Below are 72,089 nucleotides of genomic sequence, written 5' to 3' on the forward strand. Positions count from 1 at the left end.
GGCTAACTCGAGAACCTCCCGTCTCAAGTCAGGGATGTCAGGAACACATAACCGGTCACGAAATCGTAAGCCCACATCAGAACTAACACTCCAATCGGAGTTCTCATTTGTACTAACCCGCTTCCTCATCTTTACCAAAGGCTCATCATTTGCCTGAGCTGCAACGATCTTCTCGTCGATAAGGGGTTGTACATGAATGTGTGCGATAACCTCATACGGCTCAACCACCGTAAGCTTCTGCTCAAAATCTCACACGAACTCCAACATATCCCACTCTGCTATCATCAGTGGAGCCGCAAACTCAATAGCCTTCTTGCGACTCAACGCATCTGCCACAAGGTTCGTCTTGCCCGGATGGTAAGAAACATCGAACTTGAAGTCCTTCAATGTTTCCATCCATCGGCGCTGCCTCATATTCAAATCACGCTGCGTGAAAATATACTTAAGGCTCTTGTGGTCGCAAAAGAGCTCAAACTCCTCACCATAGAGGTAATGTCTCCAAAGCTTTAATGCAAAAATGACAGCTGCTAACTCCAGGTCGTGGGTAGGGTATTTCTCTTCGTGTTTCCTTAACTGACGCGAAGCATAAGCAATCACCTTGTCTTTCTGCATAAGGACACAACCCAGACCAACGCGAGAGGCGTCAGTATAAATAATATACTTAACCCCTTGATCTGGCAATACTAACACAGGGGCGGACGTCAACTTATCCTTCAGCTCCTGAAAAGCTAACTTCGCCTTCTCATTCCAAACAAACTTCAAATCCTTCCGTGTCAGCTGCGGCAACGTTCTGGCAATCTTTGAGAAGTCTTGAATGAAGCGTCGATAATAGCCTGCAAGACCCAGAAAACTCCTTACCTCAGTAACTGAATCAGACTGCTTCCAATCCTGCACTGCAGCTACCTTGGCAAGATCGACGGCTATCCATTCCTTGGACACCACATGTCCCAGGAACTTGACTTCCTCTTTCCAGAAATCACACTTCCTGAACTATACGAAAAACTGATTCTTCCTAAGAGTATCCAAAACCGCTCTTAAGTGCTCCTCGTGTTCTTCCTGGCTCACTGAATAAATCAAGATGTCATCGATAAAGACAATGACGAATCGGAACAGGAATGGCCGAAACACCCTGTTCATCAGATCCATGAACATGGCTGGTGTGTTTATCAGACCGAACAACATCACAAGGAACTCATAATGACCGAAGCTAGTCCTAAAAGCGGTCTTCTGCACGTTCCCATCCTTGATGTGCAACTGATGATACCCTGACTACAGATCAACCTTTGAAAAGTACCATGCCCCCTTCAATTGATCAAGCAGATCATCAATCCTGGGCAAAGAGTACTTATTCTTCACAGTTACCAGATTCAGCCTGCGATAATCAATACACAATCGTAAGGAACCATCCTTCTTCTTCACAAACAAAACAGGTGCTCCCTAAGGAGAGACACTAGGCCGAATAAAACTCAAATTCAGCAAACCATCTATCTGCTTCCTCAACTCCTCCATTTCACTCAGAGGCATATGATAGGTGGGTAAAGAAATGGGCGCCGCACCAGGCATGAGGTCGATAGCAAAATCAATCTCACGCTGAGGAGGTAATCCAGGAATCGACTCAAACACATCTTCAAACTCTCGAACTACCGGCGTACTGACTAACGCCGATTCAGTCATACTCTCCAACAGAGAAGAATAATAATCAATACGAATATGTTAACTGACCTGAACTGGGAAAGTAACTGTCTCGCCCTCAGGTCCATGGATCGTCACTGATCTAGCTTCATAATCAATCTCAGCTCGCATCCTCGTGAGCCAATCCATACCCATAATAACATCGTAATGATAAAGGGGTGCAACTAAGAAATTAACACGGATTGATCCACTTCCAAGATCGACCAAACAATCCATACAACGCTTTCCTAAAGCAGAGGAAATCCCCTTAGCGGTAGTAAGCGTCACTCCTTGCATAGGAACAGATCTCAAACCCAAACGCCTAACTGCCGCATAAGATATAAGAGAAGTAGTGGACTCTGTATCCACTAACATAGAAACGGAAATACCTTCAATGTGCGCTGTCACCTCAAAGGATCTCGGCACCAAGTCAGACATAGGTGCTTCAGCTGAAAGCGCATGAACTCGAGCCTGCTGCTGACGATTCGATGGAGGAACCATGGGCTGCTGAGGTGGCCTGAAGTTAGGAACTGCAGGTCTGAAGGATGGATGAGCTGGCGCTGATCAAAGAGGTGGAGGAGAAATAACCTGAGGCATCGGACGGTTAATCCTCTGCGGTGGAGTAAAACCACTGGCCCGCATACGAGAGAAGCAAAAACGGCCTAAATGCCCTGTCTTCCCACAATACGAATAATGAAGATCAGCTCTCATCTACTGAGCGGGCGGCGCTGAACGCCTAGGAGGAGAATCTGATCGCGGCCTCTTGCCGAGGAAAGGTGCACCCTGAAAGTCCGGTCGCGGCCTAGGAACCATCGGTACTCGCATGTGGGATGACTTATCTCCGTCTTGCTCTGCTCGCAAGGACATGCTCACCAGCTCCGCATAAGAAGAAATGCTAGCACAGCAAATCTTCGATTGGATCTCAGGTCTTAATCCCTTAGAGAAATGTTGCATCCTCATCGGCTGATCGCCCAGGATCAAAGGAACATACCGACCCAGGTCAGTGAACCGGTTCTCATACTCCGTCACTGATAACCCTCCCTGGCGGAAGCGAAGGAACTCACTTTCCTTCTCATGTCGGTACGTAACCGGAAAATACTTCTCGTGGAAGCGTGCCTCAAACGCCTGCCTCAACCACTCAAAACCTTCCTCGACAGTGCGAAGGACACTGTCCCACCACAGACTGGCCTCCTTCTCAAATATGAGGGAGGCAAGCTCAACCTGCTTAACTTCAGAGCAGTGCAGCGGTCTCAGCATCTTAGAGATGCGGTCGATCCAATACTCGGCCTCCTCGGGTCTATGAGAACCAGCAAAAGTAGGAGGTCATAAGCGCTGGAATCACTCAAAAGTGCCGCTGGCACTGCGCTCCCAGATGGAGGCATAGGTGAAATAGGTGGAGTCACCCCCACTGACTGAGTAAAGATGCCAGCCATGGAAGAGAGGAACTCCTGCTGCTGCTGGTGGTGGTGGTGCTGTTGCTGAATCTGCTGCTGTTGCATCAACAACATCATCTGCTCAAACCTATCAGTAGGCGAAGAAGACGAAGGTGTATGGTTCGGCTCAGGAACCGAGGGCGTGACTGGAGGAGCCCTAGGTGTCTGCCCAACACCGGTATGAGACGGGCCTGCCTGTGGATCCGACTGGCTATCGCTCAAGAGATGAACCCCAGCAAGCGACTCAATCAAGGAGAGACGGGCCGAAGACTTCAAACCCTTAGGAGGCATCCCTGCATTCAACAAAGGATGCAACCTGTCAGATTCTACGTCACATAATCCATCCATACAGCATTCATAGCACAACTCCAAAGATAAACAACATGCATTCCATTAAACAAAATGGTCGCAATACAAGTAGTGCAGCATTACATGAATCACGACTAGGAAAGCATGTGAACAACAACATTTAACACTTCAAGCAACAACAAACAACTACAAACAACTCCAACTACAAAGCCAACAATGGCTACATATAGAGAGAAAACAACAAACAAAGCAAAGGACGGCTACACCGACAGCTACTCGTCAGAATCAGGAGATGGAGGTAGGGCACCCTTATCCTGCAAGCAACATAGGATAGACTTCAGAGTTCGAGTCACCTTCTTAAACTTGTGCTTAACAAGGCCTCAAAGATCAACAATATCCTGGCATAAAATAGCCTGCCCTTCTTCAAGCCGTGCGAGACAGGCATCTCTGGCAGTCTGCTCTGCGCTCTGCTTTGGCGCTACAGGAGGAGAGCTATCACTCGAATACTGTGCCTCAACCTCTTCCTCATCCTGCTCTGTTTCTTCCTCAATCTTAGCACCACCTTCAGCATAACTCTCCCCATCATCGCTCTCTGACTCATCCTCACTCTCTGAGGCATGTCGACCAGAACCGATCTCCATCTGCTTGAGTCCTCAGATTAATATGACGAACAGGAACCGACTTCTCTGCTCCAAGCCTATAGCCAAACTCATGCACAAGCTTGCAAATGAGGGGCCAAATGGAAGCGACTCGATCCTCCTAGTCGAACGTGCGATGAGAATAATCTGGCGCAGGATGTACGTCGGCACACACAACTTCGCTTCTTGCCCCACCTGATACAGGAAATCTACCATCAGGCGCATACACTCGCTACGGTTGCTCCACATTGGGTATACATTGAACGTACACATGTGGTGAAGCAAAAGGAAGTCATCCGTCATGTAGGTAGCCAGAAGACTCCTATTAGGTTGCCATTCGACCAGACAACCACATAAGGATCGGGTGTGACGATCCCTCTCGACCGCTACCAAAAGGAATTTTGAACTGTAGAGGCTCCAGCGAAGGATCACGAATATTGGCATAAAAGGCTCGAACAGTACTAGCATTCGTGCGATACTCTCCCTCAAATAAGGGACACCAACCAGTCCCTTCCAGGCGCTCCAACAACAAAAACTCGCCATACAGCCGTGGATTAACATGAGCCTCAAAAAGGACTCTACGGCCTTCATAGACTCCATGCGATAGCTCCGCCAACAAGGTTCTACCAATGGGAGCTCGAGGATTGAGGTCCCGCTTGGTCTGAAATTCACGAGTGGCGGACGTGCTGGCGGCGGCACCTCTCGGCCTCCGTGCACGGGTTGGGCGGCTAGGCCCGGCTTCATCCACGGGCGCTCTCTTCTTCCCCATCAAAGAAAGAAGGGTAGAAATGGAAAATATGGCCGTGATGACCTCAAAGAGGGCCATGAGAAATGAGAGAAATGGGAGAAATAGGAAGATGGTGAAGCTTTCACACACTTGGGATCCTAAAGATGGATTTGGGAGCCCAAATGAGAAGAAGAGGAAATGGAAACAATAATGGGGTGAGGGTTTTGAGATGGGGTGATGGGGTTTGCACGAAAATGGAAGAAGAAGAAGATTTGGAAGAGGTTTGGAAGAGTTTAGAGAGGGTTTTCAAGAAAGGGAGAGCTTGGGAGGAAAATTTATAAAGGAAGTAGGGTATAGGAGGTGTTTTAACCAACGAACCATGGAGGGGTGGGCCACACAAGGCCAAAAACTCATCATCCTATGCCGACCCGCCCGGCCTTGCCCACTGATCGGCGAGCCCTCGCCGAACCGGCGATGGAATCGCCGGTCTCTGGACTGGCCAGTGATGCCTTGCCGTTTGGGCGAGGTCTCCTGCTCCCCCATGTTCAAAATGATGTGGTTCCCCCCTAGGCCCCACAGGAAATGCCCCAATCGGCCCCTTGCATGATTTGACGCCTATCGGGCCATTTGGGCAGAAATCTGATTCAAATAAAGATTTCTTAAAAATTTTAAGGGTTAAGATGGGATGATAAACCATCTAAACTCATTAATAGATGGTCTAGGAAAGGTTCCGGGTCATTGTGTGTGATCAGGAGAGAGCACAGACTCGATCTCAGTGAGCATTTTTAGGAAACTTTCACCGATAAAAGCTACGGAAAACAAACACACAATCTACAATAGACTCACACCCAAATACACTAAAGTGGCGACAGTGTGCGGTGTGTGACCATAACCCAGGTCCGGTTTAATCCAGATCATGCTTTGATATCAACTTGTAACGCCCTAAAATTCGGGGGTCGAGCATAACTCAGCTCCCGAGTTCCAAAACATCACTTATGCAACATATTTAATGATGGAAGTATGTTGTCTGTATTAGTACATAAAACATGGAATAGATTAAGCCAAAGCACAGATATAATTTAGGGATAAGTGAAGAAAGCAAGTGGAAGACTTATAGAAATATATATGTACAAGTGCAAATCCCTAAAGTACATATACAAACCAGGTCGTAATGAAAGTGCTACTATCAAAATTACAAGTAATAAATTACATCATTTAATTTCCCAAAAAGAAATCCCAGCATCCCGCGCATCAGAACAAGGCTTGCTAGAACCCGTCTGAAAACTGCATATAAGAGAAAGCAGCCTCATCATCATCCATCTCCCGCTCTGCCTCAGAAGTCGCATCAACATCTGCAACATCAGAACCTAAGACAGAGTCTGGTGGGTGTTTAACACCACCCCAGAACGTGGGAGTGAGTGATCAACTCAGTGGAACAATAAGGCACTGGTTAACATGTTATCAGTTCAATCAAGCAGTAATGATAAAGCAAAACAATTAAACAAGTCCTAAGTACTCTTATTAATGCATGGATGCATGCAGAATGATGCGTGCCCTCACGCGTACACCCTCAGCGTCTTCATCTTACGTTACACATGACACCACCTCAAAGTGCACCACATCTACTAAGCACATGCAAATGCGGTGCATGGATATGATTACCAAGTTGTTATTAGTCCTTTTCATACAGCAGGATTGGGAAGCTAAGATACCTTCCTCATATCACCATCCAAATAGTGATCCATTCTAGGGTCGTCAGTCCTAGGCATCTCATACGATCATATGTTTTGAGGTCGTTGCAAAGGGCTCGTCACCAATCAATGCACGCCTATCATACCATCGTTACTACACTAAGGCTCATCACCTCAATGCGGTATTCAGGTATGCTCGAGGTGACTACAAAGGGCTCGTCACCAATCAATATAGGCCGACAGCATGAATATAGTGTCACATACCACCATAATCGGCTCACGAGTTTAGTTGCTCACTGGTCACTACGGGGAGGCTCGTCACCCCAGCGTAGGCCGACAGCTCGACCACGGTGTCCCATACCACTATGTCTGGCTCATGAGTCTTAGCGGATCAAGATATCATGGTCAATAGGATTTCATTGGTAAGTTCGGTACCCTAGATTCAAGCAGTAGCGTCCATACATGGTGAACATACTTTGGACAATCGGGTTACTTGATGAAGTCGACTAGCATGAGCGCACGTTGAGTTGAACGACATAGAGTGCGCAAGCACTCCGCGTGGCCAAACCAGTGCCGAAAACTCTAATACGACTCGGGTTCGTCTAATCACGTCCTTTGTTGCGAAAGCGATCTCAACCACAACCTTAAGGCAGATTACCGATTTCCTGGACTAATGCATAGTCCCACACACATTACACTACAACAGATAATTGTATTGAATGTAGAACAGTAATGGAGCAACAACTCAAATCATGTGGTACTCAAGCATTTGGAGAATATCAACTTAACATAAATGTAAGCATAAGTAATGCTTGACCTTAAACAACAAGGAATGTAACTAGCAAGAAGGAAATCATGCACACTAGTGGGAGAGTCGAGAATCGCTTCTCAACGCCCATACTAGGTTGAAACATCACACTATAGATCATTCAGACATTTCTACAAACACTTAGAATACACAATACAACATACATGACATATGTTGAAAAGCACACATTTGAACAATTCCCTTTACCAAGGAGTTGTCGTACATACATCTAGCATACATACGCGACAAATAATCATGGCAAACACAAGTGCATATTTTATACGCATACGGTACTTTATACATACACATAGAATACACAAATCTCAATATAACACATGCATATCTGGAACGCAAGATAAACATAACATTTGGCATGTGATATCTCATCCATAACAAGAATAAATCATTAACTGGCATTGAAAGCCTTGAAAACCATAACCTATACACTTAAAGTCCGCACCTTAAGCCAGAAAAGAACACCGAACTAATTTCAGACGAGTTGTCTTCGTCAACGGCGATAGAATACCCTAAAGCAAGAATAGAAATGAGATACAACAACACCAAGACTATTCTAAGCTCTAACACAGATTAGGGTTAGGTTAACTTACCCAAAGATGAACTCAGAATCGTCAAAATAATGATTCAAAGTGAAGGTTCAAGGATGTAGAAGAACAGGAAAGAATCTAAGATGATTCACCAACTTCCCTCTCACTTTCTCTCTCTTTTCCTTTCTCTTTCTTAGGTAGGGTTAGGAAATTCGTATGGAAAAGAGAGCTAGGGTTTCAAGGACTATAAATAGGCCTAAAATTAATGAAAATAACCCCAGGGCCAAGGTATACTTAGGGTATAACCAAAACCTGCCTCTCACGATCCAATGAAGCACTTTTGGTGAGCCTATTACCACGAAAGGTCGGACTTAAGCTCCTTGACCATGGATCTAGGTCAAGCTGAGTTTTCGTATCGACCAGCTCTTCAGATCAGCCGTGGCGGACCATACTCAAATCAACGGTCACTGAATCTCGATCAGGTCCACAAGCACAAGGACATGCCTGGGCCACCTTCCCTGATCAGAGGGTGAAATTGGGTCAAAATCCAACGGTCAGATTGCTTAAAATCATCGCGCAAGCGACACGACTTAGATTTCATAAAAGCTTAATAAATTTTCAACCTTTCTCACACTCTTCACTCCGAACTCAATCAAATCGACCCAGAACATCACATGGACTTGATTTTTGAGGTGATGGTCAAGCCCAACATGGTGACCGCAACAGCCTAAGATCATCGCTATCGGACTTTCGACGCGCGGTCCAGGTCCGATCCAGAACTTCTAAAAATTTCTTAAAACAACTGGATTTAGCTATGGATCCCAGATTTCAGAGTAACATAGCGCTAACTAATCTACAGGTTTTGAGTCATGCAGATACAATTTAAAGTGATTGATGCAGATTTCACAAGCAATCGAGTATAACGCTAATTACCCCAAAAACAACTACTTAGGGAAAGATTAGCACAAAATTTCCAGGTCATTACACTTCCAGAAAGAGGTATTAGGGTTTTTTCCTTGTGTTTCATGGACCTTGAATGATGGATGGTACCTCTATTTATAGGAGATTCTGAATATTATTCTGGTTGGACTCTTCCCTGATTATGCTGTCATAATACAAGATTTCTATGCAATGAGGGATTCCTGAGATAAACGGGATCCAATATTATCCCTTAGAGATCTTGAAGGATCCTCCAGGATGTTAGGAGTTTATCCGAATCTTCTAGGTCAGCCTTGGTTCAGCCTTAAGTCAGCCTTGGGTCATCCTTAGGTCGGCCATGAGGCGGGACTAAATGGGCCTCGGCCCTTCTTACGAATCAGCCCTTGCTATCCATGAGCCAATTGAGAATATTGTTGATCTGTGGTCATGCGTCTCCTAACCTATAGTCGATCCATAATCGACTTATGGCTGAACTATTGTCGATCCGTAATTGACTGTCGGCTGAGATATGGTCAATCCATAATTGACCTATTACCGAGCTATGAGCTAGGTCGGTAGTATATGGTTATTAAAAGGGCCCTTTGAGTGTCCTTAAGGTTACAACAACCTCCTTGGTGGCTTCGTTCTCTGGACGTATAGGCCTCGTTAAGCTCAACACTTGATGGGCTTGAGCTATTTCAGTAGAGTTGGTCCATTCCATAAGCTGACTTATCGACTTGTCCATTTTTCCCCCAACAGTACTGAAGTTGTTGGATGTGGGTAACATATGCCCCATATCCGATAGCCAACGGGTGAGTTCAACTCAGGTGGTTCTTAAGAACTCTGAAATCACCATCATAGCCAATTCTGATAATGAACTTATGCCAACTAGAGTTACTACAGTTGAAGAATGTGCATTGAATACAAAAGTTGAATACCATCACGAGGAAGAACCACTTTCCTCTACCCTTCATTGATCAAATCTTGGAAAGGCTAGCTGGTCACTCTTACTGTTGCTTCCTTGACAGATATTTGGGCTACAATCAGATAGAGATAGCCCTTGAATATCAAGAAACGACCACATTCATATGCCCTTTTGTTACCTTTTCTTATCGAAGGATGCCATTTGAACTATGTAATGCCCCCGCCACTTTTCAGTGATGCATGTTGAGTATATTTTCTGACAAGGTGGTGCAATATTTAGAGGTCTTCATGGACAATTTCTTTTTCTTTGGTCCATCTTTTAACGAGTGTTTGAAAAATATTAACAATGTGATGAAGCGATATGAGGAAAAGAATTTGGTATTAAATAGGGAGAAGTGTCATTTCATGGTTCGTAAGGGAATTGTTCTTAGACATATCATCTCGTCCAAAGGAATTGAGGTAGATAAGGCTAAAATTGATCTTATTTCTAACCTACCTCTACCCAAGAGCATACGAGACGTGCAATCCTTCTTAGGACATGTTGAATTTTACAGACGATGCATAAAGAAATTTAGTCACCTCTCTCATCCTTTATGCAATCTACTTCAAAAGGATGTACCATACGAGTAGACTGCATAATGCCAGGAAGCTTTTACTAAGCTCAAGGGCATGTTGACCACCACACCTATATGCAGCCACCTGATTGGAGCATTCCTTTTGAGATTATGTGTAATGAGTCTGACTATGCTATTAGGGCGATGTTAAGCCAGAGAAAAGAAAAGAAGCCCTTCGTTATTGACTATGCAAGTAAAACTCTAAATCTTGCCCAAGTGAACTATTCTATTATGAAGAAGGAACTCTTAGCCATAGTGTTCACTTTGGACAAATTTAGGTCATACTTGATCGGATCTAAGATCACCATCTACACTAATCATGTGGTGCTGAAGTACCTTCTTTCTAAGAATGATGCTTAGCCCCGCTTGATAAGATGGATCGTCCTACTCCAGGATTTTGATTTCGAAATACAAGACAAAAAGGGAATAGAGAATGTAGTGGCTGACCATATTTCGAGACATGATCTCCCAGATTCTCTTGAGCCAACATTGATAAATGATATGTTCCCTGACGAACAATTGTTTAAACTTTACTAAATTACCTTGGTTTGCTAACATTGCAAATTATCTTGCCACATGTTTCACACTGACACATTGGACTGCGTAAGATAAGAAAAAAATTCTTTGACAAGGTACGTAAGTTTTTCTAGGATGATCCTTATCTGTTTAAATATTACCCAGACCAAATTCTAAGGAGATGTGTGCCAAACAATGAACATCAAAGTGTCATCTCCTTTCATCATTCTCAGGCCCGTGGTAGTTAATTTTCTACTAAAAAGACCACATTAAAAATTCTGTAATCTGGATTTTACTGGCCCACTATGTTCAGAGATACTCATGACTTTTGCAAAGCTTATGAGCATTGTCAGAAATTGGAAGGATTGTCCCATCGAAATATGATGCCACTGAACCTAATTCTTATCATTAAAGAATTTGATTGTTGGGGCATCGATTTCATGGGACCATTCCCCCAATCTTTTGGAAATAATTACATTTTGTTAGCAGTAGACTATGTCACTAAGTGGGTTGAAGCGATCCCATGCTGAAATAATGATCATAAAATGGTCATTCAATTCCTAAAAGAAAATATCATTTCCCGGTTCGGAACGCCTCGGGCCATCATTAGTGATGGAGGTTCACACTTTTGTAATAGACCATTTGAGAAGAATTATGGAATCTCTCATAAAGTGAGCATCCTATACCACCTGCAAACAAGCAGGCAAGCCGAGATTTTCAACAGGAAAATAAAACAAATTCTGAAAAAACGGTTAACCCTGATAGTAAGGATTGGTCAATTTGCTTGATTGATGCCCTATGGGTTTACCGTACAACTTTTAAGACCCCCATTGGAAGGTCTCCCTTTATACTCGTCTATGGGAAATCTTGCCACTTACATGTGGAGCTGGAGCATAAAGCCTAACGGCTATTAAAAATCTGAACTTTAATTTAGATAACGCTGGCTCACTGCACAAACTTCGACTGAATGAACTCGAAGAAATTCGGAATGACGATTATGAGAACTCAAGAATTTACAAGGACGGGATGAAGGTATTTCATGACAGAAACATCTTTCAAAAATCATTCATAACTGGTAAAAAAGTCATTCTATACAATTCTCGGTTACATCATTTTCTGGGTAAACTTCAATCTTGTTGGATTGGTCCCTTTGTTGTTATTAATGTCCATCCTTATGGGGCCATCGAGATAAAGAATTCGATGAATGAGAATGTTTTCAAAGTGAATGGACATCGTCTAAGTCATTTGTTGAGAAGTTTGATTCAGAGGACATATCCATGCCTCTAACTGATCCTGTGTACTAGGATTGACCTCCTAGTCTGGTGGTGTAGTTAGGTTTATTGCTTTCATATAATTTAGGATTAAGATGGTTTGATTTCAGTTTGCTTAGTCTTCATGCTAACCCATCTTCACATTGAGAACTTTGGAAAAGCTTCAATTTTTCTTCTTTAGGTATTATCTTCCTATCACTTCCCATTTGTTTTCATTGCCTCATGTGGATTGCATGCTCATATCTTTTACATTGAAGACAAGGTAGATTTTAGGTTTGGCGGGGACGGGGGGGGGGGGGGTTGTGTGTTGGATTAGGTAAACTAATTAGTAATTTCTTAGTCTTTGAGCAAACATTTTGAGAATTTTCAATTTTTCAAATCAAAAATCTGTTTCGAAAAAAAAAAGTTTGTGCACTTAAGAATGTTTTGAGTATGACGATAAGATGGAGATTGAATTTTGAATTGTTGGAGTTTGGTCAACCGAGTAAACTATAACTTAAGTTCTTGCACTTAATTGATTAAGCGAAAGTTTGAATATCATGTTAATCTAAGTCAGAAGCCACATTCAAATTGCTTTCTATGTATTGTTCTAGAATTTCTCATTGTTAGTATGTGTATCATTAATGGATATTGAGAATTAAGTCTAGAGAATTCTATCCACCTTAAAAAGATGAAAAGAACTAGTTAAAAAATAGTGAGATCGACAAAAAGGTTATGAATAATGAAAGACTGAAAAAGAATGAAAAGAATGAAAAATATGAAAACAATAAAGACGTAAAGTCTAAAAAGAATGAATAAAAAAGACCGTCGATATAAAATCAAAAACTGAAAAAAGAAGGAAAATGGGATAAGTTTGGAATCAACACTTGATTATTCAATTAGGCTTGAGATGATGAGCATGGCTAACATTATGAAACGATAGTATTTTTATGGAAAATAACTTGGAAATCACTGAGCACGTTGGAAAAAAACTTGATATATGAACTTATGCTCTTAATTGATTGATGAAGAACCTATTTGATTGATTACTTGTTTGATTCGGCTCTAGGTTTTCAAATTTTCACCTCACTTCTTTGGATTATACTCATTCATACTTGTTTACACAAAAGGTTGTTTTCTTAAAGAACTTTGAACACTGAGAATTAAAGATCACTGAAAGCTTGTTTTACTCGGGACTTGCAAAAAGTTAGTTGGGGGGTGTGTTGAGTGTGAAATATTACATATTTCTGTTTACTTACACAAGTGTGTGGTCACGATGTAGTAATAACTTGTGAGAACGAGGTCGAATCCACAGGGTACGTATTCTAAAAAGAACTAGAACTAGAACTAGAAAAAGATCTAAATTTGAATTCTAGAATAAAAAAGAGTTATTGTGAATAATGTTTAAATTATCAATTAAAGGTGGGAACTAGGGTGCCAAGGATCCACTTGTAGCTATTAACATATTAACTAACTTGATTTAATAAACATAATTGAAATTGGAGTCCTATCCTATCTAATTGGAAGATAAAGCAATTTAAATCAAATTTGAACTTTTTATTATCTCAAAAAGGAAAAAAAGATATCCAAAGCTATCACAACATCTATTCTAATTTGAATCACAATAAATAATAGAAAATTGAAAATATTCCTTTAATATCAAACTAGAAATCAATGAAGTTTAATAAGAACAACAATCAAAGAAAAATAAACATCCCAGCACGCTATAAGCTCCACTTCTTAGCCCTAGCTAAGAGGTTTAGCCAACCATAAACATGATTGAAACCAAATCTCTTAAATAAAGCATGAAAAATAAACTATGGAAGAAGAAAAACTCTTTGGCAGCTGCTCCACCCATATGTTATGCTCCTTACGACCTTTCTAAACCCTAGAAGGTGCTTTGGAGCATCCTAGGGAGTCCTATTTATCGTTGTAGAACTCCAAGTTTCGCACCGAGTTAGAAAAATCTAGAACCGCATCAAATTTACGCACTCTGTGTAGTTTTTCAAAATAGACTCGAGGTTTAAACTGCCTTAAATTTAGCACTCTTCGCAGTTTCTCAAAATATACTCAGAGTTTCAGAATATGCTTTTCAGGATAATTTTAGGAATATGATTGTTTTGATGATAATTTTAGGATTCCTTTTCTTCACTTTAAATCTTTGATTCTCTTCATTCCTCACTTGTTTTTTTTTTTTTAATCTTTGGCATGTGAATTCTTCATTAATGACTTCCATATCTCTAAATCTTTATTTAGTAATCTTTTGAGCATAAATCTTCATTTTGACATCAATTTAAGCTTAAGCTCTCGAAATCACCTTGCACATGAAAACATACATAATTAAATCGATTAAGCACTATCATGTTTATAAAACCAAGGTATAAATAGGGAGAAATATGTAATATTTCACACTCAACACACCCCCCAACAAGCATTTTGCTAGTCCTGAGCAAAACATGCCCAAAGTAATTCTCAATTCTCAATGTTTAAACCCTTTTTCAGAAATCAATCCTTTGTGCAATCAAGTATGGATGATTAGAATTTAGACAAGAAAGTGTATTTTAAAAACCTAGAGTCAAATCATATAAGCAATCCATCAAATAGGTTCTTTATCAATTAAATTAGTGCATAAGTTCATATATCAAGTTTTTCTAACGTGCTTAGTAAATTCCAGCTTACTTTCACAAAAATATACTATCATTACATAATATTAGCCATGATCATCACCTCAAGATTAATTGAATAATCAAGTACTGATTCCGAACTTATCCCCTTTTCTTTCTTTTTCCAGTTTTTGATTTTATATCGACGGTCTCTTTTTATTTATTCATTCTTTTTAGACTTTCCATTCTTTTTCATTCTCTTACAGTATTTTCATTCTTTTCCAATCTTTTCATCATATATGACCTTTTTGTCGATCTCACTACTTTTTTAACTAGTTCTTTTCATCTTTTAAGGTGGATAAAATTCTCCATACTTAATTCACAATCATCTATCAATGCTTCACATAATAACAATTAGAAATTCTAGCATAATTCACAGAAAGCAACTTGAACGTGTCTTGTGACTTCGATTAACATGATATTCAAACTTCCTCTTAATTAATTGTGAAAAGGGTGAGCTCTCAGTCCTAGAGAGGGGGGAGGTGAATAGGACTATGCCAAATAAAAAATAAATGCAGAAAATAAATATAGATAGCTGAAATAAATAACAACCTCAAATGCAATAGTGTTGAGAGGTTGATACAAACATTGTTTAAAGGACAACCTTACACCAAAAACCAAGGTTTATGGTAGGACAACCTGATTTTTTAAATGTAGTAAGGATAAAAAAAACTTAAACCAATGTAAGGAGCAATAGAAACAAATCTAGCTATTACAACATTGACCATAAATACATGAAATAAATACAAGCATTCACCACATACAAACCACTTACATCATCACCATCCAAACTCCAAGAATTATAGTGGTTCGGTGTGTAAACCAACTATTCTAAAATAGCCATACATACTCTGTGAGACCTTAACCCAAGTGTGCACGCCGTTTCCTTAGGTCACGTGGTCCTACCGGTCGAATCCCGGTTGCCCGTGACCTTTGGGTAGTGTTTGTAGTCATCCTTGAGTTCAGTCATGTTGACCTGACTTGGATCGACCCGAAACCTATGTTATCTTGTCCGTATCGGCGACGTGTCTTGTATGTGATTCCGACGTATACATCAAGAGTTATAGGCAACATTCAATTTGGGCCTTTAATGTGTGATGGTGGACCCCACCCCACACATTCTCCTAGGTGCTTGTGTAAGGATAATGTCACTGTATAGTAGGTTTGCTAGAAAGCCTACTAGCCTCCCACCCTAAGATGTACTAAATCCTAGCACTTTGTTATTATCACCATAAGCCATCGGGTTTCTCTAACCAAGGAGACAGGTAATGATTGCCTCCCTACAACTCCCTCCCTCTCTCTCTTTCTTCTCATTCCTCTCCTCTCCCTCTCCTCTCCCTCTACTTGGACGTGCCACCTCCCTAAAAAAATTTCAGCCCTCTCACCTCCTAACACCTCGTAATCTACCCATCATCAACCAATATCAACCATTGAACCATGATCCTTGAAGCTTCTTGATGCTATTGTTGTAGCTTTGGAGTTTTTTTAATAGGTGGGTGTGTTGCATTGTTTAAATTTCAGATTTCTTCTTCTTCCTCTTTATTCTTTATTCTCCTTCCATTGATGGAGCTTGCAGGACCCATCAAATGATGATGGTGGCCCCAAAACTCCATGAATATGGCTCGAAGCCTATCCTACATTGCATACATGTGCATGCAAGGGACCATTCTCCATGGATTACATCATGCTCCTTTCTTCTTTAGATTAAGGATCTTTAGGTCATCTAGACCCTTGATCCTTGGTGGAGATTGGATCTCCACCATAAATCTCAATAGATAGCCTTGATCATATAGATTTTACATCTTATGGTAATGAAATGTCTATGTATGTGTGTGATGGAGGGAAGGGCCTCATTGAGGCAGAGACCCTTTTCTTGTGGCCATTTTCTTCTCCTTTTCTTGTTAGAAGTTTCTGATCGTGAGTGTGTAGCCCACCTTGTGGACCGACAAGATCCAAACCGTCTATAGAGGAATGACGTTTTTCACATTCCACGTGTGGCCCCTAAAATCACCAAAATGTGGTGCATGCAAGGATGATTTGGAAGATGGGATGGTTTGGATGTTTGTCGGTCCCACTTGGGTGGACCACACCATTATTATTTGGGGTAAAATCCCCATTTAAATAACGTTTGTAATTTATTTTTATCAAACATATGTTGCTGTCCAGACTGTTTGGATAGATTTTGGGCCATCTTGGGGCCTAATTTTTAGTCATTTGGTGGGGATGTTGATACTATCCAATATGTGATTATTGAAGGTGTATGTCCCAATTATAAGCCTACCAAATTTTAGCCCCAACTGACCCCATTTGAACTTCTAAAAGATTGGGCCAACATGGGTGTTCAACCAAATTTCTGCTATATTTTCCAACAATACAGGCTATTGTAACCCATAATTTAAAAATATTTTCTCTGATGGTGGGCCACCTTTCTAGGTCCCACCTTATTCTAAACTTGATAAGGGATCTTAGCCCCAATTTCAGAATTTTTGGAGACCCTGGACCCGCTCCATTGCGGAACCCAAATTGGTACCGCAACATGAACATTGCTGGAATTTTTCTACATTGGTGTATTTTGGTGTTGGAGGAGGTAATTGGGCCCAGCCCATTTGGGATGTTGTGTATATTTGTGGGGCCCACCTTGTGATGATCCAGAGGCCACAAGGGGTAATTTTTATGGGGCCAACCAACTGGACCAGCCATCCATGATGGACGTTCAGCTGGTGGACGTCCACTATGGGCTGGCCGTCCTTGGCCAGGCCCACCATGATGTATGTCTTTCATCCTCGCCGTCCCTCCATATATATGGGGCCCATGTGGGTTGGGGTCCACCCTAGGTGGACGTCCCATGTGTGGCCCACTTGGGATGTGGGAGCCCACCTTGTTAATGTGTATGGGGCCTAGACCGTCCACACCTTGGACCGCCCAAGCCTAGGACGCCCCTGCCCTTTTAGGGCTGTTGCTGGGCCTACAGTCTAGCAATAGGCCCACCTTTCTGAATGTTAAATCCCTATCTCCAAATTGGTGGGGCCCCTATGATGTACTGATGGACACTATGGGAGTAACTCCCAAGTATTTTGACATGTTTCTGGGCCTCAATAGGCCCAAAAGATTTGGTGGACTAAAAGTCCAGCAATGGCCATTTAAATACACAATGTATGGCTGAATTTTTATTGGTATTAAGGGCCCATCACATTGATAAATTAGGTACTTATTTCTCACCTATACCTTAGTATAATTATTTGGGCTTAATTAATGCATGTTTTGGTCCACCTTTGAAAACCATTTGTGGGACTTAATATAAACTAGATTTTAGGGCTTCCTAGTGGGTACAAGTTGGGCTGGAATGTCTCACCTTGGCCAACCAAATGATGGGCTGACCTTCCACCATTTGCTGGACTTATGGGCTGAGGAAAAGGTGGATTTGGCCCCTTGGATGCCCACTTAAATGACTAGTAATTGGGCTGATGTAATGGGGCCCATTCCACCCAAAAAAAAAAAACTTGTTTTGGATCATGTGTTTGTATACATGGGATGCCCACTAAGTCCATCTAAATGCTTGGACTCTATGGCCCTTAGGACTTAGGCTTTGGGCCTTACTTCCCCTCCTTGGGGCATGATTGTTATAGATAGTATTGGGCCTACTTCCTTATGCCTTTTGTGGGACCTATGTGCATGTGGTTTGAGTATGGGCCTTGGGCCTTATGCTTACATGGTTTGTAGATTAGATGCCTTGGGGCAATGGTGGTTGAAAGTCCCCATTTGGACCCCTCTAGGTCCATTAGTTGCTAAGTGTGGTTGAATGCCCACCTTAGTCCCTTGCTAGGCCCGTTTCCATATTATCTAGGCCCTAGCTTTGTATGCTTAGTCTCGTAGGCTACCCTAGGTAAAATGGGCACCCACTAGAGGTCTTATTCCTTATGAGGAATTGGTTAAGTACCTAGACCCTTCATGGTTAGGTAAAAAGTAAATCTTCTCATTCATCTCATTGACACCCTTATTCATCTTCATGGCCCACTCCCATATGCATCATATGCATGCTTGGTTGAGGTATAATTGGCCATGATTGTGCCATTGTGTAGGATATTTTGGTATCTCCCCAAGGTATGGTGTTTACCCTCTTGAGCACGGTGTGGATACTTGGGATTGATGCATGGTTGATTGTGTGATTCATGCATCTGGCATTGTATAGCATGTGGATATTCGTCCTTGCTTCATCAGGGTCGTAACCTCCATAGAGATATTGTGGATGGCTGTGTGTGGACACCAAAAATGATACTTAAGCATTTGGGACTCATGGGATGTCCTTGGGTGAAAGCCCCTAAACTTCAACAGTACTAAAGAGACGCCTCAATGCCGAGACCAAGTGGAAAACATGAGCGGACAGGGCTTTATACCATTAGGTTGCGACTCCCACTATTACGAGGTCGGTTGAGATGGGGTTTGGTCTTACCTGCTTGAGTGAGAGGGCATAGCTAGGTTGAGTTTGACCAGCTTGTGAACTGGGCCGCTACCGTCAAGCCTCGCTGGTGATTAACTGTCCACAGGCGGGTAGTGAGGTCTCCTACACTCGTTTGACTGTGCAGGTCTTACAGAGCAGCAGTCATCCAATAGTGTACTTGACCCTGGTGGATTCCTTATGATGGAACTATACTTGATATGTGGATTGGATATGAGGACTATCATTACTTTGTATTGCATTTGTATCGGCCATATAAGCCTTATATTGCATCACCTTGGTATGGCGTCCAATACTCATGTATTGCATTACATAGCCTTAGCACGGCTTACTGCATTCATAACTTAACCTCAGTACGGTTGGAGGCATTGGTATTATTCATTAGCTCCTCTGCATTCTCCTTATTCTTCTGAACACCATTGCCACACAATTACACCGCCCTCTAAGCTTTCTATAAGCTTATGCACGATTGATGCGTGCAGGAGATCTTAGGTCAGCGCAGTAGCGGATGAGCTGTGGATTGGATTGACGCGAGCTGAGGACCTGTTGCAGACCTTTCCTTCCCTTCTTTCTATATTATGTATTTTCGTTTGAGCCTTAGACCTGTAAAGTTTAAATTCTTAGTAGATTTTGCAGTGTGTTCCTTGTTTATTTTCTAAGATTTACTTTCTATGATCTTGGGTATACTCAATTGGCTTGGAATTGTGATATGAAAATCCTCCTTGTGCGATCCCAGGATCGGAACCTGAGTCAGGAACCAAGAATGGGGTATTATGGAGGCTGTTACGACCGAAACCGACTATCGGGTTTCTTGTGGGTCCGGTCACCGAGTCTGGGGCATGACGTACTCCACTCTCAATAATCACAACCCACATGATATTGGCTTTTACTATGAAAGAAGGTTTTCCAAGGTTCACCTTAAAACCTTTACAATTGTGTTTTTAATAAGCTATCACAATTAAAAACCTCATGCTGAGATTGTTTTGCTATCTTAGTCAAAACCACAATAGAGATTTTTTGGCTATCTTAAAAACCAAAAGCTGTAATTGAAAAAAGTTATCTGTAGATTCTCTTTGAATGTAGCCTGGAAGAACCGCTTCTTGATGATGAAGATGTCTAATGTTCAATCACTTAAATGGAAGGGTTCTAGGTCTAAATGATTTTTAAATTAAATCAACCTTAGGCTACTTTGATTCAATTTATTGGATCTCAAAAAGGGTATAACAGAATTTCCTTTTATCAAATCAGAATGAAGTAGCAAGAGATCAAGAAATTAGAAATCAAAAAGCTATATAAAGAATCTTAAATTACCATATAATAGCTTAACAATCACGGGGACTAATCTCTTAGAGTCGTGGCTTGAAATGGCTTGAAATGAATAAAAAAATTTGAGAAAAGTCCTCTATTTATAGGCTAAAAAATGTTTCCCTCGATTAGTCCTGGGAGCAACCAAATTTCAAAAATTCTGACGCGATCGGATAAAACTGACCCTTAACTGGTCGAGTGGCCTGCTCGATTGGTCGAGCATAGCACTCGACTAGTCGAGTAGCGCATGAAATAGTTGTTGGAGTTCGAGTTGAGCCCTGATCGACTGCTCAAGCAAGTCTTCACGACCGGTCAAGCATGGTGCTCAACTAGTCGAGTACCCACCAGAAAAATCCAAAAATTTGAATTTAAACTTAGACTGGTCGATCTAGTGCTTGGACTAGTCAAACATTGACTAGGCCTAATCGAAGCAAAGCCTATATAAAGCACAATAACCCATTTGAAATATGCAATACGAATGACCAAATCCTAAGGTCTTTCTAGGGTCATTTATACCTTAAATGTTGAACATTAAACTTGTTGCTTTGGTAGATCCGTTAGATCTTCTTCTTAAAGTACTTGAAGCTTGATCTTGTATACTTGAAACTTGAACATTTTCTTGACCATGAAGTGTACATGCACTTGATCTTGAACTTGAAGTACCACTCGAACTTGGTCTTGAACTTGATCATGTACTTGAGCTTGGTCTTTGAACCTGAATATGAACTTTAACTTTACCTTCAAGCTTAATGAAGCATTTAAAGTTTATGTAGGACTTGAAGGTAAACTTTCCATCACTTGAAGAAGTCCATCATACCTAAGTGGTTTGTCACTACAAAATTTGACAATACAAGGTGCTAGACATACAAATAGCACTTACAATCTCCCCCTTTGTTAAATTTGTGACAAAACAACTTAGAAGATTGCATAACACCACTTCATAACATGATACTCTTGCAACAAAAATACTCCCCCTCAATCTACTCTTCCTACTCCCTCTCAATCTGAAACAAATACATACATATTTCTAAAATATATATATATATATATATATATATATATATATATATATATATATATCTTCCCTACACACCATACACAACCACAGAATTACAAGATTCTCCCCCTTTTTGTCACAACTTGACAAAGAAAGATAAGTAATTGAACGCAAATATATTAGTGATTATGATAAATAATAGAGAGTAGTTGATAAAGCGGTAAAGTTAAGAGCATGATTCAGCAAAGTATCAACATCAGTAAGTTATAATTCCAAAAATCTAAGGTTAAAGCGAAACATTAATACATGTCTAAAAATATCATAAAATCTAATGTGATCCAGATGATGAAGGAGGTGGAATGGATGGATCAATCTGATGCAATCCCTTAGTTATGCGTCAAAAATACTTACACATATATTTCAATTGATTATCCTGAGACATTTTTAATGCATCCACCTTCTCCTCCAAAGAGCGAAGACACTCATCATACTTAGGTGGCTGATAATCAGGATCAGCCTCAAAATCATCTGATTCTAACTCATCAAAAATATCTTCCATCATGGTCTCGGTTGGTATCGCATCTTCTTCTTCAACTTCCTCTGCTTCCCCATATCTTTAACCATGATTGAGCTTCAAGTTCATCTTGTTTATGTTTGAATTGTTGAACAGAAGAAGCACAATGGGACCCTCACCAGGCGGCATGACCACATTACAATGCAAAGCAATGGTGGTCATCAAGTAAGAAAATGGAATATAGTTGTGTCTCAGGTGAAGACAAAATTGAATAATAATGTAACAGATCAAAGAGGGAAGACACACAGGAATACCTAACACAATGGAGTGAATAATATGAACCATAAATGATGTCAACTCAGCTTTGTTGCTCGATCGGGGATAGACATTTGAAATAAAAATACGATGCAACACCCTATATTTGGGCAACATTTGGTTGGCCTGGAGTGCATTTCTCACACTCCATTCCAAGTTCATGTTACACAATTTGTGGGTTAGTGACCTTTTTCCGACTCAGTCATCCTTTCAGCTAGGGTCGGAATAGAAATGCCATCATCATTTACATTAACATCAAGTAAACCCGAAATTAAGTAACAGACTTTGAAAGAACCTTCTCTAAAGATAATTGTGAAGGTCAATTCATTAAGGGATATATCGCTAATGCAAGCATACATTCCTTGCGCAATAGAGCGGTATGCCAGTTCGCCCCAATTCAATATGTTCTCCCATCCTACAATGATAAGGAGGGGAAGAATCTGAAATTGAGCAGTGTGATTTGAATTGATTGACCGCTCAACTATCACCACGCAAGTGCAAAAATCCCACACATATTCGGGATCCTATTCGGGAGGACGAAGGGTTCGCACCCGAATTGGTGTGGTTTGAGAAGAAGAAGCTCTAGTAGCTTTCTTCTTAGGTCTTCCTTCCATTTCAAGAATAAAAGAAAGAAATGCAACAAGGGAATTAAGGGTTTTAAATGCAACAAAATTTTAACAAGAAAGCCTTAGAAACCATTAGTAAAGATTAAATAAATTCAAGAATCAAGTAATATAAGACTCAAGGAACCCAAATATGAAAGGAAATCGAAAATGGAGCACTTACTAAGCACTAATCGAAGATGGGTTTGATGGGTCGAAGAAGGGGCGTGTGATGAAGATGAGAAAATGGTGAAAAAGGTGTTTTACCCACTCATAAAGGGCTTCTAATCGCTTGACTCGACCAGTCGAGTACATGCTCGACCCGTCGAGCCACGACTGGTCGAGTCGGTGCTCGACTGGTCGTGTAACATCAAAAAATCAATTTTTTATTTAATTTTATTCAAAATTATTTGCATAAAAATATATAAAAAATAAAGCATGCAAATATGATAAATTCAATTTGAATTATACATGCCAATATCCATTTTCAACTTCAAAAACCTATTCCTGCCAAGTGGTTTAGTAAATATGTCCACAAGCTGATTTTCTGTTTGAACATAGTCCAATGAAATGATTTTCTCTTCTACTACTTCCCGAATGTAGTGATACTGAATGTCAATATGTTTGGTATGGGAATGCTGAATGGAATTTTTAGAAATGTTAATTCCGCTAGAGTTATCACAATACAATATCATTGTATCTTACATAATACCATAATTATTAATCATTCTTTTCATCCACACAAGCTAGGTATAAGCATTTCCAGCTGCAATATATTTAGCCTCAGCTGTGGATAATGATATGGAACTCTGTTTCTTGCTGTGCTAGAAAACTAAACAATTCTCAGCCCAAAAACATCCACCACTAGTAGATTTTCTATTATCTATGTTTCCATCCCAGTCAGCATCCATATAACCAGCTAATTGAACATTAGTATCATGCAGATACTAGAGGCCTAGATTAGTCATACTTTTGACATATCCAATAATGCGCTTAACAGTAATAAGATGAGATTCCTTAGGATCTGATTGATATCTAGCATATATACTTACACTGAATGTTATAACAGGTCAGCTCGCAGTTAAGTGTAACAAACTACCAACATACTACGATATAACCGTGGATCGACACTTTTACTTGTTGCATCCGTAGAAAGTTTAAGAGTCGTACTCATAAGAGTATCGAATTTTTTACCACTCTCAAATCCAAATTTCTTAACCAGATTTAAAACATACTTAGTTTGAGAAATGAAGATACCGTCTTCTAATTGTTTAACTTGTAAACTAATAAAGTAGTTCAATTCTCCCACCATACTCATTTCTAACTGGGATTTCATCAACTCTGCAAACTCAATGGATAGGTTAGAACAAGTAGAACCATAGATAATATCATCAATGTAGATCTGTACTATTAATATGTGTTCATTAATTTTTTTTAACAAAAAGAGTTTTATCAACACTCCCCATAACAAAATTATGACTTAGTAATAACTTAGTCAATTTCTCATACCATGCTCTGTGAGCTTGTTTCAAACCACAAAGTGCCTTTTTAAGGCGATACACATGATTAGTGTGTTTAGGGTCCTCGAAACCCTTAGGTTGTTCAACATAAACCTCTTCTTGTAAATCACCATTTAGAAATACACTTTTAATATTCATATAATAGATCTTAAACTTTTTGAAACATGCAATGGATATGAATAATATGATAAACTCAAGAAGAGCTACTAGGGTAAAGGTTTCATCATAATCGACTCCTTTTATCTAAGTGTACCATTGCACAACCAATCTAGCCTTATTTCTTATTATATTCTCTAACTCATCAGATTTATTTTTAAAAATCCACTTGGTCCCAATTATATGTTTATCAGTTGGCCTTGGAACCAAATACCACACATCATTCCTGACAAATTGATTCAGTTCATCTTGCATGACAACTATCCAATTTTCATTAGTGAGTGTCTCTTTCAAGTTGGTTGGTTCAATTTGGGAAGTAAAACACACATAATTACATATGGTTTCCAATTGTTTTGGAGTACGTACACCAGTGAGAGGGTTGCCTAGAATTTGATCAGTAGGATGATCTTTGACTGATCATAGTTCAGTGTTGATTTAACAAAATGAAGAGTCCAGTTTATCAAATACGGTGACTTCATCATCTTCTGAGCTAGATGTTGGAGTGTTCAGGTGATCATCAATCAGAACAATTATAAACTCATGAATAACACCAGTCCTTTTATTAAGAACTTGGTATGCTCGACTATTCAAAGCATAACCTAAGAATATCCCTTCATCACTCTTAGTGTCGAATTCCCTAAATTTTTTCGATCTCATAAAATATAGCACTTACTTCTAAAATTTTGAAAATATTTAACTATGGGTTTCTTATTAAACCACAATTCATAAGCTATTTTATCTTTTGATTTTAGAATGTAAACACTGTTTATAATATAACATGCAGTATTAACAGCTTCAGCTCATAAATTTTTAGGTAACTTCATGCTATTTAACATTACATTGGCCATCTCTTGTAGCACTTTATTCTTCCTTTCAACAACCCTATTTTGTTGAGGCATCTTAAGAGTAGAAAACTCATGCGATATACCATGATCCCTACAGAACTTCTCAAAATTGTTATTCTCGAATTCTAATCCATGATCAATTCAGATCTTAACAACATTCATTTCTTTTTCAGTCTGAATACTCTTGAGTATTCTTTTGACTTCATCGAGAGTTTTAGATTTTTCTCTCATGAATGCAACCTAAGTAAATCTGGTAAAATCATCTAGAATTACCAAGAAATACTTCTTACTACCTCTACTCTCTATTATAGTTGGTCCAACAAGATATATATGGAGAAGTTCAAGAGGTTTGGATGTGGCAGAGTGTGAGACCTGACCTGAGTTCGCATGTGTGCATGTGTGTGTGTGAGTATGCATCTCGTGTATTTTGGTCCCGCGGTCCTACCGGTCAAATTTAGGCGACCCGCGACCTTCGGATAGTGATTGCGGTCACCCTTGAGTTTGGTCACGTAGACTCGACTCAGATTGACCCAAGACCTATGCCATTGCGACCGCATCGTCGCCGTGGTTCAAGCGCCGCGTCTCATGCGTAAATCCGATGTGTCCATCAAAAGTTATGGGCCGCGCATTATTTGGACCGTTGATTACATTTTTGATGGGACCCACCTGATTGCACATTTCCCCATGTGCACTATTCCCCATGTAAGCCACCTTTAGCCTAGCAAGGATGGCTTCTTTTCTCAAGAAAACCATGATGAGATTGGCTTCTCTAGGCAATGATGAGCCACCCTATCCCATGAGCAATGATTATTTTCTCTTTTCAAAAACTCATCTTTTTCTAAGAAAGTAATCATTTCAACTTTAGAAACTCTCTCATCTCCCTCTCTCTTTCTTCATTTCTCTCTTCTCCTGTTTGCAAATGCCCTCCAATGTCCTCCATTGCTGAACTTTTCCAGCCCTCTTTCATCTTCTTTCCCCCTAAATCTAACCATCAAAGATCCATCATCACCATTAAACCTCCTTCCTTGAAGCTTAAGGAGCATGGTGGTTGAAGAATCTTGAAGATCCAACAAGTGGGTGAGCATGTAGGATAGATTACATGGTTCTTATTTTCATAGATCTTTTGTTGCTCCATATAGAGAGTGTAGGAGTCACCACATCAATGGTGAAGGTCCACCACTCCTTGGATAAAGTTTTTTTTTAGCCATCACTTGCATGCATGTGATCTTGATGGGGCCATTCTCCACGGACCCCATCTTGATGAGATTTCATTTCTTCCTCTCTTCTCCCCTTTTTTTGGTTTGGATGTAATGATTATGTGGCCCACCTGATGTGCCATGCAACCAGAATTTTTAAATTTTGGGACATCCAGGCCCAAGTTGTTGGACACCCAGGCCCAACTGTGCTGCCTAGTTTTGCTGCTTAATTTGGAAAGCCTTTGGGCCTGATTTTATGGATTTTATTGGGGAGGGGCTGGGCCTGGGAGTTGTGTGACACATCAGGGTGGACCTCACCTTGTGAAATCTATGATTTATTTCCCATTTATTAATTTTTTGGGCTGATCTAGACAGCAACATGTTGCTGTTCAGATTGCTGGAATTTTTTTTATGCTGTAATGTATGGGTTGTAGGCCTTATTTGTGGTCTCCTTTTTCCTGATTTCTTAGACTTTTCTTTGAGGTGTGGACCCCACCTAAAAGTATGCTAAACCTCACCTTCAAATGTCCCTATTTGATCACCCAAAAGGGTGGGCCAAGGAGGGTGGACGGTCCAGATTTTTCTGGACTGTCCAGCCACACTGTTTACTGGAAAATCATAAATATTAGCCTGATTTTGAAATGGTGGGCCACCTTTGTGAACCCCACCTTACTGTATACTTGTATAGGAAGGTTGTCCTTACATTTTTTCAAATTTACATAGACCTGGGCCCACTCAAATGGGGTGTTAAAGTCAAGGACAGCAGCATTGCTGCAGCGGGAAAATAAAAATCTGGACCTTGCTGTCCATAAATTGCATGAGTTAAATAAAATATTTTTACTATCCCAAAAATCCTAAATTTTTGTAAGGAGGTGTCCCACCCATGGTAGGACCTATCTACACAATTTCAAGGCCAAAGAATCCTATTTGGGCATCCAAAAGGGTGGGCCAACATACTAGACTGCCAGAAATTTCTGCTGTGCAGTCTAGCAGCATAGTCCTATAAAAATAATATTAAAAAAATAATTTCTAAGAAGGTGGGCCATATTTCTGGATTCCATTTTATTTAAGGCTTGATGAGGGACCTTGGGTCCAAATTTTAGGAATTTTGGAGGCCCAGAACCCACCCATTGGATGGCCCAAATTCAGGACAGTTATATTCCATCAATATTTCACCCTAGATAGATTGTATTCTTTAAATTAATTTAAATACTTCTGAGTATCTTCAAATCATGAAAATTTACAGGGAGGTGGTTCACCCATGGTGGGACTCACCTAAAAATTTTTGGGGCCAATGGAGACCCGTGTACAATGTAGAAAATGATGGACTGGCTCACCACGTTCAGGTGTCCTGATTCACCAGATTTTCTTGATGGTCTGTTTTATTTAAATTAATTAAAATACTTTTGACCATCCAAAAATCATAAAATTTTGAAAATTTTTGGTCCACCTATGGGAGGACTATTTTGTAAATTTTCATGGCCATCGGGCCCCTGTACTGACCGTGGTGTGGCCTGCAAACTTGGGTCAGTTTTAGGCCAGATACTCAGGCCCGTAGGACTACCCACCACGGGACGCCCCTACCTTGGGCTGTTGCTGGGCCTGTATTCCAGCGGCATGACCCACTTCTAATGTGTGTTGTGCATTCCTCTCTCATCTGGTGGGACCCACTGTGATATGTGTGGGTCACCATGGGCTAGTAACCCATCTGAATTACATAAATTTCTAGATTCCAGCAGGCCCAGGAAGTGGGTGGGCTGGAATTCCAGTAAGGGGCCCAAATTTGCTCCATAGTTGATTATTTTAGAGTTGTTGTGGCCCACTAGATTTAAGGGAGTATTACACACATTCCTTGCCTTATTTCCTTAGACATTTTTGGGCATAATTAGTTCCTCTTAAGGCCCACCTTTGTGGTGATGTTGGGGGTAAGCCTTAACCAGATTTTTGGTAGTTTATAGGCCCAATGGGCTGGAAACCTATTTCTTGAGCCCAAGATCATGCAGGGCCTAACCTTATTGTTTCACGGGCCTAATGGGCCATCTACAAGCTGATCATGTGTATTTATTATCCGTGATGCCCTCATGAAATGCTTAATTATGGGTTGACTTGCAGGGCCCACATAAATGTATATTGTGGAGGGCCTTGCTAAGTCTTTGGGCTGATGTGGCAAGGCCCACACTATCAGTATAGGCCTTGCCTATGTGTATTCTTGGATTTATGGGTTGCCCTCAAGCCCACCATAATGTATGAATTGGATGACTTTTGTTTTGGGCCATTCTTTAAGGCCCATTATGTGATATAGTATATGCATGTTTGTGTTACCAAGTAGGCCTTGTGGACTCAGTTCTTTTGGATAGGCCCATTGATCTTGGGCCTATACTCTCCTATCTATTGTGATGGGCTTATGGGCAGTGATACACAAGAAGTCGGGCCCTTGGCTGCCCACTAAACTGACCCTGTACTTAGGCCAAAAGTGAGGCCCAACTCACTTGTGTTAAATGTGAAACTTGCCCATGTAAATGAATTACTGGGCTGCCCATGAAGCCCACCACAATATGTGGAATTATGACCTTTGTGGATGGGCCCAAACCTTACTTGAGGGCCCACTATATGGCCTATGAGTTGGGCTTGGTATATGGCCTACTAGTCCACACAATGCTTAGGCCTTAGATCTTTCATTATATGGGTAGTGGTGAGCTACCTCTTGGAAACCAATTGTGGTTAGATGTCCTCTTGGGTGATCCTAAGGTAAGCTCATAGGTTTCTCTATAGGTGGTTAAAGGCCCACCATAGACCTTAGGCCATTTATTTAAGGCTCAATGTGCATGTATGTGGAATCTACCTTAATGCATGTTTGGTCCAGGCCGTCCAAGCCTTGGATTGCCCGATTGTGAAAGAACTCTCTGCCTTGGGTTGCTGCTGGACTCACAATCCAGTAGCAGGCCCACTTGATCTTTTCATGATATATACACACTCTCCATCTGGTGGGGTCCCCCAGTGAGTATAGTTGGCCTTCATGAGATTATTTCCACATACTCAACTAATTTCTGGACCTTAGCAAGCCTAGGAAGTCAAACGGGCCAAAAGTTTATCAAAGGGTCTTCCATGTACAATTTTATGGTTACAACTTTATTTGATTGTGGGGCTCACCATATTGAGAACTTGTGTACGTGTTACATGCTTATGCTTTCTTATAATCTTTGGGCTTAATCAGTGCATTCTTTGGTTCATTTTTAGTGATCTTATGAGGACCCCATCTTAAGATCAGAATTTTGGGACATCCAGTGAGCCCAGATTGGGCAGGGACATCCCAACTTGGCCCAACCATACATTGGGCCAACTTCCAACATTTTGATGGACTTGTGGGCTGAGGTAAGGATAGTATTGGGCCCTCGGTTGCCTACTTAAATTGCTAGTTATTGGGCTGATGTAGTGGGGCCCATTTCATCCAGACTTAAACCTATTGTTTTGGGCCGTATATTGTGTACGCGGGATGCCCACCAAGTCCAACTTAATGCATGGATTCTATGGCCATTGGGAATTGGGCCTTAGGCCTTAATTCCCCTCTTAGAGCTCATGTTGTTAAAAGTGGTATTATATCTTTTTATGGCCTATTATGAGGAATATATGTATGTGGTTACTTTTATTTCTATCTTAAATGTAGGCCTTGAGCCTTTTATCCATATAGTTCATGGTTGATATGCCTTTTTGGGGAATGGTGGTTAAATGTCCCCATTATGGACCCCTCTAGGTCCAGTTGTATTTAAGAGTGATTGGATACTTATCTTAGACAGTTGCTAGGCTCATTTCTATATTACTTAGACCCGTAGTTGTATGCTTAGTCTTGTGGGCTATCCCAGGTAAATGGGCCCCCACTAGAGGTAGGATTCCTTATGGATATTGTCTAAGTACCTAGTCTTGTTTCCTTCTTGGATAGGAAGAATGTAATTTACTTTGTATATCGCTGCATGATGCGCCTAGACCCATCTTCATGGCCCATGTGCATCATTGTATACTTGGATGACACTGTGTGTGTGGTTATGATTGTGCCATTGAGCATTGCATGCTATCTTCCCGAGGGATGTAATATTCCCTCTTGAGTATGTTGGATGCTTGGAATTGATGCATAGTTGATTGTGTGATTAATGCATCTGGCATTGCATAATATATGAGCATTATCACCCTTACTTCATCAGGGTTGTAGCCTCCACAGATACATCGTGGATGGCCATGCTTGGACACCGGAAATGTTACTTGAGCATACCGGGTGCATAGGATGCCCATGGATAAAATTTCTAAAACTTCCATGGTACCAAGGATCTGCTCCAACGTCGTGACCGGGTGGAATATATGAGCGCACGAGGGCCTTATACCATTAGGCTGCGACTCCCACTGTCGTGTAGTCAGTTGGATAGGGGTGTGGCCTTACTCGTCTGATGTAAGAGGGCATTGCTAGGCTGAGTCTGACCAGCTCGTGAATGGGTCCGCTACCGTCAGGCCTTGCTGGTGATTGGTTGTCCACAGGCGGGTAGTGAGGTCTCTTACGCTCGTTTGACTATGCAGGGTCTGTAGAGCGGCAGTCATCCAGTAATGTAATGGAGCCCGGTGATTTCCTTATGATTGGAAATATACTTGACATACAGTTTAGTTATGAACACTGGCATTACTTGCATCACATTAGTATTGGTTATGTAAGCCCCTTCATGCATTGCCTTGGTATGGCGTCCAGTACTCATTGCATCATATTCATGATAAGCCTTGGTAAGGCTAGTGATATTCTCATTGAGCATGTCTCCTTCCTGTATCTCCTATTATTCTTCTGTGCACTATTATCACATACTTACACTACCCTCTAAGTTTCTATAAGCTTATGCACGATTGATGCGTGCAGGAGATCTTAGGCAGGTGTCACAGTGGCAGAGTTTGGATTAGAGCTGAGCTTGAGGACCCAGTATTGCATTCTTCCTTTCTTTCTTCTATTATCTTATGTATGTCCCTTTGGACATTATGTAAACTTGTAAAAGTTCAAATTCATAGTGAATTTTGTGATATGTGCTTTTTTATTCTCAGATTTACTTGGGTATGCTCGTATTAGAAATGATTATATTGTTATGGAAATTCTCCTTGTAGGATCCCAGGATCAGAACCTGCTTCAGGAGCCGAGAATGGGGTACTACGGAGGTTGTTGCGGCCAGAACCGGCCATCGGGTTCCTTGTGAATCCGGTTACCGAGTCTGGGGTGTGACACGGAGAAGTTCACTTTCTTGTCACTATTCCTTTTTGGTTTTCCAATCTAACATGCCCCACATATTTTATCCATTTTCTTCAATTTGGGTAGACCTCTAATAAGATCGGCTTTGCTCAATCTATACAAATTTTGGTATTTCACATGTCCAAGGCATTTGTGCCATAATTCATTATCATCAGTTTGGACCATATAGCAAGATAATTTAGATGAACAAGATTCATTCACAATATAACAATTCTCAGATGTTTTACGGCCATTCAATATCATACAACCTTTCTCATTTGAGATCTCGCATCCTTGATTTGTAAAATTAACACTATGCTTGTTATTGCAGATTTGAGATATACACAAAAGATTGTTCTTAAGACCTTCTACAAGTAAAACATTTTCAAAAGGAGGAAGGTTAGAAATATGAATCGTACCTTGTCCAATTATCTTGCAGTTGCTTCCATCACCAAAAATGACTGTGCCATCAGTCATTTCTTTGTAACTGGTGAACAAATCTCTATCCCTTTTCATATTTCTTAAGCAACCACTGTCTAGGTACCACTTTGATTGACTCAAAGCTTTGAAGGCGGTGTGTGCGACCAAACAAGTAACCTTAAGAACCCATTTCATTGTAGTTTGGGTTTTGGTGCACTGTTGGTTTTTCTTCACTTGTAATTACTATTAACTCTCACATTAAAATTAGATTTGAGAAGCTCCTTGAGTACGTCCATAATTTTTTCAGTTAAAGGATTATAGGATTAGTTTCTAAAGCTAACATTATTAGTATTGACTTTAGGTGCTTGAAAAGTCTTTACATTTCTGAAGTTGTTTTGGTTATTAAATTTCAAGTCTTTTCCTTTTGAGTTAGATGATTCTCCTTTAACAAATGTAGGAGATACACTTTTGTTTTTCAGAGGCATGTATTTGTCAAAGCCTTAACCCGATCCGTCTCCACATGTTCTAGACGCGGGTAATAACTTTTCAAGTTTAGGGTCTCTATGGGCATACCTCTATGTATCCTTTGAACTCAATAGGGAAGAAACTTCACGTTTTAGTTTCTCATTTTTTGTTCTTAATTTTTCTAGTTCAAATATTTTGAAATTCAAATCACATTTAGCTTTTTCAAAACAATCAGAAATATGATATTTTTTCTAATACTAAATTTTCAAAATCCTCTTTTAATTTAAGAAATTTTTTCTTTTGAAGCTTAAGCTTGACAACAATCTTACAACTCTCCCTATATAGGGCATTATAGGCATCCTGAAGATCATCTTCATTATCATTCTCAGGGTCACTCTTTTGAGATTCAGATGTATCGTAACTATCAAAGGAAGTGATTCTGGATAGAGTCATTAAAGAATTGACTTCATTTGAAGTTTCAGGTTATCATCCCATGTGGCTAACATACCTTTCGCTTTGGCTTGTCCCTCTTTAGATACTTATTTGCCAAATGCCCATATTTATGGCAGTTGAAACACTGACTATCTTATAGAGATTTTCAGTTTTTAGATTTACCCTTTTTCTGCTCAGAAGGTTTTTGAAAATCAACTTTTTTCTTACTTTTAAAATTCTTATAAAAATTTTTTCACAAGTAAAGCCATATCATCCTCTGAGTTTTCATAATCAAAATTAACATTACTATCATGAGAAGTAGATTTGGATGATTTAAGAGCTATGGACTTACCCTTTGGAGCTTTGAAATTTAACTCGTATATTTGAAGTGAACCAACAAGTTCCTCAACCTTAATGTGATCTATGTTTCTAAGTTCCTGAATGGCAGTCACCTTGGAATTAAATCTCTCAGGAAGTGATCGCAGTATTTTTGTACAAACTTTGGTCTCTGGAATACCATCTCCAAGACCCCACATAGAGTTGAATATGTTATTTAGTTTCATATAGAAGTCCATGAAAGACTCATTTTTCTTCCATACGAATTTCCTCAAACCTAGTGGTGAGGATTTGAACTTTAGAATTTTTTATAATAGATGTACCCTCGTGTGTCATTTCAAGAATGTCTAAGGCTTGTTTAACAATATCACAAGAAATGATTCTTTTGAATTCATCAGGTGATAGTGCACAAGTGATTGCATTTAAAGCCTTAGCATTCACACTGCTCTTATTTTTCTAAGAGTAGTCCACTTGTAAAACAGTGTTTCCTTCATGGACTTGGTTTCATCACTGCCTAAAACCTCAGACATTGGTGGTTTCCATCTAGTCACAATGGCTTGCCACACACTTTCATCAATGGATTTTAGAAATATCTTCATCTTGACTTTCTAATAAGCATAATTGGAGACATCAAATGGTGGTGGCCTAATAATAGATAGGCTATCAAAATTTAACATCCTAAAAGTTCTAGATTGATAAGCTCAGGAAATAAATCCAATAGAATGAGCCACTTAGCTCTAATACCACTTGAAAAGGGCAAGCTCTCAGTCCTAGAGAGGGGGGGGGGGGGGGGGGGGGGTGAATAGGAATATGACAAATAAAAAATAAATGTAGATAGCTGAAATAAATAGCAACCTCAAATGCAATATTATTGAGAGGTTGATACAAACTTTTTTTCAAAGGACAACCTTACACCAAAAACTAAGGTTTATGGTAGGACAACTTGATTTCTTGACCACGGTAAGGATTAAAAACTCAAACCAATACAAGGAGTAATAGAAACAAATCTAGCTATTACAACATTCACCATATATACATGAAATAAATACAAGCATTCACCAAATACAAACCACATACATCATCACCATCCAAATTCTAAGAATTATAGTGGTTCAGTGTGTACACTAACTGCTCTAAAATAGCCACACCTACTTTTCTCCCAATAATCACAACCCATGTGATATTGGCTTTCACTATGAAAGAAGGTATTCCAAGGTTCACCTTAAAATCTTAAAATTGCATTTTCAATGGGCTACCACAATTAAAAACCCCATGCTGAGATTTTTTAGCTATCTTAGTCAAAACCACAATAGAGATTTTCTAGCAATCTCAAAAACCAAAAGCTGTAATTGAAAATACTTATCTGTAGATTCTCTTTGAGTGTAGCCTAGAAGAACTGCTTCTTGATGATGAAAATGTCAATGTTCAATCAGTCAAATGGAAGGGTTCTAGGTCTAAATGATTTTTAAATTAATTCAACTTTAAGCGACTTTAATTCAATTTCTTATATCTCAAAAATTGTAGAACAGAATTCCCTTTTATTAAATTAGATTGAAGTAGCAAGAGATCAAGAAATTAGAAATCAAATATCTATAAAAAGAATCTTAAATTACTGTATAATAGCTTAACAATCACGAGAACTTATCTCTTAGAGTGGTGGCTTGAATTAGCTTGGAATGAATGAAAAATGCTGAGAAAAGTCCTCTATTTATAGGGTGAAAAATAGTTCCCTTGACTGGTTTAAGGTCAGTCTCGATTGGTCCTGGGAGCAAACAAATTTTAAAAATTCTGCCACGATTGGATAAAACTGACCCTCGACTAGTGGGGTGGCCTACTCGACTGGTCGAGTATATCATTCGACTGGTTGAGTGGGGCTTAAAATAGTTGCTGGAGCTCAACTCAAGCCTTGGTCGAGCCAGTCTCCATGACCGGTCGAGCATGGTGCTCGATTGGTTGAGGACCCACCAGTAAAATTTGAAATTTTGAATTTAAACCTGGACTGGTTAAGCAAAACCCTGGATTGGTCAAGCCAGTGCTTAGACTAGTCAAACATTGACTAGGACTAGTCGAAGCAAAGCTTATAGAAAGCACAGTGACCCATTTGAAATATGCAATATGAATGACCTAATCTTAAGGTCTTTTTAGGTCATTTATATCTCAAATGTTGAACATTGAGCTTGTCGCTTTGGTAGATCTGGTAGATCTTCTTCTCGAAGTACTTAAAGCTTGATCTTGTATACTTGAAACTTGAACATTTTCTTGACTATGAAGTGTACTTGCACATGATCTTGAACTTGAAGTACCCCTCGAACTTAGTCTTCAACTCGATCATGTATTTGAGCTTAGTCTTTGAACTTGAATATGAACTTTAAATTGACCTTCGAGCTTGATGAAGCACTTGAAGTTGATGTAGGACTTGAAGGTGAACTTTCCATCACTTGAAGAAGTCCATCATACCTAAGTTTTGTCACTACAAAATTTGATAATACAGGGTGCTAGACATATAACATACACTTACAATATACCCCTTTGTCAAATTTATGACAAAAGAAATTAGAACATTACATAACACCGCTTCATAACATGATACTCTTGCAACAAAAATACTCACCCTCAATCTGAGCTTGGTGATTTGTAGAGTACCTGTATTAACAAATACGTACATATTTACAAAAAAAAAAAATTGCTTCTCTACACACCATACACAACCACAATACTACCAAATTCTCCCCCTTTATGTCACAACTTGACAAAGGAAGATAAGTAATTGAATGGAAATATAGCAATGATTATGATAAATAACAGAGAGTAGTAGATAAGGAGGTCAAGTTAAGAGCATGATTAAGCAAAGTTCAACATCAGTAAGTTATAACTCTAAAAAGCTAAGGTTAAAGGGAAACATTAATACATGTTTAAAGATATCATAAAATCTAATGTGATCCAGATGACGAAGGAGGTGGAATGGAAGGATCAATCTGATGCAATCCCTTAGTTATGCGTTGAAAATACTTACGCATATATTTCAATTGATTATCCAGGGATATTTTTAATGCATCCACCTTCTCCTCCAAAGAGCGAAGACACTCATCATACTCAAGTGGCTAATAATCAAGATCAGCCTCAAAATCATCTGATTCTAGCTCATCAAAAATATCTTCCATCATGGTCTCAGTTGGTAGCGCATCTTCTTCTTCAACTTCCTCTTCTTCCCCATCCCTTTGACCATGATTGAGCTTCAAGTTCATCTTGTTTATGTTTGAATTATTTAATAGAAGAAGCACAATAGGACCCTCACCAAGCGGTATAACCACATTACAATGCAAAGCTATGGTGGTCATCAAGTAAGCAAATGGAATATAGTTGTGTCCCGGGTAAAGATGAAATTCAATAATAATGTAATAGATCAAAGAGGGAAGACACACAGGAATACCTGACACAACGGAGTGAATAATACGAACCATAAATGATGTTAACTCAGCTTTGTTGCTCGATCGGGGATAAACATTTGAAATAAAAATATGATGCAACACCCTATATTTGGTCAACATTTGGTTAGCTTGGAGTGCATTTCCCACACTCTATTCCAAGTCCATGTTACACAATTTGTGGGTTAGTGACCTTGTTCTGACTTAGTCATCCTTTTGGCTTGGGTCAGAATCAAAATGCCATCATCATTTACATTAACATCTAGTAAACCCGAAATTAAGTAACGATTGACTTTGAAAGAACCTTCTCTAAAAACAATTGTGAAGGTCAATTCATTAAGGGATATATCGCTAATGCAAGCGTACATTCCTTGCGCAATGGAGCGGTATGCCAGTCTGCCCTAATTCAATATGTTCTCCCATCCTACAACGATAAGGAGGGGAAGAATCTAAAATTGACTAAGGTGATTTGACTGATCGCTCAACTATAACCTCGCAAGTGTGAAAATCCCACACATATTCGGCATCCTCTTTGGGAGGATGAAGGGTTCGCACCCGAATTGGTGTGGTTCGAGAAGAAGAAGCTCTAGTAGCTTTCTTCTTTGGTCTTCCTTTCATTTCAAGAATAAAAGAAAGAAATGCAACAAAGTAAGGGTTTGAAACCTAACAGATTTTTAACAAGAAAGCCTTAGAAACCACTAAGAAAGATCAAATAAATTCAAGAATCAAGCAATGTAAGACTCAAGGAACCCATATGAAAGGAAATTGAAAATGGAGCACTTACTAAGCATTAATTGAAGATGGGTTTGACAGGTCGGAGAAGGGGCTAGTAAGGAAGATGAGAAAATGGTGAAAAAGGTGTTTTACCCACTCATAAAGTGCCTCTAACTGCACGACTCGACCGGTCGAGTACATGCACGACCCGTTGAGCAACGACTGGTCGAGTAAGTGCTCAACCGGTCGTGTAACCTCCAAAAATTAATTTTTTTTATTTTATTTTATTCAAAATTATTTACATAAATATATATATATATATAATAAAGCATGTAAACATGATAAATTCAATTCAAATTATACATACCAATATCCATTTTCAACTTCAAAAACCTATTCCTATCAAGTGGTTTAGTAAATATGTCCACAAGCTGATTTTTTGTTTAAACACATTCCAATGAAATGATTTTCTCTTTTACTACTTCCCAAATGTAATGATACCAAATGTCAATATGTTTCGTACAAGAATGTTGGATGGGATTTTTTGAAATGTTAATTGTGCTAGAGTTATCACAATATAATATCATTGTATCTTGCATAATACCGTAATCATTGAGCATTCTTTTCATCCACACAAGCTGGGTACAAGCATTTCCAGCTGCAATATTTTTAGCCTTAGCTATGGATAATGATACAAAATTTTATTTCTTGTTATGCCAGGAAACTAAACAATTCTCAACACAAAAACATCCACCACTAATAGATTTTCTATCATCTATGTTTCCAACCCAGTCCGCATCGATATAACCAGCTAACTGAACATTAATATCGTGCAGATACTAGAGGCCTAGATTAGTCATACTTTTGACTTATCTAATAATGTGCTTGATAGTAATAAGATGAGATTCCTTAGGATCTGATTGATATCTAGCACAGATACCTACACTGAATGCTATATTAGGTTGACATGCAGTTAAGTATAACAAATTACCAATCATACTGCGATATAATCGTGGATCTCCACTCTTACCTGTTGTATCCTTAGAAAGCCTATGAGTCGTACTCATAGGAGTATCGAAGTTTTTACCACTCTCAAATCCAAATTTCTTTACCAGATTTAAAGCATACTTGGTTTGAGAAATAATGATACCGTCTTCTAATTGTTTGACTTGTAAACCAAGAAAATAGTTCAATTCTCCCACCATACTCATTTCAAACTTAGATTTCTTCAACTCTATAGACTCAATGGACAGGTTAGAACAAGTAGAACCATAGATAATATCATCAACATAAATCTGTACTATTAGTATGTTTTCATTAAATTTTTTAACAAAAAGAGTTTTATCAACACTCTCCATAACAAAATTATGACTTAGTAAGAACTTAGTTAATTTCTCATACCATGCCTTGAGAGCTTGTATCAAACCATAAAGTGCCTTTTTAAGGCGATACACATGATTAGTGTGTTTAGGGTCCTCAAAACCTTTAGGTTGTTCAATATAAACCTCTTCATGTAAATCACCATTTAGAAATACACTTTTAACATTTATATAATAGATTTTAAATTTTTTGAAACATGCAATGGATATAAATAATCTGATGATTCAAGATGAGCTACTAGGGAAAATGTTTTATCATAATCGACTCTTTCTATCTGAGTGTACCCTTGTACAACCAATCTAGCCTTGTTTCTTAGTATATTCCCTAACTCATCAGATTTATTTTTAAAAATTCACTTGGTCCCAATTATATCTTTATCAGTTGGTCTTGGAACCAAATACCACACATCATTCCTGATAAATTGATTCAGTTCATCTTGCACGATAACTATCCAATTTTCATTAGTGAGTGCCTCTTTCACGTTGGCTGGTTCAATTTAGGAAGTAAAACACACATAATTACATATTGTTTTCAATTGTTTTGGAGTACATACACCAGTGAGAGGGTTGCCTAGAATTTGATCAGTAGGATGATCGTTGACTGATCGTAGTTTAGTGTTGATTTGACAAGATGAAGAGTCAGGTTTATCAACTACAGTGACTTCATCATCTTCTGAGTTAGATGTTGGAGTGTTCAGGTGATCATCAATCACAACATTTATAGACTCCTCAATAACACCAGTCCTCTTATTAAGAACTCGGTATGCTTGACTATTCAAAGCATAACCTAGGAATATCCCTTCATCACTCTTAGTGTCGAACTTCCCTAAAATTTTCTAGTCTCGTAAAATATAGCATTAACTTCCCAAAATTCAAATGAATTTAACTGCGGGTTTCTTATTAAACCAAAATTCATAAGCCATTTTATTTTTTAATTTTTGAATGTAAACACGGTTTATAATATAACATGCAGTATTAACAGCTTCAGCCCATAAATTTTTAGGTAACTTCATGGTATTTAACATTACATTGGTCATCTCTTGTAGCACTCTATTCTTCCTTTCAACAACCCCATTTTGTTGAGGCGTCTTAGGAGTAGAAAACTCATGCGATATACCATGATCGCTATAGAACTTCTCAAAATTGCTATTCTCAAATTCCAATCCATGATCGCTTCGGATCTTAACAACATTCATTTCTTTTTCAGTCTGAATACGTTGAGTATTCTTTTGACTTTATTGAAAGTTTCATATTTTTCTCTCATGAATGCAACCCAAGTAAATCTATTGAAGTCGTCTACAATTATCAAGAAATACTTCTTACCACCACTACTCTTCGTTCTAGTTGGTCTAATAAGATCCATGTGGAGAAGTTCAAGAGGTTTGGATGTGGCGGAGGAGTTCACTTTCTTGTGACTATTCCTTGTTTGTTTTCCAATATGACATGCGCCACATATTTTATACATTTTCTTCAAATTGGGTAGACCTCTAATAAATCCGTTTTGCTCAATCTATATAAATTTCAGTAGTTCACATGTCCAAGGCGTTTGTGCCATAATTCATTATCATTGGTTTCGACCATGTAACAAGATGATTTAGATGAGCAAGATTCATTCACAATATAACAATTCTCAGATGTTTTATGGTCATTTAATATCACATAACCTTTCTCATTTGAGATCTCGCAACCTTGATTTGTAAATTTAACACCATGCTTGTTATTACAGATTTGAGATATACTCAAAAGATTGTGCTTAAGACCTTCTACAAATAAAATATTTTCAAAAGGAGGAAGGTTAGAAATATGAATCGTACCTTGTCCTATTATCTTGCAGTTGCTTCCATTTCCAAAAGTGACTGAGCCATCAGTCATTTCTTCGTAACTGGTGAGCAAATCTCTGTCACCTGTCATGTGTCTTGAGCAACCACTGTCTAAGCATCACTTCGATTGACTCGAAGCTTTGAAGGTGGTGTGCACAACCAGATAAGCAACCTTAGGAACCCATTTCATTGTAGTGTGGGTTTTGGTGCACTGTCAGTTTTTCTTCACTTGTAATTACTATTAACTCTCATATTAGAGTTAGATTTGAGAATCTTCTTGAGTAAATCTACAATTTTTTCAGCTAAAGGATTATAGGATTGTTTTCTAAAGCTGACATTATTAGTATTGACTTTAGGTGCTTAAAAAGTCTTTACATTTCTAGAGTTGTTTTGGTTATTAAATTTCAAGTCCTTTCCTTTTGAGTTAGAGGATTCTCCTTTAACAAATGTAGGAGATACACTTTTGTTTTTCAGAGGCTTATATTTTTCATAGCCCAAACCCAATCTATATCCACATGTTCTGGATGCGATTAATAACTTTTCAAGTTTAGGGTCTCCATAGGCATACCTCCATGTATCCTTTAAACTCAATAGAGAAGAAACTTCACATTTTAGTTTCTCATTTTTTGTTCTTAATTTTTCCAATTCGGATGTTTTGAAATTCAAATCACATTTAGCTTTTTCAAAATAATTAGAAATATGAGATTTTTTTAATACTAAATTTTCAAAATCCTCTTTTAATTTAAGAAAATTTTTCTTTTGAAGTTTAAGCTTGACAGCAATCTTACAACTCTCCATGTATAGGACATTATAGGTATCTTGAAGATCATCTTCATTATCATTCTTAGGGTCAGTCCTTTGAGATTTAAATGTAACATAACTATTAAAGGAAGTGACTCTGGCTAGAGTCATTAAAGCTTTGACTTCGTTTAAAGTTTCAGGTTCTGATTCATCTGACTCAAAAGAAGCTTCAGAGCTAGATGATTCATCCCATGTGGCTAACATGCCTTTTCGCTTTAGCTTGTCCCTCTTTGGACACTTATTTGCCAAATGCCCATATTCATGGCAATTGAAACACTGACTATCTTTTAGAGATTTTCAGTTTTTAGATTTACTCTTTTTCTTCTTAGGGGGTTTTTGAAAATCAACTATTTTCTTACTTTTAAAAATCTTATAAAACTTTTTCGCAAGTAAAGCCATATCATCCTTTGAGTTTTCATAATCAAAATTCACATTACTATCATGAGAAGTAGATTTGGATGATTTAAGAGCTATAGACTTACCCTTTGGAGCTTTAAAATTTAACTCGTATGTTTGAAGTGAACCAACAAGTTCCTCAACCTTCATGTGATCTATGTTTCTAAGTTCCTGAATGCAAGTCACCTTGGAATTAAATCTCTCAGGAAGTGATCGCAGTATTTTTACACAGACTTTGCTCTCTAGGATGCTATCTCCAAGACCCCACGTAGAGTTGACTATGTCATTTAGTTTCGTATAGAAGTCCATGAAAGACTCATTTTCTTCCATATGAATTTCCTCAAACCTAATGGTGAGGATCTGAACTTTAGACTTTTTGACAATAGATGTACCCTCATGTGTCATTTCAAGAATGTCCTAGGCTTGTTTAGTAGTATCACAAGAAATGATTCTTTTGAATTCATCAGGTGATAGTGCACAAGTGATTGCATTTAAAGCCTTAGCATTCGCACTGCTCTCATTTCTGAAGAGTAGTCTACTTATAAAATAGTGTTTCCTTCATGGACTTGGTTCCATCACTACCTAGAACTTCAGACATTGGTGGTTTCCATCTACTCACTGTGGCTTACCACACGCTTTCATCAATGGATTTCAAAAATATCCTCATCCTGGCTTTCCAATAAGCATTGTTGGAGCCATCCAACGGTGGTGGCCTAATAATAGATAGGCTATCAAAATTTGACATCCTAAAAGCTCTAGATCGATAAGCTCAGAAAATAAATCTAATAGAATAAGCCACTTAGCTCGGATACCACTTGAAAAGAGAGAGCTCTCAGTCTTAGAGGGGGGGGGGGGGGTGAATATGAATATGCCAAATAAAAAATAAATGTAAAAAATAAATGTAGATAGTTGAAATAAATAGAAAACTCAAATGCAATAGTATTGAGAGGTTGATACAAACGTTGTTCAAAGGAGAAGCTTACACCAAAAACCAAGGTCTATGGTAGGACAACCTGATTTCTTGAACACATTAAGGATTAAAAACTCAAACCAATGCAAGGAGGAATGGAAACAAATCTAGTTATTACAACATTCACCACAATTACATGAAATAAATACAACCATTCACCACATACATCATCACCATCTAAACTCCAAGAATTATAGTGGTTTGGTGTGTACACCAACTACTCTAAAACAGCCACACCTACTCCACTACCAATGATCATAACCCATGTGATATTAACTTTCACTATGAAAGAAGGTTTTCTAAGGTCACCTTAAAACCTTTACAATTGCGTTTTTAATGGGCTAGCACAATTAAAAACCCCACGCTGAGATTTTCTGGCTATCTCAGTCAAAACCACAATAGAGATTTTCTGGCAATATTAAAAATCAAAAGCTATAATTAAAAATACTTATTTGTAGATTCTCTTTGAATGTAGCCTGGAAGAACCACTTTTTGATGATGAAGATGTCCAATGTTCAATCACTCAAATGGAAGGGTTCTAGGTCTAAATGATTTTTAAATTAAATCAACCTTGGGCTACTTTAATGCAATTTCTTGGATCTCAAAAAGGGTAGAACAGAATTCCCTTTTATCAAAATAGAATGAAGTAGCAAGAGATGAAGAAATTAGAAATAAAAAAGCTATAAAAAGAATCTTAAATTACTGTATAATAGCTTAACAATCACAAGGACTTATCTTGAAGAATGGTGGCTTGCATTGGCCTGGAATCAATGAAAAAAACTAAGAAAAGTCTTCTATTTATAGGCTGAAAAGTGGTTCCCTCGACTGGTCTAAGGTTAGCCTCGACTGGTCTTGGCAGCAATTAAATTTCAAAATTTTTAGCATGATCGGATAAAACCGACCCTCGATTGGTCAAGTATAGCACTTGACTGGTCGAGCATAGCACTCGACTGGTCGAGTGAGGCTTAAAATAGTTGCTGGAGTTCAAGTCGAGCCATACTCGACTGGTCAAGCCAGCCTCCATGACCGGTCGAGCATGGTGCTCGACTGGTCGACGACCCACTAGAAAAATTTAAAATTTTGAATTGAAGCCTGGACCGGTCGAGAAAAACCCTAGACTGGTCGAGCCAGTGCCTAAACTAGTGAAACATTGACTATGACTAGTCAAAGGAAAGCCTATAGAAAGCATAATGAGCCATTTGAAATATGTAATATGAATGGCCTAATCCTAAAGTCTTTCTAGGGTCATTTATACCTCAAATATTGAACATTGAACTTGTCGCTTTGGTAGATCTGGTAGATCTTCTTCTTGAAGTACTTGAAGCTTGATCTTGTATACTTGAAACTTAAACATTTTCTTGACCATGAAGTATACTTGCACTTGATCTTGAACTTGAAGTACCACTCGAACTTGGTCTTGAACTTGATCATGTACTTGAGCTTGGTCTTTGAACTTGAATATGAACTTTAACTTGACCTTTGAGCTTGATGAAGCACTTGAAGTTAATGTAGGACTTGAAGGTGAACTTTCCATCACTTGAAGAAATCCATCATACCTAAGTGGTTTGTCACTACAAAATTTGACAATACAGGGTGTTAGACATACAACATAGCACTTACAAATTGAGTGCAAGAACTGTAGGTGATAGACTACTTAGTTGATCAAACTCTAACAATTCAAAATTCAATCTTAATCATATCATCATACTCAAAACATTCTTTACATACACAATTTATCATTTTCCAAACAGATTTCGACTTGAAACATTAGAAATTAAAAAATAAATTCTCAAAACTAAGAAAACATTGATTATTTTACCTAATCCACACCCCCAACCTAAAATCTACATTGTCCTCAATGTAAAAAATAAAAATAAAAGCATGTAATGCATTTGAGACAATGAAAAGAAATGAGAAGTGATGGAATGTTAGTACCTGAAGAAAGGGGATTGAAGCTTTTCCAAGGTTCTCAATCTGAAGATGGGTTATCATAATGATTCAAACCAATTGAAAGTAAACTATCCTAATCTTAAATCCTATGAAAGAAATAAAGCTAACTACACCTCCATTAGAGTAGGAGATCAATCCTGGTACACAGGATCATTCAGAGGCATGGACATGTTCTCCGAGTCAAATTTCTCAACAAATGGCTTTAAACGATGTTCGTTCACTTTAAAATATATGGTCATTCATTGGATTCTTTATCTCAACAGCCACATGTGGATAGACATCAGTAATAGTGAAAGGGCCGGTCCATTGAGATCAGCGTTTACCTAGAAAAATGTGTAATTGGGAATTGTATAGAAGGTCTTTTTGTCCGATTATGAATGATTTTCAAAGGATGTTCTTGTCGTGGAACACCTTCATCCTATCCTTGTAAATTCTCGAGTTATCTTATGCGTTGTTCTGGATTTCCTCAAGTTCATTCAACTGTAGTTTGTGCAGTGAACAGGTGTTGTCCAAATTGAAGTTGAGATTTTTGATAGCCTAGTAGGCTTTATGTTCCAACTCTACAAGCAAGTGGTAACCTTTCCCATAGATGAGTCTAAAGGGAGACACTCTAATGAGGGTCTTAAAAGCTATACGGTATGCCCATAAAGCATCGGCCAAACGAATTGACCAATCCTTACGGTCAGGGTTAGCCGTTTTCTCTAGAATGTGTTTAATTTCCCTATTAGAAATCTCAGCTTGCCCATTTGTCTGTGGGTGGTATAGAGTGCTTACCTTATGAGAGATGACATATGTCTTCATTAAGTTTTCAAATGGCCTGTTACAGAAGTGTGAACCTCCATCACTAATGATGGCCCGAGGCGTTCCGAATGGGAAAATGATATTTTCTTTTAAAAATTGAATGACCATACGATGGTCATTGTTCTGGCACAGGATCACTTTGACCCACTTAGTAACATAGTCTACTGCTAGCAAAATGTGTAAATTCCAAGAGGATTGGAGGAATGGCCCCAAGAAATGATGCCCCAACAATCAAATGCTTTAATGATAAGAATGGGGTTGAAAGGCATCATATTTCGACGGGACAATGCCCCAATTTCTGACTACACTCACAAGCTAAGCAAAACTCATGAGTGTCCTGGACATAGTGGGCTAGTGAAAGCTGCACTGCAGAATTTTAGCAGTGGTCTTTTTAGCAGAAAAGTGACCACCATAAGCCTGCGAATGACAAAAGGAGATGACACTTTGGTGTTCATTGTCTGACACATATCTCCTTAGAATTTGGTCTGGGCAATATTTGAATAAATATGGGTCATCTCAAAAGAACTTACGAACCTCGAGGAAGAATTTTTTCTTATCTTACGCATTTTAATGAGTCGGCTGAAACCTGTGGCAAGATAATTAGCAATGTCCGCAAACCAAGGTAATTGGGAGACTTTAAACAATTGTTTGTCAGGGAACATATCGTTTATAGATGTCGTTTCATGAGAATCGGGGAGATCAAGTCTCGAAAGATGGTCGACCACTACGTTCTCGACTCCCTTTTTGTCTCGTATTTCTAAATCAAATTCCTGGAGTAGGAGAATCCATCTTATCAGGCAGGGCTTAGCATCATTCTTAGAGAGAATGTACTTTAATGCCACATGATCAGTGTAGATGATGACCTTGGATCCGATCAAGTAGGACCTAAATTTTTCCAAAGCGAACACTACGGCTAAGAGTTTCTACTCCGTAGTAGAGTAATTCACTTGGGCAAGATTTAGAGTTTTACTTGCATAGTGAATAACGTAGGGCTTCTTTTCTTTTCTCTGGCATAACACCGCTGCAATAGCATAGTAAGATTCATCACACAAAATCTCAAAAGGAATGCTCCAATCTGGTGACTGCATGATAGGTGCAACAGTCAACATGCCCTTGAGCTTAGTACAAGCTTCCTAGCATTGCTCAGTCCACTTGTATGGTACATCCTTTTGAAGTATATTGCATACAGGACGAGAGAGATGACTAAATTCCTTTATGAATCATCTATAAAATCTGGCATGTCCTAAGAAGGATTGTAAGTCTTGTATGCTCTTAGGTGGAGGTAGGCTAGGGACAAGATTAATTTTAGCCTTATCTACCTTAATTCTCTTGGACGAAATGATATGTCCAAGAACAATTCCCTTACAAATCATAAAATTACACTTCTCCCAATTTAGTACCAAATTCTTTTCCTCGCATCGCTTCAGCACATTTTTCAGATTTTTCAAACACTCACTGAAGGATGGACAAAGACAAAAAGTCGTCCATGAAGACCTCTAAATATTGCCCCACCATGTCAGAAAATATACTCAACATGCATTGCTGAAAAGTGGCAGGGGCATTACACAGTCCAAATGACATCCTTAGGTAAGTAAAGGTGCCAAAGGGGCATGTGAATGTGGTCTTTCTTAATCTTCAAGGGCTATCTCTATCTGATTGTAGTCCGAATATCTGTCAAAGAAGAAATAGTAAGAGTAACCAGCTAGCCTTTCTAAGATTTGATCAATGAAGGGCAAAGGAAAGTGGTCCTTCCTCGTGATGGTATTCAACTTTCTGTAGTCAATGCACAATCTGCAACCAGTAGTAACTCTAGTTGGCACGAGTTCATTATCGGCATTCGCTACGATGGTGATTTCAGACTTCTTAGGAACCACCTGAGTTGGACTCACCCATTGGCTATCAGATATGGGGTATATGATACCCACATCCAACAACTTAAGTACCTCAGCCTTAACCACTTCCTTCATGTTTGGATTTAATCGGTGTTATAGTTATCAGGAGGTCTTCACATTATCCTCAAGATGAATGCAATGAGTACAAATCAAATGGTCAATTCCCTTAAGGTTCGCAATCGACTATCCAAGGGCTCCTTTATACTCAATGAGAGTGGAGATAAGCATACTCTCCTATTCTTGCTCAAGGTTGGAAGAAATCACCACCAGTTATGTTTCATCTTGACCTAAATAGACATATTTAAGATCAGAGGGCAAAGGTTTTAGGTCAAGCTTCGACGTTTTAATTCTAGACGGTAGAGGCACTTCATTAGTTTGGGGTAATTTTTCAAATTGTAGCCTCCACTGGTTAACTTCAAGTACCGACGTAGTATCAAGCATGACATCCATCTCCCTAATCATGTCATTATCAAAAGTTGGGGAGTGGGCCAAGCACATCTCTAGAGTGTCAGAGTATAGAGTTATAATTGATCTATGTACCATGAAAGAATCTATCAAGTTAATGTCATGGATATCATCAACATCCTCTGACTGTTTGCTCATGTTGAAAAAGATATTGAGTTCTAATGTCATATTTTCAAAAGATAAATTCATAATTCCATTCCTGCAATTAATGATTGTATTTGATGTAGCAAGGAATGAGCAACCAAGAATGACAGGAATTTATCAACTTGGACCAACAAATCCTCAATCACCCCTCTCAATACACAAACTGAGAGATCAACAAGTTGTAATGTGGTCCGGGTTGGTTTTAATTCACCTAGACCCAATTGTTCATAAACTGAATAAGGGATCAGGTTCACACTCACCCCTAAGTCAAGAAATGTATGCTTAATTTGATAGTTCCCAATTACACAAGTAATGGTCGGGCTACCGAGATCTTTGTATTTTTGTGGCATATCTTGCTTGTGGATAACACTCACTTTTTCTGTCAAAAAGATTTTCTTTTTTATATTTTGCCATCTTTTGGTAGTGTATAGATCTTTCAAAATTTTGGCATATGAATGGATTTATTTAATGACATCCAATAGAGGGATGTTGACCTTCACTTGTTTAAGAACCTCTAGAATATCCTAGGAATTAGATAGAGGTTTTGGTGCAATCAACTGTTGAGGTGATGGTGCAATTGGCTTACTTTGAGGTTCTGGTTCTAACCTATGTGGAGTAATGCTAGGTCTATCATTCTTATCTTCTTCGGGGTCCATAGGTTTTTCAACCCTTACTGGAATAGATTTGTCAATTGTCTTTCCACTCCTAAGAGTGATGATAGACTTGGCTTGCTCCATTTGATTTGAAGAGCTTGAGTCACTAATTTCACATTGTGGCTTTGGATTGGGGAGAGGTTGGGCTGGAAGCATCCCTTTCTCCCCACTCACTAAGTGTGACTTAATCCTTTGAATGGACAATGCAAACATTTTTGTTGTTGTTTTGATATCCTGGAATGCTTGTACTATATTCTGGTTGAATAACTCTTAGTTTTGCATGAATTTTTGAACGGTATCCTCTTAAGGTCTCTTTTGATTTATAAATTGAGTAAGGGCCTCTTGTAGGTTAGCCATTTGTCCATTCCTCCAATTAAAATTTGGATGGTTTCTCCATCTAGAATTATATGTATTTGAGGTGGGTCTTTTGAAAGGTCATTGGTATTTGTTCATGACATTTGATTATTCATTCAATATCTCTTGAAAAGCATGAATTGTTGGGCAATTCTTAGTTGTATGTATGTTATAAGGATAAATACCATAAACAACTTCCGCAGCCTTATCAGATTTGATAGATTCTGCCTTCTTAAGTTCCATGGCCTTAACTTTTCTTGTGAGATTGGTCACTCTTGCATTCATATCATCTTCCTTTTTTAAGTTGGGGGTGTGGATCAGACAAGCTAATCAGTGTTTTCTTAATCTTTGAGTAAAAATTGTGAAAATTTGGAAAATTTTTGAAAATTAGAATTACAAGACGCTTAATGTTGATGCCTTATGTCTCTTGGAGTTTAGTCACTTGGGGGATCTCAAAATTAAGTTAAAGTCATTAATCCTCTAAAAAGGCTGAACTAAATGTCCTAGACGGAGGGGTGAATAAGACAATGCCAAATTTAACAATAACGTGTGAAAATAAAGACTAAATAAGCAATTGATAGCACAATAGAAAGCAACCTCTAAAAATAAGTATTGACAAGTTGATACAAACTTGGTTCTAAGGACAACCTGACACTAAAATCCTACGGTTTATGGCATGACAACCTTACTAGAATGTGTGTAAGCATCAAAAACTCAAACTCAAATGGATGTGAAAGAAAAAACTAAGCTATTGCAACATTCACCACACAATGCTTGAAAAAGATTACAACATTCACATCCACCAATACATCCCATGATCTTAAATCATAAAATGATAAAGAAATAAATTAAACACCTACCAAACACCTGAAAATTATAGTGGTTCGTGTGTGTACCAACTGTCTGAAAACAGCCACACAACTACTCCACTCCTAATATCCACTCCCTCGGGATATTAGCTTTCACTAATCAAATAAGTTTTTCAAGGTTCACCTAAAACCTTCATAATTGTATTTTAAATGGGCTCACACAATCACAACCCCACACTCTGAGATTTTCTGATTGATCTTAGAAAAAACTAAATGAGATTTTCTGGCTTAACTCATAAACCAAACAAACTAGAATTACAGAAAAGGAAACACTTATCTGTACGAAGATTCTAAAGTAGCCTAGTAGAACTAACTTGATGACGACATAGATGTTCAACGTTCAGTCCCACAAGTGTATAGGGTTCTAGGTCTAGATGATTTTTTAATTTAAATCAACTTGTGCTAGCTTGATTTGATTTCGATCTCAAGAAAGGGTAAATCAAATGTCCCTTTTCAAAATCATATTAGAATAGAGATCTAAAATCAAATAACAAGAGCTACTTATAAAGAATCTAAAATAGGTATAAAAAAAAAAAACTCAGAATGAACACAAAATTGTCTCAGAGTAATTGCTTAAAAATAATTATAATTGAATGAAAAACTCTGAAATTCGAGTGTTATTTTTAGGTGAAAAATCTGTTCACTCGACTAGCTTTAGGTTTGCTTCGACTAGCCTTACGTCTAACAGATTTTCAAAAATTCTGGCGCGATAAGATTTTTCAAGTACTCGACTAGCCTTGTGGGTCCCACGACTGGTCATGGACTCCACACGATTGGTCGAGTAGGGCTAGAATATGTGCTATAATTTGAGTTGAGCCCTGTACGACCGGTCGAGCACTGTTCACTCGACTGGTCGAGCAGTTTCCAGGACTGGTCGAGGACAAATAGAAAAATTTTAAAAATTTGTAACAAATCCTGGACTAGTTTAGAAAATTTTATAACTGGTTGAGCTAGTGTTAGGGCTAGTAAAAAAATAACCTTTTAACCTATAAAATGACTAATACCAAGTACGAAATGAACATAACATGCCTTAAGGTCAATTTAGGTCATTCATACCTTACTTGTGAGATAAAACGTGTGAACCATCAGACTATCGATCACATCGGCAACTTTAATTCTTGCGATATTCAAAGCTTAAACTCAACGTATTGAACTTAGTCTTCAATTAGGACTTGACTTCTTGGACGTTTCCGGCTATATAACTTGAATCACAATATTGCGATTGGGTTCTTGAAAGTTGAGTCTTCTACCAACACTTGAAACTCATACACTTTCTTTAGCTTGAAGATCTCGGCAAGTTTGTCGTAGATATCGGCAAGATTAATTCAGCATGATCGTCGAATATTCAAAGCAAATCAAAGCATAAGCTTGATACATAAAACACGTAAACATGACACAAACTCGAATTGGTTTGGCACACCAAAATTTGACTAAACTTAGGGTTTCCAACATAGCAATTTCAATCCTCCCCTTTGTCAAATTTGTGATAAAATAAAAATATGAGTCATGCAATAGATATTCAATAAGAACTCATGCTCAATAAAGAATCATGCACCATTTAGTCAACAATTGATCAACAACATATGATCAATACAAAATCATGCACCATCTGTGCATACCAAGCAACTCTCCCCCTTAATCCATTACTCCCTTTAAACCAGGATAAGCAAATTGGTTAAAATTTGTAATTAAACTCCTCAAACTCCTCATCCACATTATCATATCAAATCAAGCTTATTCCCCATAATATTTCTCCCCCTTTTGTCACAACATTATAAAGGAAAGAAATAGATGATAAATGATAAATGTAGATAATAAGAGAGTAAATAAGATAGAAAAGAACATGATAAAAAGATAAATATCAGATAACCATCAAGTATCATGTCATAAGAGGTAAGTAGTTCAAGTAGTTGTCATCCAAACACACAAACAGTAAAGATAGCTAAAAGTAATTAATACAAAAGCAAAAGCAAATAGAACAACTAGTCGGATCCTGATGAAGGAACAAGAATAGAAGGATCAATCTGATGTAAACCCCTATTGATGCACCTCATATATTTGCGCATATATTTGAAATGCGATTGTTAGGTTACATGAATCTGAGCCACCTGTTCCTCAAGACAACGCAGTCTCTCATCAAAATCAGAAGACTGATAATCAGAATCAACCTTAGAATATGAATCTAGCTCTTTAAACAAATCATCCATGTTTACATCTTCTTGTGGCAAAGCGTCACCTCTTTCAGCTTCTTCACCTCCTCCAGCATCCCTAACACCTTGACCGGGTACCAAGTCCAGGTTCATCTTATTGATATTTGAATTATTGAAGGGACGGAGATTAATGGAACCTTCTCCAACAGGAATAGCTACCAAATCATGGGTAGCTAGGGCAGTCATAAGATAAGCAAAAGGAATATTGCTATGACCGGGATGGAGATGAAACTGAATGATAAGATGACAGATAAGAGAAGGAAGACATATATGGATACTAGACACAACACAATGCATAATACGGGCCACAAAAGAAGTCAACTCAGTCTTGTTACCTAAGCGAGGATACACATTTGAAATGAAGATGCGATGAAGGACCCTGTATCCGGGTAACATAAATTTAGAATTGAGCGTAATACCGCCATTCCATTCCACATCCATGTTGCAAAGAACTCTTGTAATCAAACGTTTTACATTCTCAGAAGGTCTAGTGGTCAAAGTAGATATGGGAACTCCATCATCAACAACAGGTATATTCATAATAGAAGAAATCAAATGACGGTCTACTTCGATTGGACCTATCTAGTTGACACAATAAATGTCAAATTCTCTAGAGAAAATTTAGTAATATACGCATACATAACCTGCACAATGGATCAGTATGTCGAACCGCCCCAAGATAATACGTTCTCCCATCCTACAGCTTGAAGGAGGGGGACGATGTTGAAGCATTTAATATGATCAACATTAACAACACGCTCAACAATGACATTCCTATGTCGGATATCTCGCACATACTCGGGGTCCTCTTCGGGTGACTGAAGATGACGCACTGAAATGAGTGCGGAACGAGATGAAGAGGGACCATGAATGGTTCTCTTCCTATTTCGCCCTTCCATAGCAATAACAACTCAAGAAAAATAAGGATTGTAAAAAGGAGAGAAATGATTCCAAGAAAATCAAATTTTTATATAGAAACCCTTTCAAACCATCATAAAACTTGAAACAAGTTGAAAAATCAAGTTAAAGGAAGATCAATGAACTCAAATCTACAAGAAATTTGAAAATGAAGCACTAACTGAAGAGGAATCGAAGATGGTTTTGATTAGTCGTGGTAGGTCTTGTTGGAAAAGAAGAACCAAGTGAAGAAAAATGTGTTTTTCCCAAATAAAAGGTAAAACCCGAATTCCACGACTAGTTGTGCACTACTGAAAATCTACAAATTTGCATCAAATTGAATTTTAAAAAATTTTAAAATAAAAAATATATACATTATGATACAAATAGGTACAAATCATCAGTTCATATTGTACATACGAAGATCAAATTTCAATTTTGCAAACCTGTTTTTGTCGAGCGATTTTGTAAATATGTCTGCAAGTTGATTCTCGGTCTGAATATATTCCAATGAAATTAACTTGTCTTTCACCAATTCATGAATATAATGATATCTAATTTCAATATGTTTAGTTCGTGAATACTAAATTGGATTTTTAGAAATTTAATTGCATTTGAATTGTCATAATATAAAACCATAGATTCTTGCGTAATTCCGTAATCGCTTAGCATTCTCTTCACTCACACTAACTAAGTGCATGCATTACCATCAATAATATATTTAACCTCAGCTATGGAGAGCAATATGGAACCTTGTTTCTTACTAAGCCAAGAAACCAAACGGTTCCCAACATAGAAACAACCACCGCTGGTCGATTTATGATCATTAATGTTACCAGCCCAATCAACATACATGTAACCAACTAATTGCATACTAGTATCATGTGGATACCAGAGACCAAGATTAGCTGAACTAGCGACATATCGTAAAATGCGCTTAACACCAATCAGGTGGGACTCTTTAGGGTCCAATTGATATCTAGCATAAATCCCTATGCTAAAAGTAATATCAGGTTAGCTCGTAGTTAAATAAAGTAAACTACCTATCATACTACGATACAACTTTGGATCCACACTCTTACTTGTTGAATACTTAGAGAGTTTTAGAGTAGTACTCATTGGAGTATTAAAATTTTTCCCACTCTCAAATCTGAACTTTTTAATTAAGTTCAGATCATATTTGGATTGTGAGATAAAGAATCCATTAGGAAGCTATTTGACTTACAACCCTAGAAAATTGTTTAGTTCTCCAACCATGCTCATTTCAAATTTAAATTCATAAGATCTGCAAACTCAATAGTTATGTTAGCACAGGTAGATCCATAGATAATGTCATCAACATAGATTTATACTATTAGTATATGATCATTATGTTTTTTAACAAATAATGTTTTATTTACACTCCCCATAACAAAGTAATGACTTAACAAGAATTTAGTTAATTTCTCATACCATGCCCTGGGAGCCTTTTTCAAACCATAGTGCCTTTTTTAGGCGATAGACATGATTAGCATGCTTAGGGTCTTCAAAACTCTCTGGTTGTTCAATGTATACTTCTTCATGCAAATCACCGTTTAAGAATGTACTCTTTACATCCACTTGATATATTTTGAATTTTTTAAAGCACGCAATGGATATAAATAGTCTGATTAATTCAAGACGAGCTACAGGGGTAAAGGTCTCATCATAATCAATGCCTTCAATTTGAGTGTGCCTTATACAACTAGCCTAGCCTTGTTTATAATAATATTACCAAGTTCATCAGACTTATTTTTGAAAATTCATTTTGTTCTAATAATGTGTTTATCATTTAGTCTTGGAACTAAGTACCAAACATCATTTCTAACAAGCTGATTAAGCTCTTCTTGCATTGCTACAATCCAGTTTTCATCAGTAAGGGCTTCTTTTATGTTAGCTGGTTCTATCTGAGATGTAAAGCACATGTAGTTGTACATATCTTCTAGTTCTTTACAAGTGTGCACACCAGTGAGAGGGTTTCCAAGGATTTGATCAGATGGATGGTCTTTAATTATTTGTAGTTCAGTGTTTTTTTGACTAGATGAAGAGTCTGGTTTATCAAGCAAAAGGACTTCATCATCTTCTGAACTTGAGATAGGTGTATTCAAGTGATCATCTATGACCACATTAATGGACTCTTGAATTACACCAGTCCTCTTGTTAAGAACCTGATATGCTCGACTATTCAAAGCATACCCTAAAATATCCCTTCATCACTTTTGGTGTCAAATTTACCTAGATTTTCTCGGTCACGCAAGATGTAGCACTTGCTGCCGAAAACTCGGAAGTATTTGACAGTAGGCTTCTTATCAGACCACATTTCATAAGCCATTTTACTATTTGATTTTCTAGTATAAACGCGGTTAATTATATGACAAGAGTATTTACGGCTTCAGCCAAAAGATTTTTAGGAAGCTTCATACTATTTAGCATTACATTTGCCATTTCTTGAAGCACTCTATTTTTCCCTTCTACTACCCCATTTTGTTGTGGTGTTTTAAGTGCAGAATATTCATGTGATATTCCCTGGTCACTACAAAATTTCTCAAAACTACTATTTTCAAACTCAGAACCATGATCACTACAGATCTTAGTGACTTGTAATTCCTTTTTAGTTTGGATACGTTTAAGTACCCTTTTTACTTCGTCGAGAGTTTCTGATTTCTCTCTTAAGAAGACTACCTAAGTATACCTGGTAAAGTCATCTACAATGACCAAAAAATACTTCTTGTCACCTCGACTCTCTATTCTAGTTAGTCCAATGAGATCCATGTGAAGAAGTTCGAGTGGTTTAGATGTAGCATTGGAGTTCACCTTTTTATGAGCACTCCTGGTTTGTTTACCAGTCTGGCACTCACCACATATTTTATCCACTTTCTTTATTTTGGGTAAACTACTTACCATTTCACTTTTGCTCAATCTATACAGGTTTTGGTAGTGTTCATGTCCTAGGCACGTATGTCATAATTCGGTCTCATCGGTTTAGACCATATAACACGATAGCTTAGATGAGCTTGAATCACTGACTATGTAGAAGTTCTGTGACCAGTTAATATTACAACACCATTCTTATTTAAAATTTCACACCCTTGGTAAATTTTATGTTATGATTATTATCGTATATTTGTGAGATGCTTAATAGATTATGTTTTAAACCTTCTACATACAAAACAATCTCAAATAGAGAGAGGTAAAAGAGTTGAACCGTACCTTGGCTAACAATTCTATTGTTGCTACGATCACTGAATGTGACTGAACCATCAGTCATGTCTTTAAGACTGGTAAACAAACCTTTGTCACCTGTCATATGTCTGGAGCAACCACTATCTAGGTACCACTTTGAATGGCTTGAAGCCTTGAAAACGGTGTGGGCAACCAAATAAGCAGCCTTAGGTACCCATTTCATTACAATTTTGGGTTTAGGAGCATAGTTGGTCTTCTTATGTTTATAGTTGTTATAAGTCCTACCCACTGAGTTAGATTTTAAGAGCTCCTAAAGCAAGTCTACAATTTTCTCAACTAAAGGATAATAATTCTAATTTTTATAGTTGATATGGTTGCTTTTAGGTTTTAAAGTTTGAAAATTTTAAGTATTTTTAGAATTATTTTGATTCAGACTTCTCCCTTTTATGTTAGAAGACTCCCCCTTAACAAATTTAGGTAGAGTATTCTTATATTTGGGAGGAATACTTTTATCATAGCCTAATTCAGATCGATCACTATATTTTCTGGATCTGGACAAAAGTTTTTCCAATTTAGGATCACGTTGGGCATACCTTCATGTGTCCTTCAAACTTACAAGCAAAGAGACTTCTAGTTTTAGCTTTTCATTTTCAGATTTTAAGTTTTTAACTTGGGACGTTTTGAAATCTAAGTCGCACTTAGTTTTTTCAAAGCAATCTAAAAAGTATGATTTTTCTAAGACTAGATTATCAAAATTCTCTTTGAGTTTTGAAAACTTTTCTTTCTGAAGTTTTAACTTTACAGCTATTTTGCGACTTTCCCTGTATAAGGTATTATAAGCATCTTAAAGGTATTCTTCATTTTCATGGTCACTACTCAGATTTTCATGGCTAGAGTCATTAGGGCTTTAACATCATTAGCCGACTCGGTTTCAGAATCTTCTGACTCATAAGAAACTTCATAGTAGGAAGATTCATTCCATGTAGCCAACATACCTTTCTGTTTAGACTTGTCCTTCTTAGGACATTTGTTTGCTAGATGCCCATATTCATGGAAGTTGTAACATTGGTTGTCTTTTAGAAATTTCCAATTTTTAGATCTAGGTCTTTTCTTTTCAATAGGTTTTTGCTCTTGAAAATCTTGAAAATCTTATAAAACTTTTTAACTAAAAGAGTCATATCATCTTAAGAAGTTTCTAAATCAAAATTATTACTATTTTCATGAGAAGTAATTTTAGAAGACTTGAGGGAGATTGACTTACCTTTGGGAGCCTTAAAATTTAACTCATAGGTTTGAAGAGACCCAACTAACTCTTCTACCCTCATATTATCCGTATCACGAAGTTTATAGATCGCGGTCACTTTTGAATTGAACCGATCAGGCAACGCACGTAGTATCTTCGCAAAGACTTTACCTTCTGGGATCCTATCATCAAGACCCCACATAGATTGACAATGTCATTCAATCTTGTATAGAAGTTCATGAAAGTTTCACTTTCTTCCATACGTATTTCCTCAAATTTGGTTGTGAGGATTTGAACTTTAGATTTCTTGACAATTGTTGTACCCTCGTGTGTCATTTTCAAAATATCTCAAGCTTGCTATGCAGTATCACAGGAAATAATTCTCTTGAATTCATCCAGTGATAGTGTGCAAGTAATAGCATTTAAAGCCTTTGCATTGGCATTAATCTCACTTTTCTGAAGAGTGGTCTAAGAAAAATAAGGTGAAACTTTTACAGTTATAGATCCATTAGTACCAGTCACTTTAGTGGTAGGAGGGGTCCAATTGGTCATTGTGGCTTGCCACACGCTCTCATCAATGGACTTTAAAAAAAATCCTCATTCTAGCTTTCTAATAGGAATAATTGAAGCCATAAAATGGTGGAGGCCTAGTAATTAAGAGGCTATCAACATTTGACATCTTAAAAAGCTCAGATCGATTAGCTCAGGAATTTAATCCAAATAACAAAAATAAAATGAGCTATTAGGCTCTGATACCACTTGAAAAGGTTGAGCTAAATGTCTTAGAGGAGGGGTGCGGAAATAAAGACTAAATAAGTAGTTAATAGCATAATAGAAAGAAACCTCTAAAAACAAGTATTGAGAGGTTGATATAAACTTGGTTCTAAGGACAACGTGACACCAAAAACCTACGGTTTATGGCAGGACAACCATACTAGAACGTGGGTAAGTATTAAAAACTCAAACTCAAATGGATGTGAAAGAAAGAACTAATCTATTACAACATTCACTACACAATGCTTGAAAAAGATTATAACATTCGCATCTATTGTAAAGGCCGAGCAATATGTCCTAGAGGAGAGGTGAATAGGACTATGCCAAATAAAAATTAATAAGTGGAATATAATTAACAAGATAACCAAATAAACACAATTAACCAAAGTAAATAACAACCTCAATAGTCAAGTATTGAGAGGTTGATACCAACTTGGTTCTAAGGACAACCTGACACCAAAAACCATTGGTTTATGGCAGGACAACCTTACTAGAATGTGGGTGAGTATCAAAAACTCAAACTGAAGAGGATATGAAAGAAATCGAAACTAATCTATTAGAACATTCACCACACAATGCTGAAATGTAAAGATTACAACATTTACATCAACAAATACATCCCACAATCTTGAATCATAAAAAATAAATAAATAAACCACACATCCACCAAACACAAAGAATTATAGTGGTTCGCTTGTGTGCACACCAACTGTTAAATAACAGCCACATAACTACTCCACTCCTAATATCCACTCCCTCGGGATATTAGCGTTCACTAATCAAAATAGGTTTTTCAAGGTTCACTTAAAACCTTCACAATTGTGTCTTTGAAGTGGGCTTACACAATTCAAAAACCCTACACACTGAGTTTTCTGGATCACCTCAGACAAACTACAAATGGAGATTTTCTAGAACAATCTCACTAACCAAATAAATAGAATTGAATTACAGAAAAAGTAAAATACTTATCTGTAGGACGATTCTGAAGTAGCCCAGTAGAACCAACTTGATGTCGACATAGATGTTCAATGTTCAGTCTCACAAGTATATAGGGTTATAAGTCTAGATGATTTTTAATTAAATCAGCAAGGGCTTTGCTTTGATTTTGATCTTATAAAAGGGTAAATCAAATATCCCTTTTCAATATAAGAATGGAATAGAGAATCAAAATCAAAATACAAGAGCTACTTTAAAGAATCTTAAATATGCACAAAATAGCCTAGAATGTACTCAAAATTAACTCAGAGTGATTGCTTAAAAATGATAAGAATTAAATGAAAAACTCTGAAATTTGAGTACTATTTATAGGTGAAAAATCGGCTCGCACGACTGGCCTTATCCAAACAGATTTTAAAAAATTCTGGCATGATAAGATTTTTTAGTCGCATGACTTGGGTCTCACGACTAGCCGAGTGGCCCAATCGACTGGTCGTGGACACCACACGACTGGTCATGTGAGTCTAGATCACTCACTCGAAAACGAGTCGAGCACTACACGACTGGTCGAACACTATTCACATGACTGGTCGAGCAGTTTCCAGGACTGGTCGAAGACCAACAGAAAATTTCTAAAAATTCATAACAAATCTTGGACTGGTCGAGGAAATTCTAGGACTGGTTGAGCGAGTGCTAGGGCTAGTCGAAAGAACAGAATTTTATATTTATAAAATGACCAAAATGACCGACCGAAAGTATGAAATGATCTAATCATGATCTATGGTCAATCTAGGTCAAGCATACCTTACTTGTGAGATAGAACATATGAACCATCAAACTATCAATCACTTCAGCAGCTTTAAATTTTGTGCTTGAACTCAACATACCGAACACAGTTTTCAACTAGGTCTTGAGTTCTTGAACTTTTCTGGTTCCAAATCTTGAACCGCATGTTCTTGAAAACTAAGTCTTCACTTTTTTCCAGTTTGAAGATCTTGGCAAGTTCGTCGTACATATCAGCAAGATAAATTCAGCACGAACAGAACGAACGTTAAAGATTCAATGTGAACAGATACACAAGCTTGATACACATTAAGATACAAACTTGAAATGTTTTGGTACACCAAAATTTGACAATACTCAGGGTTTATCAACATAACACTTTCAATCTCCCCCTTTGTCAAATTTATGACAAAACTAAAATTACAATATGTAAAATTGATATTCAATCAACACATTCCACAAGCATATTATGATATGATCTATAATCAATAATATAATCAATAATAATCAACTCTCCCCCTTAATCCACTACTCTTTACAAAAAAATTATTAGCCACATTCATCATCATCATATCATTATCCTCATAACATCAACAATGTTAATGTTCTCCCCCTTTTTGTCACAACATGACAAAGGAAGCGAATAATGATAAAGGAAGATAATAAGAGAGTAAGTAGAATCAATAACTACTCATCCAAATAGAAGAAAATAAAGTATCTGAATTGATACCGTAGATAAGAGTTTAAACAACATTATCCAAGAAGTCATAGGGAAAAGAGTTAGAGTAAAGTTATTACAAAAACCATCAAATCAAAAGATAACTAATCAGATCCTGAAGATGGAGCAAGAATAGATGGATAAATTTGATGTAAACCCTTATTAATATGCCTCATGTATTTGCGCTTATGCGCAAATTGAGAATCTTGGGTTACTCGAATCTGAGCCACCTGTTCCTCAAGAATATGTAACCTCTCATCGAAACTAGAAGGCTAATAATCAGGGTCAACCTCAGAATCTGATTCAAGTTCATCAAATAAATTGTCCATATTAATGTTTTCTTGAGGTAAAGCATCAGCATCTTCAGCTTCTTTATCTCCTCCAACATTTCCATCAACTTGACCAATAGCCAAGTCCAAATTCATCTTTTTGATATTAGAGTTGTTAAATGGACGGAGATTAATAGAACATTCCCCAACAAGCATAGCTATCAAAGCATGATTAGCTAAGGTGGTCATAAGATAAGCGAAAGGAATATCGTTATGACCAGGGTGAAGACGAAAGTGAATAATATGATGATAGATAAGAGATAGAAGATAGATATGGATGCCAGTTACCACAGAATGAATAATGCAGGCCATAAAAGAAGTCAACTCAGTCTTGTTACCTGAGCGAGGATAGACATTCAAAATAAAAATATGATATAAGACCCTGTATCTGAGCAACATATATTTTGAACTGAGCGCAGTACCGCCGTTCCATTCTACATTCATGTTATAGAGAACTCTCATAATCAATTGTTTAGCATTTTCAAAAGGTCTAACTTGCAAAGTAGATATGGGTTCACCGTTATTAATAACAGGTATATTCATGATTGCTAAAATCAAATGATAGTCTACCTTAATTGGACCTTCTTTAGTTGACACAGTATATGTCAAATCATCTTGAGAGAACTCAGTAATACAAGCGTACATGCCCTGCGCAATGGATTGGTATGCAGGACCGCCCTAAGATAGTATGTTTTTCCAGCCTACAGCTTGGAGGAGAGGAACAATGTTAAAGCACTTAAGATGATCAACAATGACAACATGCTCAACAATAACATTTCTAAGATGAAAATCCCGTGTACTCTCGGGATCCTCTTCGGGAGACTGAAGATTACGCACGGTGGTGGTTGCAGAATGGGAAGAAGAGGGACCACGAGTGGTTCTCTTCCTATTTCTTCCTTCCATTGCAACAAAATATCGAAAAAAAATAAAGGTTTGTAAAAATGAATGAAAGGATTCCAAGAAAATCATATTTTAAGGAAGAAACACTATCAAACCACCATAAATCTTGAAACAAGAAGTAAAATTAAGATTAAGGATGATCAAAGAACTTACATTCACAAGGAAATTAAAAATGAAGCACAAATCGGAGAGTAATCGAAAATGGGTTCGACCGGTCGTGGTTGGGTTTGATGGAGAAGAAGAAGGAAATAAAGAAAAATCACTTTTCCCCAAATAAAAACCCAATTCACCCGTTTCACGACTGGTCGTGTACATACTCGACCGGTCGTGCCATGACTGGTCGAGTGTGTACTTGATTGGTCGTGCAACATAGAAAATGTGTAATTTTGCATATATTAAAATTTAAAAAAATGTAAAATAATATATATAAACATTATGATACATATGAGCATAAATCATCAATTCATAGTGCACATACCAAGATCAAATTTCAATTTTGAAAATCATTTTTTCTCAAGTGGTTGTGTGAATACATCAGCTAGTTGATTCTCGGTCTAAATATATTCTAATGAAATTATCTTTTCTTCCACCAATTCACGAATATAATGATACCTAATGTCAATGTGCTTGGTTCGTGAATGCTGAATAGGATTTTTGAATATATTAATTGCGCTTATGTTATCACAATATAATATCATAGATTCTTGTGCAATTCCGTAATCGCTTAGCATTCCCTTTATCCATACTAGCTGAGTGCATGCATTACCTGCAGCAATATATTTAGCCTCAGCAGTAAAAAGTAATATGAACTTTGTTTCTTACTGAGCCAGAAAACTAGACAGTTCCCGACATAGAAACAACCACCACTCGTTGATTTACGATCATCAATGTTACTTGCCCAATCAGCATCTATGTAACTAGATAATTGCACACTAGTATCATGTGGATACTAGAGACCAAGATTAGCTGAACTAGCGACATACCGTAAAATTCTCTTAACAGTAGTCAAGTGGGACTCTTTAGGGTCCGATTGATATCTGGCACAAATTCCAATGCTAAAAGCAATATCCAGTCGACTCGCAGTTAAATAAAGTAAACTTCCAATCATACTGCGATACATTTTAGGATCCACACTCTTACCTATTAAATCCTTAGAGAGTTTTAGAGTGGTACTCATTGGAGTATCAAAATTCTTTCCACTCTTAAATCCAAACCTTGTAAATAAGTTCAGAGCATATTTGGTTTGAGAGATGAAGAATCCATTAAGAAGTTGTTTGACTTGTAACCCTAAAAAATAATTTAGTACTCCAACCATGCTCATTTCGAATTTGGATTTCATAAGATCTGCAAACTCAATAGTCATGTTAGCATAGGTAGGATCCATAAATAATGTCATCAACATAGATTTGCACAATTAAAATATAATCTTTATGTTTCTTAACAAATAATGTTTTATCTATACTTCCCATTATAAACTCATGACATAATAAGAATTTAGTTAATTTCTCATACCATGCCCTGGGAGCCTGTTTCAATCCATAGAGTGCCTATTTTTGGCAATAAACATGATTAGCATGCTTAGGGTCTTTAAAATCCTTTGGTTGTTCAACGTATACTTCTTCATGCAAATCACCGTTTAAAAATGCACTTTTAACATTCATTTAATATATTTTGATTTTTTAAAAGCATGCAATGGATATAAACAGTCTGATTGATTCAAAATGAGCTACTGGGGCAAAGGTTTCATCATAATCAATACCTTCAATTTGAGTATACTCTTGTATAACCAGCCTAGCCTTGTTTATAATTATGTTACCAAATTCATCAGACTTATTCTTAAAAATCCATTTTGTTCTGATAATATGTTTATCAGTTGGTCTTGGAACTAAATACCAAACATCATTTCTTACAAACTGATTGAGATCTTCTTGTATAGCTGCAATCTAGTTTTCATGAGTAAGAGCTCCTTTTACATTAGCCAGTTCCAACTGAGATGTAAATCACACATAGTGAGGGGATTTCCAAGGATTTGATTAGTAGGATGATCTTTATTTGATCGTAGTTTAGTGTTATTTTGATTAAATGAAGAGTCTAGTTTATCAATTTGAAGAACTTCATCATCTTCTGAACTTAAGACAGGTGTATTCATATGATCATCAATGACTACATTAATAAATTCTTGTATTACATTAGTCTTTTTGTTAAGTACCCGATATGCTCGACTATTCAAAGCATATCCTAAAAATATCCCTTCATCACTCTTGGTGTCAAATTTACTCAGATGTTCACGGTCACGTAAGATATAACATTTACTACCGAAAACTCGAAAGTATTTGATAGAAGGCTTCTTATTAAACCACATTTCATAAGTTGTTTTATTATTTGATTTTCTAATGTAAACACGGTTAATTATATAACAAGCAATATTTACGGCTTCAGCCCAGAGATTTTTAGGAAGCTGCATACTTTTAACATTACATTAGCCATTTCTTGAAGCACCCTATTTTTCCTTTCTACTATCCAATTTTGTTGTGGTGTTTTGGGAGTAGAATATTCATATGATACTCCCTGGTCACTACAAAATTTCTCAAAATTGTTATTTTCAAACTCAGAACCATGATCACTACGGATCTTAGTGACTGGTAACTCTTTTTCATTTTGGATACGTTTAAGTACCCTTTTTTACTTCATCGAGAGTCTTAGATTTCTCTCTTAAGAAGACTACCCAAGTATACCTGGTAAAGTCATCTATAATGACCAGAATATACTTCTTGCCACCTCTACTCTCCGTTCTAGTTGGTCCAATGAGATCCACGTAGAGGAGTTTGAGTGGTTTATATGTGGCATTAGATTTTATCTTTTTGTGAGCACTCATGGTTTGTTTACCAATCTAGCACTCACTACATATCTTATCCACTTTCTTTATTTTGGATAGACCTCTTACCAATTCATTTTTACTTAATCTATACAAGTTACGGTAGTATACATGTCCTAGGCACTTATGCCATAGTTCGATCTCATAAGTATGGACCATGTAACACAATAGTTTATATGAGCTTGAGTCACTAACTATATAGCAATTCTCAGAAATTCTATGACCAGTGAATATTGTAGAACTTAAGATTTCACATTTTTAGTTTGAACATTTTACACTGTGATTATTATCGCAAATTTGAGAAATGCTTAGTAAATTATGTTTTAAACCTTCTACATATAAAACATTCTCAAATAGAGGAAGGTTAGAGAGTTAAACCATACTTTGGCCAACAATTTTGCAGTTGCTACCATCACCGAATGTGACTAAACCATCAGCCATGTATTTAAGACTGGTAAAGAGACTTTTGTCACCTGTCATATGTTTGGAGCAACCACTATCCAAGTACCACTTTGAATGACTCGTGGCTTTGAATGCGTTGTGGGTAACCAAACAAGCAACCTTAAGGACCCATTTCATTACAATTTTGGGTTTAGGAACATAGTTGTTCTTTTTCTATTTATAATAGTTATATGTCCAACCCATTGAGTTAGATTTCAAGAGCTCCTTAAGCAAGTGTATAATTTTCTTAGCTAAAGGATTACGGTTCTGCTTTTCATATTTGATATGGTTATTTTTAGGATTTAAAGACTGAAAATTTTTAGTCGTTTTAGAAACATTTTAATTCAGACTTTTTCCTTTTGAGTTAAAAGACTCTCCTTGAAGAAATTTAGAAGGATTATTCTTATATTTAGAAGGAGTATCTTTAGTATAGCCTAATCCAGATCGATCACCACATTTTCTATATCCAGGTAGAAGTTTTTCTAATTTAGGGTCACCTTGGGCATACCTTCAAGTATCCTTCAAACTCAAAAGTGAAGATACTTCTAGTTTTAGGTTTTTATTTTCAGATTTTAAGTTTTCAATTTGGGATGTTTTGAAATCTAAGTCACATTTAGTTTTTTCAAAGCAATCTGAAAGGTGCAATTTTTCCAAAGCCATATTATCAAAATTTTCTTTTAATTTTGAAAACTTTTCTTTTTGTAGTTTTAATTTAACATCTATTTTACAACTTTCCCTATATAGGGCATCATAAGCATCCTAAAGATCTTCTTCATTTTCATGATCACTTCCCAGATTTTCTTCACTGGTTGTATCATTATCTGAGAAAGTGAACTTGGCTAGAGTCATTAGGGCTTTAACATCATTACCCGACTCGGTTTCAGAATCTTCTGACTCAGAAGAGGCTTCAGAGCAGGAAGATATTCTGAGTCAGAAGATTCATCCCATGTAGCCAACATACCTTTCTTTTTAGGTTTGTCCTTTTTAGGACATTTGTTTGCTAGATGCCCATATTCATGGCATTGTGGCATTGGCTATCTTTTAAAGATTTCCAGTTTTTAGATCTTGATCTTTTCTTTTCAACAGGTTTTTGAACATCAACCCTCTTTTTACTTTTGAAAATCTTATAAAACTTTTTAGCTAAAATGGTCATATCATCTTCAGAAGTTTCTAAATCAGAATTGTTATTTTCATGAGAAATACTTTTAGAAGATTTAAGAGCGATAGATTTACCTTTCGAAGCTTTAACGTTTAACTCGTAGGTTTGTAAGTTCTTCAACTTGCATATGGTCTGTATCACGAAGTTCCTGAATGGCCGTGACTTTTGAATTAAACCTTTTAGGTAGTGAACGTAGTATCTTTGAACAGACTTTACTTTCTGAGATGTTATCTCCAAGACCCCACATAGAGTTGACAATGTCATTCAACTTAGTATAGTAGTACATGAATGATTCACTTTCTTCCATACGTATTTCCTCAAATCTAGTGGTGAGGATTTGTAGTTTGGAATTCTTAACAGTAGTCGTACCCTCGTGTGTCATTTCTAAGATATCCCAGGCTTGTTTCACAGTATCATATGATACAATTCGTTTGAATTCATCTGGCGATAATGCGCAAGTGATTGCATTTAAAGCTTTAGCATTGGCACTACTCTCAATTTTCTGAATGTGGTCCAAGTACTATAAGGAGCAACTTTTAGAGTTTTATTTCCATCAAGGCCTAGAACTTCAATAGTAGGTGGAGTCCATTTACTTATTGTGGCTTGCCACACATTCTCATCAATAGACCTCAACAATATTCTCATTTTAGCTTTCCAATAAGCATAATTAGAGTCATCAAAAGGTGGAGGCCTAGTGATAGAAAGGCAATCAAAATTTAACATATTAAATGCTCAGATCAGTTAACTTAGGAATTAAATCCAAATAAACAAGGTATTAGGCTTTGATACCACTTGTAAAGGCTGAGCAATATGTCCTAGAGGGGGGCTAAATAGGACTATGCCAAATAAATATTAATAAGAAGAATATAAACAATAATATAACCAAATAAACGCAATTAACTAAAGCAAATAACAACCTCAATAGCAAGTATTGAGAGGTTGATACCAACTTGTTTCTAAGGACAACCTGACACTAAAAATCACTGGTTTATGGCAGGACAATCTTACTAGAACGTGGGTGAGTATTAAAAAATCAAAATGAAGAGGATATGAAAGAAATAGAAACTAATTTATTACAACATTCACCACACAATGCTGAAATGTAAAGATTACAACATGCACATCCAAAAATACATCCCACAATCTTAAATCATAAAAGATAAAAAAATAAACCACAAATCCATCAAATACAAAGAATTATAGTGGTTTGCTTGTGTGTACACCAACTGTTAAACAACACCCACACAACTACTCCACTCCTAATATCCACTCCCTCGGGATATTAGCGTTCACTAATTAAAATAGGTTTTTCAAGGTTCACTTAAAACCTTCACAATTGTGTCTTTCAAGTGGGCTTACACAATTCAAAAACACCACACACTGAGTTTTCTGGATCACCTCAGACAAACCACAAATGGAGATTTTCCGTAACAATATCACCAACCAAACAAATAGAATTGAATTACAGAAAAAGTAAAATACTTATCTGTATGACGATTCTGAAGTAGCCCTGTAGAACCAACTTGATGTCGACGTAGATGTTAAATGTTCAGTCTCACAAGTATATAGGGTTCTAAGTCTAGATAATTTTTAATTAAATCAGCAAGGGCTTTGCTTTGATTTTGATCTCATAAAAGTGTAAATCGAATATCCCTTTTCAATATAAGAATGGAATAGAGAATCAAAATCAAAATACAAGAGCTACTTTAAAGAATCTTAAATATGCACAAAATAGCCTAGAATGTACTCAAAATTAACTCAGAGTGATTGCTTAAAAATGATAAGAATTGAATGAAAAACTTTGAAATTCAGGCACTATTTATAAGTGAAAAATTGATTTGCACAATTGGCCTTTGGTTAGCTATGACTGCCTTATCGAAACAGATTTTCAAAAATTCTGGTACGATAAGATTTTTCAGTCGCATGACTAGCCTTGTGGGTCCCATGATTGGTCGAGTGGCCTGCTCGACTGGTCGTGGACACCACACGACTGGTCGTGTGAGTCCAGATCATTCGCTGGAAAATGAGTTGAGCACTACACAACTGGTCGAGTAATATTCACATGACTAGTCGAGCAGTTTCCAGGACTGGTCGAAGACTAACAGAAAAATTTTGAAAATTCATAACAAATCCTGGACTAGTCGAAGAAATTCTATGACTGGTCAAGCCAGTGCTAGGGCTAGTCGAAAGAACAGAATTTTACACTTATAAAATGACCAAAATGACCAAGCAAAATTATGAAATGATATAATCATGATCAAAGGTCAATCTAGGTCAATCATACCTTGTGAGATAGAACATATGAACCATTAAACTATCAATCACTTCAGCAGCTTTAAATTTTGTGCTTAAATTCAACATACCAAACAGAGTCTTCAACTAGGTCTCGAGTTCTTGAACCGCAATGTTCTTGAAAACTAAGTCTTCACTTTCTTCCAGTTTGAAGATCTCGACAAGTTCGTCGTAGATATCAGCAAGATAAATTCAGCATGAATAGAACGAACGTTGAAGATTCAATGTGAACAGATACATAAGCTTGATACACATTAAGATACAAAGTTGAAATGGTTTGGTATACCAAAATTTGACAATACTTAGGGTTTATCAACATAAAACTTTCATCCACCATTACATCTCATGATCTTAAATCATAAAATGATAAAGAAATAAATCAAAAACCCACCAAACACCTGAAAATTATAGTAGTTCGTGTGTGTACACCAACTGTCTAAAAACAGCCACACAACTACTCCACTCCTAATATCCACTCCCTCAGGATATCAGCTTTCACTAATCAAATAGGTTTTTCAATGTTCACCTAAAACCTTCACAATTGTATTTTAAATGGGCTCACACAATCACAACCCCACACTCCAAGATTTTCTGATTGATCTTAGAAAAAACCAAATGAGATTTTCTGGCTTAACTCATAAACCAAACAAACTGGAATTACAGAAAAGAAAACACTTATCTATATGAAGATTCTGAAGTAGCCTGGTAGAACCAACTTGATGATGACGTAGATGTTCAATGTTTAATCCCACAAGTGTATAGGGTTCTAGGTCTAGATGATTTTTAATTTAGATTAACCTGGGCTAACTTGATTTGATTTCGATCTCAAGAAAGGGTAAATTAAATGTCCCTTTCAACATCAGATTGGAATAGAGATCTAAAATCAAATAACAAGAGCTACTTATAAAGAATCTAAAATAGGCACAAAATAACTTAGAATGAACACAAAATTATCTCAGAGTGATTGCTTAAAAATAATTAGAATTGAATGAAAAACTCTAAACTTCGTGTGCTATTTATAGGTGAAAAATTTGTTCACTCGACTAGCCTTAGGTTCGCTTCAACTGGCCTTAAGTCCAACAATTTTCTAAAATTCTGACACGATAAGATTTTTCAAGTGCTCAACTGGCCTTGTGGGTCCCACGACTGGTAGAGTGGCCTGCTCGACTGGTCATGGACTCCACACGACTGGTCAAGTAACGCTAGAATACTTGCTATAATTTGAGTCGAGCCTTGCACAGCCAGCCGAGCACTGTTCATTCAACTGGTCGAGTAGTTTCCAGGACTGGTCGAGGACCAACAAAAAAATTCTGAAAAATTGTAACAAATCCTGGACTGGTCGAAAAAATTATAGGACTGGTTGAGCCAGTGCTAAGATTAGTCAAGAAAATAACCTTTTAACCTATAAAATGATCGATACCAAGTATGAAATGAACGTAACATGCCCTAAGGTCAATCTAGGTCATTCATACCTTACTTGTGAGGTAGAATGTGTGAACCATCAGACTATCGATCACAGCGGCAACTTTAATTCTTGCGATATTCAAAGCTTGAACTCAACGTATCGAACTTAGTCTTCAATTAGGACTTAACTTCTTGGACGTTTCCAGTTACAGAACTTGAACCACAATATTGTGATTTGGTTCTTGAAAATTGAGTCTTCAACTAACACTTGAAACGCATACACTTTCTTCAGCTTGAAGATCTCAGCAAGTTCGTCATAGATATCGGCAAGATTGATTCAGCACAATCGTCAAAGATTAAAAACAAATCAAAGCACAAGCTTGATGCATAAAACACATAAGCATGACACAAACTCGAATTGGTTTGGCAAACCAAAATTTGACTAAAGTTAGGATTTTTAACATAGCAATTTCATCCTCGATTAGAACTTTTAAACATTGATTGAGTCATGATCTCACATGTCACATCTATCTTACACAATAAAGTGTCAGTTTAATATTGAATTGTTAACTTGATGATTATTACGCATGGAATGAACCAACCTAGGGAATTTTCCATCATGTTCAATGGGAAGAATTAAAAAGAAAGAAAAGAAAATACCCAACTAAAAAGACAGTTGTCGTCGAAAAGGGCTACCTATTAAAAATCTTTAAAAAGGTTGATATAGCGTGAAAGCCATTGATGGAAAAATTAAAAGCTGGAGGAATAAAAGAGAGAACTAAAATATGCAGTGTAAGGCAAGTTTCAGTTTAGGTTTTTGGTTGTCCTGAATTCTCTTTTAATTATCAATGTTATCATGAAAGTGACAAATTGAACCTTTGATTATGATAAGTCTAAACTTCATTATACACCCATGGAACTCAATGTTTGGAATTGTTCTAATTGGAGGATTAATGCTTTGAACTTGATTATGAAACTTACCGAGTGCTAGAGTTTAGGAAAAGGTAATGCATAACATTGATGTATTTTAAAATTTTAGAATTCCATTATCTAGATTATTTTTTATTTAAACCACTTAAGCTTATAGAAATTATCCTGTGGTTCTCAAAATATTTTTCACATACTTTGCTCGAGACTAGAAAAATGTTGGTTGCGGATTATGTCGAGGGTCAAATATTACATATTATCCCCCATTTATATCTTGGTTTTATGAACATGATAATGCTTTATGTTTTATTTTACTTATGTTTGTGTTGCAAGGTGAATTTAAGAGCTTGGATTGAAAAGGGTGCTAAAAGCATGGATTTAATGCTTAAGAATGACCAAGGCAAGAGATAGATCTTAGGAGACCAAGATTGAAGAATTCACATGCCAAAGATCCAAGAAAACCAAGTGAGGAATGAAGAGAATTAAAGATTTGAAGTGAAGAAAAGGAATGTAACAGTCCCGCCGACACTATATGATATTGTCCACTTTGGGCACGCTCGCACGGTTTTGTGCTCAAGATTTCCCCCGAAAGGCCTCATACAAGGAACCTAAGAACTTCACTTATAGCTAGGACTTTGAACGACTGCCCAAGTGAAGTGGGACAAGTTCCGTCCACAATCACCAGCTACAGTAGCTCGCCCAACGCGCTAGCTCGCCCAGGCACCTAACCCCCCCCCCCCCCCCCCCACATCACGCCCGCCCACATTGTAACGATGACCAGGGCATCACATTCTCTCACCATTTGGAGCAGAGTCATCCTTGGCTCTAATACCAATTGTAACAGCCACAC

This window comes from Magnolia sinica, chromosome 15, assembly GCF_029962835.1.
Source record: "Magnolia sinica isolate HGM2019 chromosome 15, MsV1, whole genome shotgun sequence".
NCBI lineage: Eukaryota > Viridiplantae > Streptophyta > Magnoliopsida > Magnoliales > Magnoliaceae > Magnolia > Magnolia sinica.